The 71,026-nt window shown below is 45.3% G+C and overlaps 5 protein-coding genes across 5 annotated transcripts; 1 reads left to right on the top strand and 4 right to left on the bottom strand.

The window, feature by feature from the left end:
• Positions 1-24,402: 24,402 nt before the first annotated feature.
• Positions 24,403-25,095, bottom strand: LOC141040974 (uncharacterized). The gene is made up of 2 exons (XM_073507084.1): positions 25,012-25,095; positions 24,403-24,909 (listed from the first exon to the last, which is right to left on the bottom strand). Exons 1-2 carry the CDS (start codon positions 25,093-25,095, stop codon positions 24,403-24,405), a joined length of 591 nt encoding a protein of 196 aa, XP_073363185.1.
• A 12,955-nt stretch (positions 25,096-38,050) lies between these two features.
• On the bottom strand, positions 38,051-39,076 carry LOC141040973 (uncharacterized). The gene is made up of 2 exons (XM_073507083.1): positions 38,793-39,076; positions 38,051-38,330 (listed from the first exon to the last, which is right to left on the bottom strand). The coding sequence occupies exons 1-2, from the start codon at positions 39,074-39,076 to the stop codon at positions 38,051-38,053; spliced, it is 564 nt and encodes a 187-aa protein (XP_073363184.1).
• A 2,126-nt stretch (positions 39,077-41,202) lies between these two features.
• On the bottom strand, positions 41,203-41,895 carry LOC141040972 (uncharacterized). The gene has a single exon (XM_073507082.1). It carries the CDS (start codon positions 41,893-41,895, stop codon positions 41,203-41,205), a length of 693 nt encoding a protein of 230 aa, XP_073363183.1.
• Positions 41,896-46,881: 4,986 nt separating this feature from the next.
• Positions 46,882-48,267, bottom strand: LOC109767229 (protein FAR1-RELATED SEQUENCE 5-like). Its single transcript, XM_020325990.1, has 4 exons — positions 48,215-48,267; positions 47,740-48,122; positions 47,171-47,628; positions 46,882-47,067 (listed from the first exon to the last, which is right to left on the bottom strand). The coding sequence occupies exons 1-4, from the start codon at positions 48,265-48,267 to the stop codon at positions 46,882-46,884; spliced, it is 1,080 nt and encodes a 359-aa protein (XP_020181579.1).
• Positions 48,268-52,248: 3,981 nt separating this feature from the next.
• LOC109767227 (uncharacterized oxidoreductase At1g06690, chloroplastic) lies at positions 52,249-55,221 on the top strand. The gene is made up of 10 exons (XM_020325988.4): positions 52,249-52,718; positions 53,216-53,307; positions 53,409-53,446; positions 53,538-53,699; positions 53,785-53,807; positions 53,918-53,989; positions 54,086-54,253; positions 54,476-54,558; positions 54,636-54,698; positions 54,848-55,221. Exons 1-10 carry the CDS (start codon positions 52,490-52,492, stop codon positions 55,031-55,033), a joined length of 1,116 nt encoding a protein of 371 aa, XP_020181577.1. The 5' UTR covers positions 52,249-52,489; the 3' UTR covers positions 55,034-55,221.
• The last annotated feature ends 15,805 nt before the right edge of the window (positions 55,222-71,026 follow it).

The raw sequence follows: 71,026 nt of genomic DNA, 5'->3' as shown, positions 1-71,026 counted from the left end.
CTGCATTCACGTTAAAAAGGGCACCACCTAAATCCGTTGAGACGACACCGTATGAACTGTGGTTTGGCAAGAAACCAAAGTTGTCGTTTCTTAAATTTTGGGGTTGCGATGCTTATAAGAAAAAGTTTCATCCTGATAAGCTCAAACCCAAATCAGAGAAATGTGTCTTCATAGGATACCCAAAGGAGACAGTTGGGTACACCTTCTATCACAGATCCGAAGGCAAGATATTCGTTGCTAAGAATGGATCCTTTCTAGAGAAGGAGTTTCTCTCGAAAGAAGTGAGTGGGAGGAAAGTAGAACTTGATGAGGTAACTGTACCAGCTCCCTTATTGGAAAGTAGTTCATCACAGAAATCTGTTCCTGTGACTACTACACCAACTAGTGAGGAAGCTAATGATGATGATCATGTAACTTCAGATCAAGTTACTACCGAACCTCGTAGGTAAACCAGAGTGAGATCCGCAATAGAGTGGTACGATAATCCTGTTCTGGAGGTCATGTTACTTGACCATGACGAACCTACGAACTATGAGGAAGCGATGATGAGCCCAGATTCCGCAAAAATGGCTTGAGGCCATGAAATCTGAGATGGGATCCATGTATGAGAACAATGTATGGACTTTGGTTGACTTGCCCTATGATCGGCAAGCCATTGAAAATAAATGGATGTTCAAGAGGAAGACCGACGCTGATAGTAGTGTTACTATCTACAAAGCTAGACTTGTCGAAAAAAGGTTTTTGACAAAGTTCAAGGTGTTGACTACGATGAGATTTTCTCACTCGTAGCGATGCTTAAGTCTGTCCAAATCATGTTAGCAAATTGCCACATTTTATGAAATCTGGCAAATGGATGTCAAAACTACATTCCTTAATGGATTTCTTAATGAAGAGTTGTATATGATGCAACCAGAAGGTTTTGTTGATCCTAAAGGTGCTAACAAAATGTGCAAGCTCCAGCGATCCATCTATGGACTGGTGCAAGCATCTCGGAGTTGGAATATACGCTTTGATGAGTTGATCAAAGCATATAGTTTTATACAGACTTGCGGTGAAGCCTGTATTTACAAGAAAATCAGTGGGAGCACTACAGCATTTCTGATAAATATATGTGAATGACATATTGTTGATCGGAAATAATGTAGAATTTTCTGGAAAGCATAAAGGAGTATTTGAAAGGAGTTTTTCAAAGAAAGACCTCGGTGAAGCTGCTTACATATTGAGCATCAAGATCTATAGAGATAGATCAAGACGCTTGATAAGTTTTTTCAATGAGTACATACCTTGACAAGATTTTGAAATGGTTCAAAATGGAACAGTCAAAGAAAGAGTTCTTGCTTGTGTTACAAGGTGTGAAGTTGAGTAAGACTCAAAGCCCGACCACGGTAGAAGATAGAAAGAGAATGAAAGTCATTCCCTATGCCTCAGACATAAGTTCTATAAAGTATGCCATGCTATGTACCGGATCTATTGTATACCCTACCACTGAGTTTGGCAAGGGAGTACAATAGTGATCTAGGAGTAGATCACTGGGACAGCGGCCAAAATTATCCTTAGTGGAATAAGGATATGTTTCTCGATTATGGAAGTGACAAAAGGTTCATCGTAAAGGGTTACGTCGATGCAAGTTTTGACACTGATCCAGATGACTCTAAGTCTCAATCTGGATACATATTGAAAGTGGGAGCTATTAGCTAGAGTAGCTCCGTGCAGAGCATTGTAGACATAGAAATTTCTAAAATACTTACGGATCTGAATGTGACAGACCCGTTGACTAAATTATCTCACAAGCAAAACATGATCACACCTTAGTACTCTTTGGGTGTTAATCACATAACGATGTGAACTAGATTACTGAGTCTAGTAAACCCTTTGGGTGTTGGTCACATATCGATGTGAACTATGGGTGTTAACCACATAAAGATGTGAACTATTGATGTTAAATCACAAGGCGATGTGAACTAGATTATTGACTCTAGTGCAAGTGGAGACTGAAGGAAATATGCCCAAGAGGCAATAATAAAGTTATTATTTATTTCCTCAAATCATGATAAATGTTTATTATTCATCTAGATTTGCATTAACCGGAAACATAATACTTGTGTGAATACATAGACAAACAGAGTGTCACTAGTATGCCTCTACTTGACTAGCTCGTTGATCAAAGATGGTTATGTTTCCTAGCCATAGACATGAGTTGTCATTTGATTAACGGGATCACATCATTAGGAGAATAATGTGATTGACTTGACCCATTCCGTTAGCTTAGCACTTGATCGTTTAGTATTCTGCTATTACTTTCTTCATGACTTATACATGTTCCTATGACTATGAGATTATGCAACTCCCGTTTACCGGAGGAACACTTTGTGTGCTACCAAATGTCACAACGTAACTGGGTGATTATAAAGGTGCTCTACAGGTGTGTCCAAAGGTACTTGTTGGGTTGGCGTATTTCGAGATTAGGATTTGTCACTCCGATTGTCAGAGAGGTATCTCTGGGCCCTCTCGGTAATGCACATCACTATAAGCCTTGCAAGAAATGTGATTAATGAGTTAGTTGCGGGATGATGTATTACGGAACGAGTAAAGAGACTTGCCGGTAACGATATTGAACTAGGTATTGAGATACCGACGATCGAATCTCGGGCAAGTAACATACCGATGTTGTTATGCGGTTTGACCGATAAAGATCTTCGTAGAATATATAGGATCCAATATGAGCATCCAGGTTCCGCTATTGGTTATTGACCAGAGACGTGTCTCGGTCATGTCTACATAGTTCTCGAACCCGTAGGGTCCGCACGCTTAAAGTTAGATGATGATCGGTATTATGAGTTTTGTGTTTTGATGTACCGAAGGTAGTTCGGAGTCCCGGATATGATCACGGACATGACGAGGAGTCTCGAAATGGTCGAGACATAAAGATTGATATATTGGAAACCTATATTTGGATGTCGGAAGTGTTCCGGGTGAAATCGGGATTTTACCGGAGTACCGGGGGTTACCGGACCCCCCCCCCCCCCCGCGGAAAGTAATGGGCCTATTGAGCCTTAGTGGAGAATAGGAGGGGCGGCTAGGGCTGGCTGCGCGCCCCCTTTTCTTCCCCCTCTCTCCTTCCCTTCCTTTCCCCCTCCTGCTCCAACTAGGAAAAGAGGGAGTCCTACTCCCGGTGGGAGTAGGACTTCTCCCTGGCGCGCCCTCCTCCTGGACGGCCGCCCCCTCCCCTTGCTCCTTTATATACGGGGGCAGGGGCACCTCTAGACACACAAGTTGATCAGTTGATCTATTCCAGCCGTGTGCGGTGCCCCACTCCACCATATTCCACCTCGGTCATATCGTACCGGTGCTTAGGCGAAGCCCTGCATCGGTAGCAACATCATCACCGTCGCCACGCCGTCGTGCTGACGGAACTCTCCCGTGAAGCTCTGCTGGATCGGAGTTCGCGGGACGTCATCGAGCTGAACGTGTGCTGAACTCGGAGGTGTCGTACGTTCGGTACTTGATCGGTCGGATCGTAAAGACGTACGACTACATCAACCGCGTTGTGCTAACGCTTCCGCTTTCAGTCAATGGGGGTACGTGGACACACTCTCCCCTCTCATTGCTATGCATCACCATGATCTTGTGTGTGCGTAGGAAAATTTGTGAAATTACTACGTTCCCCAACAGTTTGAGAGGTAATCATCAGTGAACTGCTTTGGAAAGGCCTGAAAACAAGGATGTGCATAAATATCTTCTCTATACTGGAAATGGGGCAAAGGAATAAAAAAAGGCAAGGTATAGTACTTAGTACCATCTTGTAGTGAATTGATGTCTTCTTCATTGTGCAGACAAAGATCTTATTTTTTTGTCGCTAATTTCTTTATCCTAACAATCTTTCTGAGTTTCTTGACTTGATTGATATTCATGGACAACTAATTTCTCCATATGCAAAAAGGGTCGAATAGTTGGTCAAAACCTCTTACAGGAGGACCTACATGTGCAATACCAAATTGTTAAAAAAATTAAATATTAGAATGGTTCTTGCAATTGCACAATAATGTGTTATTAGACAACGGACCATGCACGTGCTAACCTCGATTGTAAACCTCAGTGCTTCCCATTGTTTCCTTGCAACACATATAAGGTAGTTAGTCATCAGGTTAAGTAAGGGTTCGCATACTATCAGTAAAATATCTTGATGAAAAATAAGCACATTGCAGATTCATCAGATTAATTCAAGCCACATGGAAAACCCATTTATCCAAACCAAGCATGATTAAGAACTAGGAAATATGGCACTTGTATATGTTTCTCATGTATTAAGTGCAGCCAAATTCAATTTATTCGTCACATGCACAACAATACAAAATTCTACCCACGACAATTGGACATCGCATTGCAGAATTGAACCAAGCAGTTAACTAAACACCACAACAAATGAACCAAACATTAACTGAGCACCACATTGCACAATATAACATACTCCTAATAGAAGATCAGACAGTTAACCAAACCAAGCATGCTTAACAACTTGGAAATATAGCAATTGTATTTGTTTCTCATGTATTTACTACAATCAAATTCAATTTATTCCTCACATTGTATACAATAACATAATGCACCCACAACTATTGAACATTGCATTGCTGAATTGAACCAAACAGATAAATAAACACCACAACACAAATGAACCAAACATTAAGTGAGCACCACATTGCACAATGTATAACCAAACCAAGCATGCTTGACAACTTGGAAATATAGCAATTGTATTCGTTTCTCATGTATTTTGTAAAGATAAATTCGATTTATTTCTCACATGGAAGACAATACAAATTTGCAGCCTTGAGAATTGAACATCACATTTGCAGAATTGAACCAAACAGTTAACTGAAGACGACAACTAATTAACAAAACAGTTAATAAGTGAGCACCACACTGCACGACATATAGAACATATACACTAGAGCAACAGATTGCATGGTAAAATTAGATAGCACAATTCACTAGAATTTGTGAAGGAAAGGCAGGAGTAGCACATGCAACGGGTAAACCGAGCATACTTAACCGGCGTAGCTAGCAAACGGCAAGGTGTTCCTCCAAGATCTGGGGGTCGGCACGAATGGCAGCCATCATGACCTCATCCGCGCGTGCGGCCGTGATTTGCTTCTCCGCTGCCAAATGCTCCTTGAAATCCTGGCTATACTGCGTGCACCATGGCTTAGGGCGGCGCTTATTTGGTGGAGGGGTCGGTGATTTGGGTGGAAGGTGCCGCGCCGGCAGTCGGGGCATGCGGGATGTGGAAGGAGGAGGAGGATGGGAGTCAGGTGTTGATTACCTGCCAGGATAGACGAGGCCGAGCAGCGTGAACGAGGGTCGCCGGCGAGGAGGCGGCGTTGCAAGCAAGGAGTGAAGGTTTCAACTTGGAAAGGAATGCGGAAACAGGGGAAATGTGGCTTTTGGTAAGGGGGAGGGGGCGGGGAGGTAGGTATTTCTGCGGAAGCCGAAAATTTGGAATCGCTTCAGCAAAAAACTGGCGCGCAAAGTGTCATTAGACACGGTCCCTTATTTAGAACAGTGTACGATATGTGAACATCACAAATGATTCAGATAGCTTAACCCGTGTGTGATGAGTTTGAACGTTAAAAATTTTGGTTCGAATTTCCCTGGTTACAATGGTCATCCACGTCATTGCATAATTTGGGTACACAAAGGAGACTACAGCACACCCACACTTCTTAATCGAGCAAGTTCAGCAATTAAACAGAGCTAGCTAACCTAAACATTACTATAACAAATTAAAGACCGGTGCTCTTAATTAAACAAAACAAAGAGTACTACTACGGCTGTTGCTCGTCGATCTCTGCCGCCGCCTCCATATCCAGCTCGCGCCCGACGGTCTCCTGGGGAAGGGGCTCCATGGCATCCATCGCACCATACTCAGCAAGCATCTCGCCATCTGCGTCCGCCATCTCTTTGGAAAAGGCCGCCACGAGCTGGGCGTGGGCGGTCGCGATCTGGGCTTGGACGGGCTCCGTCGTCGCAAGGTATGCGGCGGAGGAACGGACGACTGCTCGAACGCTCTCGGCAATTTCCAACTCTTCGGTCGTGGGTTGATGACCGTTGTCAGAGAAGCTTCGTTCGATTCATGCGGTGACCGCCACGAGCTGGGCGTGGGCGGCCTCGACATGGTCGTGGGCGTCCTCCATCAGGGCTAAGGCCGCCGCTGCGGAACGGACAGCTACTGTGCCACTCTCGCCAGTTGCTATCCCCGAGGCAGATGTTGCTGCCGCCACCTAAGAAGCAACAGCGGCCGTTTGGGCTGCCTTGGCCACCCGGTCGCAGATTGCGGCTGCGCTCATGCACCTTGTTAGCACGTGCATGGCGGCTGCGGCCGCGCTCTCGCCAGAGTGGGCCACCGAAGTTGCCCTCATGACACGGGTCCACGTGCCCATCTTTCACCGGCGACGATTGAACAGTGAAATGATATTTGGGGAGCGAGCTAGTGTGCTTGAGACGCCGGCTGTGGACTGTAGCCGAAGCACCTTCTCGCGTAAGCCATAGGCGTACTATACACCGACGGTGCTCCAGGATATTTTGTGCTGCATCTCACACGGTTGGTGATAATAAACTGTGTGGGATCTACATGATTTTTCATGTTGATTTGAATTACATAATGGGGTCACAGCGGCAATGGACGGTGTTTGAATTGCTAGGCCTTTTATCTGCAGTGAACATGCAACTATATGTGTGTCGAAAAAAATTGGAATTATTCAGGGTTCGTTTGGACATTTTATACATTAAATTGATTTTCTAGCCATTTCAGGTGCACAATTCAAAATTAAACTACATGCACATGCTCCGGTGCACCAATATGGGTTGTAAAATCATATATGTGTCCATGGGTGTATGCTTATGTCCCATGGAAGAAATGGGAATGAATTTCGAACACCACGGCACCGTGGCTCTCCGGCAAACGTTGACGTACTTGCTTTTGTAATTCTAGTAAATCCAAAAGTGGTCTGAAATTCATGAAACTTGGCATGCTATCATGGAGCGGCATCAACATGCCGTGGTAAATTTTTTGTCCCATTTGGGGCAGGTCTGGGTATAAGCTTCTCATAAACCAGAGCTACTCACAACAAGTGTGATGGTTTCGGTAGGGCACGTTTCACCTTTCTGGACAAAACGATAGCTGTTGCCTCTTCTCGATTTCAATTTTTTTCCTAGTGTCAACATAGAACAATAGGAGTGTTGTGTCAATTTTTGGATTTTTCGGGGTTCGCTTGGATAATTTTATACACTAACTAAGTTTTTTATGCATTCATGTGCATAATTCAAATTTGAACTACAGGCACATGCTCTAATGCATATAAATTGGTTGAAAATTCAAATCTATGTCCTTGATTGCATGCTTAGGTCCCACGCAAGAAATGAGAATGAATGCCAAACATCCTTCCACCGTCACTCGGCCGCAAACATTGAGATACCTGGTTTTTAAATTCTAGTAACTCCAAAGCTCGTCTGAAATTCATGAAACTTGGCATGCTGTCATGGAGCGGCATCAACATGCCGCGGTAAAAAAATTTCCCATTTGGGGCAGGTTTGGGGATATAACTAGAGCTTCTCACAACAAGCCGGATGGTTTCAGTAGGGAACGTTTCACCTTTCTGGACGAAACGATATCCATTGCCTCTTCTCAATTTCAATTTTTTTCCTAGTGTCAACGTAGAACAACAGGAGTGTTGTGTAAATTTTTGGGATTTTTCGGGGTTCGTTTGGACATTTTTATGCATTAATTGAATTTTCAATGCATTTATGTGCATAATTCAAATTTGAACTACATGCACATGCTCTAATGCATATTGGATTGAAAATTCAAATTTGTGTCCTTGGTTGCATGCTTAGGTCCCATGCAAGAAATGTGAATGAATGTAAAACACCCTGCCGTCGTCACTCGGCCGCAAACATTGAGATACCTTGTTTTTAAATTCTAGTAAATCCAAAACACATCTGAAATTCATGAAACTTGGCATGCTATCATGGAGCGGCATCAACATGTAGTGGTAATTTTTTTGTCCCATTTGGGGCAGGTTTGGGTATATGCTTCTCACAACATGCATGGTGGTTTCGATAGGGAATGTCCCACCTTTGGGGACGAAACGATATCCATTGCCTCTTATTGCTTTCAGAAAATTTCTCGTGTCAACGTAGAACAACAGGAGTGTTGTGTCAATTTTTGTGATTTTTGGTGTTCGTTTCGACATTTTTATGCATTAACTGAGTTTTCAATGCATTCATGTGTATAATTCAAATTTGAATTACATGCACATTCCCTAATGCATATAAATTGGTTGAAAATTCAAATCTGTGTTCTCTGTTGCATGTTTAGGTCCCATGCAAGAAATGGGAATAAATGTCTGATACGTCTCCAACGTATCTATAATTTGTTATTGTTCCATGCTATTATATTATCCATCTAGGATGTTTTATATGCATTTATATGCTATTTATATGATTTTTGGGACTAACCTATTAACCTAGAGCCCAGTGCCAGTTTCTGTTTTTTCCTTGTTTTTGAGTATCGCAGAAAAGGAAAACCAAACGGAGTCCAATTGACCTGAAATTTCACGGAGATTATTTTTGGACCAGAAGAAGCCCACAGAGTATCGGAGATGGGCCAGAAGAGTCCCGAGGCACCCACGAGGGTGGGGGCTCGCCCCCCTACCTCGTGGCCGCCTCAGAGACCCTCCCTGACTTGTTCCCGACGCCAAAACCTCTTATATATACCCAAACTTCCAGAGCATAACCTAGATCGGGAGTTCCGCCGCCGCAAGCCTCTGTAGCCACCAAAAACCAATCGGGGCCCTGTTCCGGCACCCTACCGGAGGGGCGATCCCTCACCGGCGGCCATCTTCATCATCCCGGCGCTCTCCATGACGAGGAGGGAGTAGTTCACCCTCGGGGCTGAGGGTATGTACCAGTAGCTATGTGTTTGATCTCTCTCTCTCTCTCTCCTGTTCTTGATTCGGCACGATCTTGATGTATCGCGAGCTTTGCTATTATAGTTGGATCTTATGATGTTTCTCCCCCTCTACTCTCTTGTAATGGATTGAGTTTTCCCTTTGAAGTTATCTTATCGGATTGAGTCTTTAAGGATTTGAGAACACTTGATGTATGTCTTGCATGGGATACCCGTGGAGACAATGGGGTGTTCTATTGATTCACTTGATGTATGTTTTGGTGATCAACTTGCGGGTTCCGTGACCTTGGGAACTTATGCATAGGGGTTGGCACATGTTTTCGTCTTGACTCTCGGGTAGAAACTTTGGGGCACTCTTTGAAGTTCTATGTGTTGGTTGAATAGATGAATCTGACATTGTGTGATGCATATCGTATAATCATACCCACGGATACTTGAGGTGACATTGGAGTATCTAGGTGACATTAGAGTTTTGGTTGATTTGTGTCTTAAGGTGTTATTCTAGCACGAACTCTAGGACAGATCGAACGGAAAGAATAGCTTCATGTTATTTTACTACGGACTCTTGAATAGATCGATCAGAAAGGATAACTTTGAGGTGGTTTCGTACCCTACCATAATCTCTTCGTTTGTTCTCTGCTATTAGTGACTTTGGAGTGACTCTTGTTGCATGTTGAGGGATAGTTATATGATCCAATTATGTTATTATTGTCTAGAGAACTTGCACTAGTGAAAGTATGAACCCTAGGCCTTGTTTCCTAGCATTGGAATACCATTTGTGCTCACTTTTATCACTAGTTACCTTGCTGTTTTATATTTTCAGATTACAAAAACCTATATCTACCATCCATATTGCACTTGTTTCAGCATCTCTTCGCCGAACTAGTGCACCTGTATAATTTACCATTGTATTGGGTGTGTTGGGGACACAAGAGACTCTTTGTTATTTGGTTGCAGGGTTGTTCGAGAGAGACCATATTCATCCTACACCTCCCACGGATTGATAAACCTTAGGTCATCCACTTGAGGGAAATTTGCTACTGTCCTACAAACCTCTGTACTTGGAGGCCCAACAACGTCTACAAGAAGAAGGTTGTGTAGTAGACATCAAGCAGTTTCTGGCGCTGTTGCCGGGGAGGTTAGTGCTTGAAGGTATATCTTTAGATCTTGCAATCGAATCTTTTAGTTTCTTGTTTTATCACTAGTTTAGTCTATAAAAGAAAACTACAAAGAAATGGAATTAAGGGTGCCTCATATGCTTCATCTTTTTAATGTCTTTTGTGAAAATGATGGGAAGGAAAATTGTGGTCAAATACTAGAAGAAGAATTACATAGAATGCTTGGCATAAAATATCTGAATGATGAGCATGATTGCAATGTTGTTAGTATGAATTCTTTGAATACCCATGATGCTAATGATATGCAAAGCCACAAGCTTGGGGATGCTATGTATTATGAAGATGATATGTTTAACCTCCCAAGTTTTGATATGCAAATTTATTATGATGAAAGCATGCCTCCTATTTATGATGGTTTATTGATGAAAGTGGGTTTGGAAGAGTGTCAACTTTAGGAAGTAGTGATCCCACTATTTTGGAGGGTGTTGAATCTTATTATGACAATTATGAAAGTGGATTTGGAGAGGTCATGACTTTATTTAGTAATGATTCCACTATCTTGGAAGAGGTTTCAATTGATTATGATGAGATCAAAGTTGCTACTTATGATGATTATTGTGATGACACGTGTGCTATAAATATTAATGATAACCATGAAACTTGTCATCATGATTTTAGTTTTCAATTGGATTATGCGTCACATGATAGTTATTTTGTTGAGTTTGCTCCCACTATTATTCATGAGAAGAAATTTGCTTATGTGGAGAGTAATAAAAATTCTATGCTTATAGATCATGAAAAGAATGCTTTATGTGATGGTTATATTGTTGAATTCATTCATGATGCTACTGAAAATTATTATGAGGGAGGAATATATGCTTGTAGGAATTACAACAATATCAAGTTTCCTCTCTATGTGTTAAAAGTTTTGAAGTTATGCTTGTTTTGCCTTCCTATGCTAGTTGATTATTTTTCCCATAAGTTGTTTGCTCACAAAATCCCTATGCATAGGAAGTGGGTTAGACTTAAATGTGCTATTCATATTCTTCATAATGCTCTCCTTATGTTTCAATTGTTATCTTTTATGTGAGCATCATTGAAATCATCATGCCTAGCTAGGGGCGTTAAACAATAGCGCTTGTTGGGGGGCAACCCAATTTTTATTTTTGTTCTTTGATTTTGCTCCTGTTTAGTAATAAATAATTCATCTAGACTCTGTTTAGATGTGGTTTTATGTTTTAATTAGTGTTTGTACCAAGTAGAACCTTTGGTAAGACTTGGGTGAAGTCTTTGCGATCTTGCTGTAAAAAACAGAAACTTTTGCGCTCACGAGATTAGCTGCCATTTTTTTACAGGAGAGTGATTATAAGTTGATTCTTTTTGCGGAAGATTAATAGACAAATTACTCAGGTCCACCAATTTGTTTCAGAATTTTTGCAGTGACAGAAGTATTCGAATTATACAGATTACTACAGACTGTTCTGTTTTTGACAGATTCTGTTTTCTATGTGTTGATTGCTTATTTTGATGAATCTATGAGTAGTATCGGAGGGTATGAACCATAGAGAAGTTGTAATACAGTAGATATTACACCAATATGAATTTAGAATGAGTTCACAATAGTACCTTAATTGGTGGTTTTATTTTCTTATACTAACGGAGCTTACGAGTTTTCTTTTGAGTTTTGTGTTGTGAAGTTTTCAAGTTTTGGGTAAAGATTTGATGGACTATGGAATAAGGAGTGGCAAGAGCCTAAGCTTGGGGATGCCCAAGGCACCCCAAGGTAATATTAAAGGACAACGAAGAGCCTAAGCTTGGGGATGCCCCGGATGGCATCCCCTCTTTCGTCTTCGTTCATCGGTAACTTTACTTGGAGCTATATTTTTATTCACCGCATGATATGTGTTTTGCTTGGACCGTCGTTTTATTTTATTTTGTTTTGATTGCTGTTTGAATAATATCCCAAGATATAAAATTCTTAAATGTTAGAGAGTCTTCACATAGTTACATAATTATTCAACTACTCATTGATCTTCACTTATATCTTTCGGAGTAGTTTGTCGTTTGCTCTAGTGCTTCACTCATATCATTTTAGAGCACGGTGGTGGTTTTATTTTATAGAAATTATTGATCTCTCATGTTTCAGTTATATTATTTTGAGTGTCTTTTAGAACAGCATGGTAATTTGCTTTGGTTATGAAACTAGTCGTAATATGATGGGCATCCAAGATGGATATAATAAAAACTTTCATATAGAGTGCATTAAAAACTATGAGAAGTTTGATACTTGATAATTATTTTGAGATATAAATATGGCGATATTAGAGTCATGCTAGTTGAGTAGTTGTGAAATTTAGAAATACTTGTGTTGAGGATTGCAAGTCCGGTAGCATGCATGTATGGTAAACGTTGTGTGACAAATTTGAAGCATGGGGTGTTCTTTGATTGCTTTCCTTATGAGTGGCGGTCGGGGACGAGCGATGGTCTTTTCCTACCACTCTATCCCTCTAGGTGCATGTGTAGTAATACTTTGCTTCAAGGGCTAATAAACTTCTGCAATAAGTATATGAGTTCTTTATGACTAATGTGAGTCCATGGATTATACGCACTCTTACCTTTTCGCAATTTCCTAGCCTCTACGGTACCGTGCATTGCCCTTTCTCACCTCGAGAGTTGGTGCAAACTTCACCGGTGCATCCAAACCCCGTGATAGGATACGCTCTATCACACATAAGCCTCCTTATATCTTCCTCAAAACAGCCACCATACCTACCTATCATGGCATTTCCATAGCCATTCCGAGATATATTGCCATGCAACTTTCCACCGTTCCGTTTATTATGACACGCTCCATCATTGTCATATTGCTTTGCATGATCATGTAGTTGACATCGTATTTGTGGCTAAGCCACTTTCATAATTCTTTCATACATGTCGCTCTTGATTCATCGCATATCCCGGTACACCGCCGGAGGCATTCACGTAGAGTCATATTTTTGTTCTAGTATGGAGTTGTAATATTGAGTTATGAGTAAATAAAAGTGTGATGATCATCATTATTAGAGCATTGTCCCATGTGAGGAAAGAAATAAAAAAAGAGGCCAAAGAAGCCCAAACAAAAAAAGAGGCCAAAGAAGCCCAAATAAAAAAAGAGGCCAAAGAAGCCCAAACAAAAAATGAGAGAAAAAGAGAGAATGGACAATATTACTATCCTTTTTCCACACTTGTGCTTCAAAATAGCACCATGATCTTCATGATAGAGAGTCTCTTGTTTTGTTACTTTCATATACTAGTGGGAATTTTTCATTATAGAACTTGGCTTGTATATTCCAACGATGGGCTTCCTCAAATTCCCTAGGTCTTTGTGAGCAAGAAAGTTGGATGCACACCCACTTAGTTTTCAGTTTGAGCTTTCATACACTTATAGCTCTAGTGCATCCGTTGCATGGCAATCCCTACTCCTCGCATTGACATCAATTGATGGGCATCTCCATAGCCCGTTGATTAGCCACGTCAATGTGAGACTTTCTCCCTTTTTTGTCTTCTCTCATAACCCCCATCATCATATGCTATTCCACCTATAGTGCTATATCCATGGCTTGCGCTCATGTATTGCGTAAGGGTTGAAAAGGCTGAAGCGCGTTAAAAAGTATGAACCAATTGCTCGGCTTGTCATCGGGGTTATGCATAATGGGAGCATTTTGTGTGACGAAAATGAAGCATGGCCAAACTATATGATTTTGTAGGGATGAGCTTTCTTTGGCTATGTTATTTTGATAAGACATAATTGCTTGGCTAGTATGCTTGAAGTATTACTATTTTTATGTCAATATTGAACTTTTATCTTGAATCTTTTGGATCTGAACATTCATGCCACAATAAAGAGAATTACATTGAAAATTATGTTAGGTAGCATTCCACATCAAAAATTCTGTTTTTATCATTTACCTACTCGAGGACGAGCAGGAATTAAGTTTGCGGATGCTTGATACGTCTCCAACGTATCTATAATTTTTGATTGTTCCATGCTATTATATTATCCATCTAGGATGTTTTATATGCATTTATATGCTATTTTATATGATTTTCGGGACTAACCTATTAACCTAGAGCCAGTGCCAATTTATGTTTTTCCTTGTTTTTGAGTATCGCAGAAAAGGAAAACCAAACGGAGTCCAATTGACCTGACATTTCACGGAGATTATTTTTGGACCATAAGAAGCCCACGGAGTATCGGAGATGGGCCAGAAGAGTCCCGAGGCACCCACGAGGGTGGGGGCACGCCCTACCCCCTGGGCGCGCCCCCCTACCGCGTGGCTGCCTCGGAGACCCCCTTGTCTTGTTCATGACGCCAAAACCTCTTATATATACTCAAACTTCTTGAACGTAACCTAGATCGGGAGTTCCGCCGCCGCAAGCCTCTCTAGCCACCAAAAACCAATCGGCACCTTGTTCCACCACCCTGCCGGAGGGGGGGTCCCTCATCGGTGGCCATCTTCATCATCCCGACGCTCTCCATGACGAGGAGCGAGTAGTTCACCCTCGGGGCTGAGGGTATGTACCAGTAGCTATGTGTTTGATCTCTCTCTCTCTCTCTCGTGTTCTTGATTTGGCACAATCTTGATGTATCGTGAGCTTTGCTATTATAGTTGGATCTTATGATGTTTCTCCCCCTCTACTCTCTTGTAATGGATTGAGTTTTCCCTTTGAAGTTATCTTATCGGATTGAGTCTTTAAGGATTTGAGAACACTTGATGTATGTCTTGCGTGGGATACCCGTGGTGACAATGGGGTATTCTATTGATTCACTTGATGTATGTTTTGGTGATCAACTTGCGGGTTCCGTGACCTTGGGAACTTATGCATAGGGGTTGTCACACGTTTTCGTCTTGATCTCCGGTAGAAACTTTGGGGCACTCTTTGAAGTTCTATGTGTTGGTTGAATAGATGAATCTGAGATTGTGTGGTGCATATCGTATAATCATACCCACGGATACTTGAGGTGACATTTGAGTATCTAGGTGACATTAGGGTTTTGGTTGATTTGTGTCTTAAGGTGTTATTCTAGTACGAACTCTAGGACAGATCGAATGGAAATAATAGCTTCATGTTATTTTACTAGAGACTCTTGAATAGATCGATCAGAAAGGTAACTTTGTGGTGGTTTCGTACCCTACCATAATCTCTTCGTTGTATCTCCGCTATTAGTGACTTTGGAGTGACTCTTGTTGCATGTTGAGGGATAGTTATATGATCCAATTATGTTATTATTGTTGAAAGAACTTGCACTAGTGAAAGTATGAACCCTAGGCCTTGTTTCCTAGCATTGCAATACCGTTTGTGCTCACTTTTATCACTAGTTACCTTGTTGTTTTATATTTTCAGATTACAAAAACCTATATCTACCATCCATATTGCACTTGTTTCAGCATCTCTTCGCCGAACTAGTGCACCTATATAATTTACCATTGTATTGGGTGTGTTGGGGACACAAGAGAATCTTTGTTATTTGGTTGCAGGGTTGTTCGAGAGAGACCATCTTCATCCTCGGCCTCCCACAGATTGATAAACCTTAGGTCATCCACTTGAGGGAAATTTGCTACTGTCCTACAAACCTCTGCACTTGGAGGCCCAACGACGTCTACAAGAAGAAGGTTGTGTAGTAGACATCAATGTCAAACACCCTGCCACCGTCACTCGACCGCAAACATTGAGATACCTCGTTTTTTAATTCTAGTAAATCCAAAACTCCTCTGAAATTCATGAAACTTGGCATGTTATCATGGAGCGGCATCAACATGCCGTGGTAAATTTTTTGTCCCGTTTGGGGCAACTTTGTGTATATGCTTCTCACAAGTCAGAGCTTCTCACAACAAGCATGATGGTTTCGGTAGGGAACGTCCCACCTTTGGGGACGAAACAATATACATTGCCTCTTATTGCTTTCAAAAAAATTCTCGTGTCAACATAGAACAACAGGAGTGTTGTGTCAATTGTTGTGATTTTTCAGGGTTCGTTTGGACATTTTATGCATTAACTGAGTTTTCAATGCATTTATGTTCCAGATTCAAATTTGAACTACATGCACATGCTCATGTGCATATAAATTGGTTGAAAAATCAAATCTGTGTCCTTGGTGCATGCTTAGGTCACATGCAAGAAATGGGAATGAATTTTAAACAACGGGGCACCGTTGATTGCTGGCAAAACGTTGAAATACTTTGTTTTTAAATTCTAGTAAATTCAAAACTCGTCTGAAATTAATGAAACTTGGCATGCTATCATGGAATGGCACCCGACATGCTATGGTATTTATCATGTCCATTTTGAGAGAAGGCGCACTCGAATAACACCCAACAAAGGCATTTTGAAAAAATAGCTGCCACTTTAATATCTCGAACGTTTGTATAATTCAAACCGTCTGTGTTCTGTTAACCATTCACGTGACGCCACGTGTCTTGGTTTTAATGGCTATAGGAGGTGCCATGCGGACAGCTGTTTGACCTTGACTGAAGGGGAGGCGTGTGAGCGCAGTCCGGTGCGCAGGCTGACCGAGAGGCGTGCAAGCTGTCCTCCAATGTGCAGGCTCACCGGGAAGCGTGCGAGTTGTACGCTGCGCAGGCTCTCTGGGAAGCGAGCCCTTTGACTTCCATGGACGTCTGCCTTCCTCTCCATTAATGGCGCCCGAGCCGTTGCTTAATACGGGTGGCCTTACTGTTTGCCTACCATTCCCCTCCCTCCCGCAGACCTCCACCAATGCCATGGCGCACAAGAATCATCTGCCACTTGTCTTCAGGTTTGGTGAAGTCGGCTCCGAGCCGGAGGAGATAGAAAATAAGGAGGAATGGGGCCTCATGGACATGGCGCAAAACGAGCTGGCCGCGGCGTTTGCTGCCCCCGCTCCCGTCCCAGCTCCCATCCCCGCGCCCGCGCCAGCGACCATCCCCGTAGTATTGACGGGCTGGTCACCGAGCACTATCGCAGAGCTGGAAGCCGCAGGCGTCAGCGAGGTCTCCGCGGACCCGCGCGAGCTTGTGTACATGCCAGCGCCAGCGCCCGTGCCCGTGTCCGCCTTTCCACCCATCGCGGCGCCGGTCCCCGTGCGTTTGGCTGAACCCGCCGCGCCCGTGCCCGTGCGCGCGCCCCCCTCAGCGGCATGGGACACTGCCGTCGACCGCTACCTCTCAGCGCCGCCAGCTGCCATCCTCCCGCGCCCCACCCGTCGATCGTGCGACGACATGATGTTTGATTTATAAGTGAAGACCATTCTGTGCTGCATTGAAGACTTCAACAACGGCTTCCCGGAGGACGACAACGACAACGACGGCGTGGCACACCGCCTCCGCCGCCGCCGGAAATAGTTTTTTTCTTGGGTTTAATACTGTATCGCGATCATATGAATATAAATTCGCAGTATGACTGAATGAAAGATATGGTTTGAGCGAACTTGTGTTTTTCTCTCTTAATGTACAGACTTATCAAACGATTTTCTTTTGAAAAAACATCAATGATTTTTAAATATAAAACACTCATCGCAAACGTTTTAGTTAGAACACCCGTAAGCAAACCGACAGCTTTCCCAGGAAGCCAAGGGAAAATGTGCCGAGCAGGATTTGTGCAGCAGTTGTTCGCAAACGTTTTAGATAGAACACCCGTATGCAAAGTGAGAGCAGGATTTGTGCATCTCTTCAACGCAAACGGTTCTTTTGGATGGCCCGTGTGCAACTACTTACAAACAATTTGGTAAGATTTGCATCTGTCATATTGGGTATGTTGTCATTTGTCAAACTGGGAAGATTGACAATTGTTGATCTAGTAACGTTGCCATTTGTCAACCTTGTAACACTGATTTGTCAAAATATGAAGCTAAAAATCACTAGCAGTATCTAATTTTTGCAACTAAAATACAGTAATTAAGCATAGATTTTATTCATAGATTAAGTAGTCGTTCTAAATTTATACAAACGGTTCAACTCGACAGCTGAACCTACCAAAATTTTCCCCATTTGTTGCCAACCACGTACTGAAATAGCTAGTTGAACTATATATACTAGCTAATTTTAAGTACGTTGTACAGTTCCACCACATCTATAGTTAGATGAACTAAACAAAATAGCCCCTAAATACTACTACTACGGAGGGGCTTTGTACTACTTCCGGCTACCTCTCCTCTGTCGAGCGCGGTCAATAAGAGGCAGAGGAGGAGGAGCCTACCGACGAGCTGGACAACTGCAATACGGTGCCTGCCGCTGCTGTAGCTTCAGCGACGCTCATCTCGAACGCCCTCTGCCGCTCCAGACGACCCCTCTCTAAGCGGTGGTTCTCCTCGTAGATCTCCTGATTCCTCGCCTCTGAGGCGGCGTGTGCCGCGGCCACGGCGGCAGTAAGGCTCTTTGCGTGCTCGACAAGGCGCTCCTCCTCCTCCCGCAGGAACTCGGTGTAGCGCTCAAGGTCACTGACGCACGTGCGGGCATCCACCTCCGCCTCCCGCCTTCGGGCGGCGGTGGCGGAGTGGGTGATGACCCCGGTAGTTGACGGTGGGCTGGCGGCCATGACCACCACCTCCCGCCTTCGGGCCGCGGTGGCAGAGCGGGTGATGGCCACTGTGGCTGGCAGTGGGGTGGCGGCCACAACGACCACCTCCCGCCTTCGGGCCGCGGCGGCAGAGCGGGCGATGGCCCTAGCTTTCGACGGTGGTGTGGCAGTAATGGTGGCCGGCAACAGCTGCCGGCGGGCAGCGGTGGTGGAGCATGTGGTGGGTGTTCCGCACACACCCAACAGTGACGCCACGCGCACTACACTACACCGGGGACTGTGCTGCCGCAGCAGTGTAGCCTCCCAGCTGGAGCTGTCCTCTGATGACGGCGGAGTGGCTGAGCGACGACGACGGACCAGTGCCATTGGTGATTGTGGGAGAAGCAGACGAGATAAGCTACAGGGAGGGAGGGGAACATGCGATGCAGGACTCGTCACCATGAGGATTTATATAGCAGGCCTGTAAGCATTGGGATTTTGGGGGATTTCACCGAGTCGTGCGGGAAGCTTGCGCGGGAACCTGCGAGGTTGCGCGGGAACGGGCTCACCGACGATTTATTGGCGCCATCGTTTGGCCAAAAGAACGCCCCCGCGCACTGCGCAAGTTTGCGCTGTAAGCCGTCTGCGGCAGCGGGGTGACAAGACGTGCGAGAGGAGGACGAAAGGCCATGTACACATACGGTTAATAAAAAATACGTTTGCGATTTAATTACCTACTATACCCCGTCCTGGTTTATAAGTATGATTTAACTAATAAAATACGAATGCATGTCGCCAAAGATTATATAGTTGGATTCATATTTGAACATAGTTTCCAATTATATAATTTTTATAACATGCATTAACATTTTGTTGGTTAAATTTGAGGGCAAAGTATGGCACAGAATATAAAGGGGACTATAGACTAGACGGAGGTAGTAACACACGGCTGCTCTCTACACAACGACGTAACTGTCGGCCGGCTTGTAAGCGACCATTTCCTGCGTGTTCAACTGCTCTATGCGTGTGGTTGCTTGAGGTTCAGGCGGCCGCGGCGCGCTCTGCTCTCGCATCCCTCCGGGTGCTCTGCCCTCATCCCTCCACGCGCGCTGCCAGTGTTTGGGGCCGGCGCACGATCACGCATGTTCGTGTGCATGCGGTTGCGCCGGGCACGGCGCGACAAATGCAGTTACCCGCTGCAAAAACTGCCATGCGGATGCGTAGAGAATCTAGGCCGCCCGGCCCCATTTATTCCTACGGCCATTTACCTTCATCTCTCGTGTCACACGACACAATAAGCACACCCACGATGACACATACAGAGAGGACATCCAGCGGTTGCAATGGGCCTCCCAGCGGCCGACAACGACAACTGCGGGCAGTTCACCACGCATCACGTAGTGGAAACCCACATGAGGGGGAAGGCCCTGTCGATGGTGTACACGAACGATCCGGTCTCGGTGGAGAGCTCCATCCAAACTATGGAGCAGTTCCTTGTCGAGGACAAGTACCAAGTGGTCGGCTTCGACCTCGATTACACCATCGGTCGTGCTGGGCACGATCAGAAGGTTGTCGTCGCCCAGTTGTGCATGCGACATGACGTCCTCGTCTACCACTACCACCTTGCCACAAGGCCTTGCGAGCGTTTCTCCAGGTTTATCAACAGCTCCGACTACAGTTTCGTTACGGTGGACACCACCAATGATCTAAAAGCGCTCAAGGTTTCGGGCATGAAATGCCCAAATCTTGTCAACATCCAGCACCATTACACTGTCTGGGGCAGCGACAAAAACACTCACTGGTTGACCTCACCTCAGCCATCATCGACCGCTACTACATGAAGATGAAGAATGAGAGCAAGAAGGACAAGAACGCCTGGCACAACATGTGGCATGAGAGACTGGATGAACAACATGTCAAGTACGCGGCCAAGAACGCGTACACAAGCTACGAGATGTACAGACGATCATTGACATGAGGAAGTGTTTTCTTCCTACCCCAGACGAGGGATCGAGCCACAGAGTACTGGCGGGAGCGTCATAAGAAGTAGATGACTAGACGATCGTTTCTCCTACTTTAGAATGCATGCAATTGTTTATTGAGGTGTGTGCGAATGATCTGTATAGTCACTTATGTAATTGGATGTTTATTTCAGCCATATATATATATATATACAGTCGGTCTATTCTGATAATATTATCAGAATAACTATTCTGATAACACTTCCGCACTGCATGCTCAACAGAAGCGCACTGCATCTTCTTTACGTCGCGCATTGCAATGCTACACGGGAGAACTGCTTCATTTTCTAGCGGTCCGCCCGCGTATTCTGTGTGGAATCGGGTGTTGCAGGATGAATTAATTTGTTTATGGATGTCAGTTGACCTTTATTCTTTGTAATTTACAGGAAAAACGACTAAAATCTTGGTAAATCGACGGATTTGGTGGGCGAGTTTTTCTCTGTTTGTTCGTGTTCGTGTCAGAATCGACACTTTGGCGCTCGGATGTTGTTTTTTAGTCGGAATTGTTTGATATCGTTCGTTTAATCGCACCTTTTACTCTAGAAATTGTGTAATTTTTAGGAGTTAGTTTCCAGTTCCCGCGAATTTGGTTATGTGGGCGGGTGAGCTTCGTCCGCTCCTCTGTTCTTGTTGATTTTCTGGATTTTACGCCTCGATGTGTTTTTGAATCTTGTAATTACTGTCACTGTTGGTTTTAATTCATTGTATTGCTGGTATAATTCTCATTCTTTGATTTGCAATTTTTAAATAAAAGCTGATGTTGTTCGTCCAGTTTGCCGTGTGTTCGGTGTAGTTTTTTGCGGGGTATTTTTCGATAGTTTAGTTGTTGGACAATTGTTAGGCGAGTTATGTAAGTGCGATTGAATTGGCACCTTTGTTAGTCTACGACATATCTGTATTTCTACTGCTTTAATTTTATTGTTGTTGTTCTGGCATACGCTGTAGTGCACTGCATTTTCGTTAGCAGTGTACTTTGTTTTAGCTGTATTACTGTGGTCATGGCAGCTTATGATATTTCTTTTTTCTTAAACTGCATTCTGTGTTTTAGAGGACTGCATAATATGTACTTTCGTACTGCATTAGCAGTATGGTTAATCTTCTATTGTGCTATTAGAGTAGATGGTCCATTATATGCTTTTGTTAGCTGAATAGTTATTATGACAATTTTTTCGAACTGAATACTATGAGAATTCTTTTGAACATCATATGTTAACTGCAAAGTTTTGACCATTCGCATTGCATTGTTACTGTTCAAATGACTGCTTTTTTATATTTAGGACCAACTATGTGTTTGAGAGAACTGCATTACTGCCAGCAGCAACTTCTCTAAAAATGAGTGATAAAATGATGCAGATGAGGTTGCATATTTTAAATAGGCACCGTTCAAAGTGTCTGGTGGATATAATTTTAAAAGCGTACAGCATTAGCAAAGCATTAGAAATGTGCCACCGATGGCTTGCTTCATATTTAGACTGCCTACAGTGCAAATATTGTGAACTTCAGGGAGTCTTCTTCTTTGTAGAAAAACAGCATGGCCACTTCTCCGACCTCAAAGCCATTCTGGGAGACAAATTCTTTCCAACCAGTAGTTATGTTGATGCATTCTTCAGAGTCGATGTGGTAGTCAGCTTGCATGTCTCCATACCCATTCTTGTGTACTGTCTCCAAAGTAACCTTCCCTGAACTCGGAGCAGGAAATTTTACTGTGGATGGCAGTTTCTGCATTTTGGAAAGGATGGAAAAAGAATGTTTATAAGTAAATAACAATGTATGAACATATATATACCCATTCTTTATACTTAGGATGATATGTTTTATGTTGAGTTAAATATGTACATATATATGACTACTATTTTTTATAAAGTAGTTGCAATGTATGAACAAACTTATATACGGAATTGACCTCTAGTTTTACTAGGATATATATTATACTGTAACATGTTTGTACTGCAAGGTCATTTACAGTGTACTTCGCTAGCATGTTAAGAGAACTGCAATACTGATCTACTGACCCTCTTTTTTGTTCGTGTGTTGTGGTACTGAAGAAAAATAGGTGGAAGCATCTAGTCTTAATAGCTAACAAATCTGAACAACAATACAAATTATGTTTTGTATTTTGTTGACACTAGCGAACAAATTGATTGAACTATATATTCAGATGTGGATTTGCCGTTAGATTATGTCCAAAATTGTGAGGGAAAAACCATACCCAACTTTCCTGTAGATCTGCGGTTGTGAGGCGATGAAGAAATGGCGGCTGAAACCCCCTGTTGGGTATCATCAGGCACCCGAGCATGCTGCGCCACTCGGTGTTGGTGAGCTCTAGACCTTCTGCGTACACGCATGTGTCCGCTACCGGCACCATCCTTGCCAAACACCCGCACTTACAGTCCATGGCGGGTTCAGTGGAATTCTATAGAAGAGCTGTGGATGGGATGAACCCTAGATCTACGATTTGAAGAAAAATAAGAACGGGGGAGGCGTTGTGTTAGTCTAGCACGAATGGATACGTTTTTATGCAACCAATTGACCAACGGAAGTAATAAATGTTTGTGGTTGGTGTTAGGTGGCGGATTGGTTCTGATTCAGTGTGCGCGAATGCATTTGAGTAGTAAGAGGACTGCATACCTAAAAATAGCGAACTGCATTGTCATATCAAGACGAACCGCGGAACGTGTGGTTGGGCCTGCGTTTGTGTATGGTACGTGGGATTATTTTAAAAAATTCAGTGGCCTCTCTTTTTGTGTGTTGGGCCTGTGTTCGGGGAGTGAAGACGCATTGGGCCCAAGTCGGCCTGTGAGCACGGTTGGTTCCCGGTGCGTTGTGTGCGGCCTAATGTTTAGTCCCACCTCGCCCGCGGAAGGCGCGCCCGACCTGTTTATAAGCGCTGGCGAGGCAGCCGTATCGAACTCCTCTGGTTACTTATTTGGGCGCTTATACACGGCGCTCGCTAGTCTATGCTCTCTGACCTGTGGGACCATGTGCGCCCGGCCCCACGCATTGTGGCTCAGAACGACTCGCCTGCTGTGGGCGCAGACCTACTACGAGACTGACTGGGGCCGGCTACACCTGGGTGGTCAATTTTTTTTCTATTGTTTTTTTTCAATGTAGGGGCGTGCACTGCTTTGTAAACCATCTGTGCACTGCACCGATCAGTTTTCTCTACTGCATGTGCACGCAGTCCGTACTACATGCACAGTTCTCATTTTTTGTTTTCATGTTTTTGCTCTTATGTAATCTTTTTTCCAATTTAGGGGAGTGCACTGCTTAGTAAACATACTTGTACTGCCCTGATTATGTTCATGTACTGCATGTTCATATATTTCCGCACTACATATACAGATCGCATTTTTCTTTTTGTGTTTTTTCTATTATCTATTCGTTTTTCCAAATTTAGGGGCGTGCACTGCTTTGTTGGGTATGTGTAAACTTCATTTGACAGAGTCTGTACTGCATTGGTACATAACTTGCACTGCATGCGTCCTTTTTGCACACTGCTCGAATCTAATGATACATGAGCAAACAATAGAAAACAAATTATCACAGGCATTCTGTACGACAAGTTCATCATGAGCAAACTAATTCCAACAGAAAGCAATCTAACATAATCAAAGTTCACATCATTACAAACGATTCTGCATGGCAAGCAAACTAAGTTCAGCAAAAGCAAATGATCACAAGCAAACTAACGATACATAAGCAAACAACATAAAGCAAATTTGATGATAATTCTAAAATGACGCTGGCATTGGTTGCTCTTTAGCCAGCACCGTCTTCTTCTTCACCAGTCAGCGTCTCCCCATCCCCAGCTGCTCCTGGCGCGCTTCTTGGGGGGCTCCTCCTTCTCCAGCTTTTCACGGCGAAGCCCGTCCTGGGTGAGGGTGATGCGGTTCCATATCTCGTACGCTGCGTAGGCGTCCTTTGCCGCGTACTCGATGTGCCTCATGGACAGAGGCAGGGTGGCCCAACGCTTGTGCTCGTCGTCGGTGATCTTCTTCTTCATGTTGTTGTAGTAGTTGTCGATGAGCATGCCGGAGACGTCTCCAAGGGAGTCCAACTCCTTGGTTGCCTCGGGCACCCTCCACTCCTTCTGGATGTCGACGAAGTTGGCGACCTCCAGATTGACGCGCTCTAGCCTTTTTTTGTCGCCGTCGATGGAGAAGCCTGCGAAGGTGTACCTGGGGTCGGCGAGGAAGTTGTCAAAGACGGTGCACCTTTCAGCGGCGCTCAGTTGGAAGAGCAGCACCAGGTGTTTCTTGCCAATGGAGAGTTGGCAGAGGGCGGGTTTCTGCGTCGCTTCGGACTCGTTGTTGTACTCGAGATCAATGCCGACGATCTTGTGGCGCTAGAGGCTGAGGTGGCGCTCGTACTACGCGAGGGTGCTCGCCACCTGCTTGTTGTCGTTGGTGTGGATGACGTGCAACTTGGTGTTGCCGTGGGCCTCCACGCCCTGGTACTCGTCGGCGAACGCCATGGCCGGTAGTAGGGCTTGGTGTTTTGCGTGGAGATGGATGTGATGGAGCGATTTGGTGGCAGCGCAATGGATACTTGTGTTGTTGTGGATGAGAAGGCCTATGGTAGGGGTCTGAATTTAAGGGGAGGGCGCGGGGTGGGATGGCCGCATCGGATGAACTACACGATCTTGCTGACGATGCGGTTTGTGCAGATCGTGGGTTGGTGTTGTGTCTGTGATCGTGGGCTTGTGGCGATGGAACTGCTCCGATTGGGTGGTTGTATGCGAATGTGGTGTTTTTTAACGTGGTTTTTTTATTTTTGATCAGTAGATTTTTTTTAACCACCACTTTCTGTGCGAACGGGCATTTTGTGACGTTTATATGTATCCTGCGTGATAACGAAACTGCATTGGTTAGAGTTCCGCACTGCATCGTGTGCAACGGAGAACTGCATGTTGTCTACAGGTGCTTACTTCACAGTTTTTTTTGCGTGTCCTTGCTGGAGCCCCTGAATAAAGTACAATGTATTCCGCAATTTTACGAGTTTTTCACTGTGTTCTATACCGTGTATTTATTCATGTAGGTAATCCAGAACTGGATTTGCTAAACCGTACTGCTTCATGTAGCTAAATGCACTGCATCTTTCTAGTGCTGCGTACTGCATCAATTTTTTGCCTGTACTTACTGCAGTCCCTGTACGGGAGGGGTAGGGGGTTGGGGGCCCCCCCATTTTTTTTGTGGCACTTATTTGAATGTAGACTTTTTCTTTTCGGATGCGTTTTCTTAACATGCGTGTTTTTTATTTTAACTTTTTTTACAAACTGCGTTTATTTTATTTTTGTTTTACAGACGGAACTTCATTGTTCTTCATAGAGAACTGCATCATGTGCGTTTTGATGTGGTCTTTCTTATTTTAGCCGGGCCGTTTTTGGGTCGGCCCGTTTTGTGTTGCCTTTTGCCACACGCGGGCCTCCTACGTGTCCGTTCCAGGCGATCCCACCGCTCCGCTGACAGGGAGAGAGACCGAGAACAATCCCCTCTCCTCTCTTGCAGTTCCTCCCTCGAGCAAAACCGCCGTCGCCCGCAGCAACCGCCGTCGCCCGAGGAACCGCCGCCCTCAAGAGGTTCTTATTCCTGCATTCCGCGTCGTCCGCTCCGCGAGCCCTTGCCGCTGCGCTCCCGCAGCCCTTTCCTGTCTGTTGCCGTCACCGCACCCTCCCCCCTCCCAGTCGTCGCCGCCGCCGCCTGCGCCGCACCTTTTTTGTGGTACGTTTCGCTTGTTCTCGGTCTTGATCATCCGCTCATCTTGTTTTGTTATTCTCGTAGTTGCTGTTGCTATTTTTGCTTGTGTAATTTTTCCGTAGGCAGCCGATTTTATCTCGATTTTGGAGTCGATACTCTTGTGTAGCAAGGTGGATCTAGGGTTTCGTGAGATTTTCGCCGATTTTGTTGCTTAAATCTGTCACTTCGTCGTTGTGCTGCAGGCAAACGCCATGTCTTCGCCGAGCAGAGTGGGAGGAGGAATTCAGGGTATGTGGAGTGCTTATTTTAGGCTTTTTGTTTATTTGTTTGATGTTTATCTAGTTTCCTAAATCATCGTGCATATCGGTTTATGCTCTGTTAGTTGTCAGCGTTCGTTTGCATTATTTTGTCACGTGATGTTTTGTAATTTCTGTTTCTGGTTCTTTTTGAATCAAGTAGGTGATTGTGGTTCTCATAATGATACGCCAATTGGCTCTCGTTGTCTTGGTGGTAAGGATCATGGTGTGGAGGGAGGGCATCAATTGAATTCGCCGATTGAAACTTCTCCCATAAGTATGGCCCCTCCTTCTGGTATGTGATTGATTTGTTTATTTTGTGTATGCTGGTTACTTTGATGTTGTACCAATTGGTGTTGCCTTGCTGTATCTAGTCCGGCATTTTGTTGGGAAGAAACATGAAGCTAGTGTATGCAGCACTGTATTTTATTTTCTATATGTGAACTCCACTATATGTATGTGTGAACTGCATTATTGTTTTATTCAAGTTTTTTGTGCAATGCATTAATTTTTATTTTTAGCTTATGGTTGGAGCACTGCATTTCATATGTCTAAGTGTACTGCATTTGTTCTTTTTGTGCACTTTTTAATGACCATAGTCAAACTTCATTTTGACGCAGTGTCTGTTTTCCATGCTGGGGCGCCTGGGTTTGAGGAGTTTACTCAATTGATTGACCATTATTTTGCAGAGGGTAATGTTGGTGTGAGCTTTGACCAGAGACGTCTCATTTTGTCTGAGACACAGTCGCAGTCTATTGATGGTACAGAGGAAGTTACACAGGATTGGATGGTCTCGGAACAGCTTCGTGAATATGAGTTGAAGCAAAGCAAGAAGAAGTTGAGGTTTCAAAAGAGTTTGCGGAGAAGGAGAAGCAGAGGAGAGCTGCAGATGGTGCCAAGGGTGCCAAATTTGCCAAGGTGAAGAAGCCTTCTTTGCAGAAGAAGAAGCTGAGTACTGTTGCTAAGGAAGGTGGTACACCTCGGCGGAGTCCATGTGTTGCTGGCATGAACAAGAATCTTGCCAAGAGAACTGCTGAAGCTGGTGGAAAGGATGATCCTCAGTGCAAGCGACTACATGTCACTAAAGGTCCCAACTCTGATGATGACGACTTTGTGCTTGCTGATTTTGTGAGGGATGTTCATAGTGGTAGACGCAAAGACTGTGGTTCACCTAAGAGTCTACCCAAGCGTGCCCGTGACGATGTCGATGAAGATTTTTGTGGTGACTCTGGCGAGGAGGTGGATGTTGTTCCAAAGGTTTGTTGAAGTGGACTGCATTTGTTTTCTTCATTGTTATTCTATCTGTGTTTTCTCTGTCTCTTTTTTTATGGCTAGTCTTCTAATGTGGATTGCGTTTCCGTTTACACAAAGGAAGAAGTCTAGTAAGAGCAATGCAGCTGAAGATGATGCTGAGGGTGAATCTCGATTTAACAAGACCGTACGTTTGTCGCTTCCCACTGTTTGCAAGGCTGCTGCCTTGTTGAAAGAGGCACACTGTAGTCGTGTTCGGGATGCTGGATTTGGTGTTGTCTTTGAATTGACAGTAAAGAAAAATGTGTCGCGCATTCTTATGTGCTATCTGATGGGAGTGATTGACCCTGCCACCATGATAATGGACTTTGGTAATGGCAGGGTTCTTCGAATCAATCGTGATGCAGTTCATCACATTTTTGATTTACTTATGGGACGTCACACTGCACCCATGTCTGCTGCCAGCGGCCATGATGACTCATTGAGTGCCCTCAAGGATGAGCTTGGCTTTGACCGTTCAAAAAGTATAGGTGTCAAGGACTTGCTTGAGAAGTTGAAGGCGTTGGTGGAGGAAGATGATCATGTGACTGTTGACCTTGCTGTGAAGGTGTTCTTCCTGATACTCTACCAGAATTTGTTGTGCCCCGGGCCTGCAGTTCGTTTGGGTAGAGTTGCTGCAATGGTAGAGAACATGGATTATGCGGCTATGGCTCAGATGGACTTTTGCCAGCTTGTTGTTGATGAGTTGCAGGCAGCTGTGGTGAGGTGGCAAACAGAAGGCAGCAAGCAGAATTGTGCGGAGGGTTGTGCCATTATCCCCCTGATTATGTATCTTGACTGCTTGAAGCTTCGCAAATTTTCAGTCATGCACATGTTGACGCCACAGTCATACCTGAGGACCAAAGACCTGATGAAGTTATACAATGAGGATGTGCTTGTGAAGGGAAAGATTTACTTGGAAACTTACAAATTTGGGAAGCTGTCGGTTAGTGCATCTGAGTTTTTAATATCAGGTTTTTTTTAAAGGTGCAGCCATTATAAATCTGAACTTTTCTAGTACTCACATGTGTACTTGTCTTTGCCTCTTGTCTTTTTTTGCAGTGGAAGGCGTCAGGTGATATTGTGTACAACCGTCCTGTTGCAGTTGTATGAGGCAGCTCTGATGCGGGACCTAGCACTCATGCTAGGTTTTATGAGCCTATATGTAGCCAGCTTGCCCGTGGTGATGGGGTGCCGCGTACTCGTGGTTTCATGGCTCGACAGATGTTTGATAATAGAAGCTCTTCTAAACAGACATTTGTTGGCGGCAAAAAACACGAGGAGATTGATGAGCTTCTTGTGAAGGTTTTGAAGTTGACTGAAGATTTTCCAACCTCTGGTGACAAGTTGAGGACAGTTGCTGGTTTTTACCTGTTGGCCATGGCCCACAAGATGAAGATATTGTTGCTGCTCACAGTTTTGATTGTGGAGTGATTGAAAGCCTGAAGATTGCAGTGACGAATGTTCGGTCTTCCCATGCTCAATTGAGACATACACAGGAGGAAAAATGCAGTCGGTATGAGAAGGATGCTGGGCATATTTTGGATGAAATGAACCGTCAGGACGCTGGGGTTGGCGCTGATAATGTATGTTCTAGGTTTTTTGTTGCTTTGAACCTCTTTTGTGTATTATGTGGACTGCTCCTCACTTTTTTTTGTTTTTTGTGATAGGCTGGAGTGGAATCTTCTGGTGTCCATGGAACTAGGGACGATGGAATTGGTCAGGTACAAGTACTTCTGCCATGTCTGTTCTGCCACGTGTCCCTCTTCTTAAACTTGCATTTGTTGCTTTCCATTTTTATTGTATTTTTTGTGTACTTCACGGTTGTAAAGTGTGTATTGCTTGTGCATAGTTGAATTTTTTTTCTTTTTTTGTCGTAACCATCTTGTTTTCGTTTTTGGTTTGTTCTATGCCCGTAGACTGGTGTTGCTGCTTGTGATGTGCACAAAGAGTCCTACGGTGGCTCTGGGAAGGATGAGGTCGTGGGTGATGCATCGTCCCCTCCGGATGTTGTAGCTGATAAGGTATAGTTGTATTACTTGTTCTGTTAGTGTGTTGTAATCTAAATTTTTTGTTGTTGTTATAAACTTGATGTGCGGTGTTATGCTCAGTCATATGCATTTTCATTTACATATGTTAGCTGCAATAGTTTTACATGTGTGAGCTTCAGTCTTTGACAGAAGTGAACTGCATTCAATTTTGCATGCGTGGTCCATAATGTTTTACATAAGTGAGCTTCAGTATTTAACATAACTGAACTGCAACGTTTGACAAAGTGAACTGCAGTTCTTTTTTTACGTATATGTGTGTTGAAGTTGTAGTTGTTTTGATACACGTGGGTTGCAGTTGTTTGTTGTGTTAATTATCCCCACGCTCAGTTTTGTGTTATTGTGTGTTTTTTAATCTTTCCACAACCTAGAGAAGAAAACGTGGAAGTTCACGTTGATCTGAATTAGGGCGGTTGTGCTGTTGATGGTGGTGGCAGTGTTGGTGCTTCTGCATCGGTTGCCGTCGACCTTGCAGACCCTTCTCTAGCTCAACAATCCCATGATGCTGTTTCCCCCAGCCGGCATGAAGATTCTGATTTTGGCATTGAAAAGCCGCTGGAGAATGTCGTCCCTGCTGTTAGTGTTGTTGCTTCCCGTGTTTGTCTGGCGGCCAACGATGTTCCTGAAGTATCGAGAGTGGAGCCTCATGTAGCTGAAGTATCTAAGGACGTTGCGGTTGACTAGACTGTTGTAAATCCAGATAATGTTGATGTTGCTGCAGAAGGGCAGTCCAGTGATGTTGTGTTGGATTCGTCGCAACCTATCCAAGAAAATGTATTGGTCAGCTCTGAAGAACAACAGCATGAAGACTCTGACACTGAAGGCAAGAGTTTTGTTTTGAACAGTACAGTTGAAGTTTTTCTCATTTCATTTTTGTTTAATTACTATGGTATCTGTATTAGATGTTTAATGATAAGTGAAACTTGATCGTTTGTTTATGATTTTCAAAATAGCTAGTAGAATTTCCTTGGCTTAATATTTGAACTTCATTATTTGGATAAGTGAACTTCATCTTTTTTATTACACATGACGAACTTCCTGTTGTAACACCGTCGAGCATTGATCCAGCTCTCCTGAAAAGATACAATGAGTTGTACGCTTCTGTTACGAGGGTTCGGAAGGACAAGAAGAAGAAGTATGGTTTTTTTAGAAATTGTTTTGTTCATATGTATTTTCTAATTTTGGTTTTTAGCCCTTTTTCTTTGTTGTTATTTTTTTTAGTATCTTATGTTTCAGTTTTTCATGAAAAATTCAGGGACATGATTGCTTTTAAGACTGAGTTGGGTGATATTACCATTGGCGAAGTTGGTCAATCCTTTTGGGATAAAGGGATGCTCACTACAAGACATGTAGATCTTGGGGTTTCTTTGCTGGTAGATAAGTTTAAGGGATCTCCGACAATGGTTGTCCCGTACCATATTTGTGTAAGAATGCAGAAATTTTTGTTTTATTTTTTTGATTTTCTTTTCTGATTTCGTGCGACGACATGTTTTCTTGAGCACTATTTGATTTTTGGTTTTGTATTGGCAGACAAATATTTGGAATGGTGGTACTGTAGGCAGGAGTGTTAAAATGACGTTCTCTTCAAAAGCCGAGGAGCATGTTGATAAAAAGGATATGGTGAGTAACGTTTTTATGTGTCGAATACTATATTTTTGCGTGTTTGTTTTTATAGTGTTCTGTTTCTTCTTCTTATAATACTTGTATTTATTTTTTCATCCTTTGAACAGGTCCTTTTTGCAACTTTTGATCCGCCAGATATGAGGGATGGCGTTGGTCATTATTGTGTAGTTGCGTTAAATGTGAAAGAAAGGCGGTTTGAATTTCTTGACTCGCTCAATAAACCTGGGAGTGCTGATGCGATCAGGGTTTTTAGGAGGATGGTTAAAAATATCAAGCGTGCATGGAAAGAAGGAAGCTCAAGTTCTGATGAGCCGCTAAATCCTCCTACACTTGATGGATTTGTGTTGAAACATGTCATTGTCCCAATGCAGCCAAATGGGTGCGTTCCGTACAGCCCCTCTTATCCATACTGCTCAAGTTTTTTATTTCGTATTTGTGAAACTGATGTTTCATATTCTTTTATTGCAGGCATGATTGTGGATTCTATATGTTTCAATTCTTGCAGACTTGGGATGGTGTTCGAGTTGCTCAGTTTGGGGTGGAGCACATTGGCTACATCAGAAAGGCTATGCTCTATAGTTGGCTCACATCGAGAAAGTGTTCCCTTGATTTAACATCACTTTTAATTTTTGCAGATAAAGGTTGTTTTAGTGAACTTCTTTATCCTTCCTTTATTTATTTTTTGTGTATTGCTTGCTTCCGGCTCTTACAGGCTTTTTTTACTAGTTTGTTTAGTTAAGTTCGTGATTTAGAATTGATGTGTATATTTTTTGTTGTGTTAGTGAGATGCATTTTATTTTTTGGGCAAGTGAGCTACATTGTTCTTCATAAGTGGGTTGCATTGTTGTATACAACCGGGCTGCATTGTTGTATACATTTTTTGTTCTGCATTGCTATAGACAAGTGGACTGCATTGTTATAGACAATTGTGCTGCATTCTATTCTTTTAGTGAACTGCATTTTTTATTTTAATGAGGTGTATTACATGTTTTTAGGTTTTGTTTTTTGTGCTGAGTGTTTCCATGTTTTTTCTACACGGTTTTAGTTTTTGACGGGGGGCTTCATGAAGGCTGTACATCACTGTTCGAGTCCCAGGGTTCTGTGGTGGTTATGGAGGATTGTGTCATTGAAATCTCTCTAGATAATTCTGGTTCTTTGGCTGGAGATGGTTTGAACACAGTTGTGGCGTCTGGACCTGATGGTGGAAGTGTTTTTCGACCTAGCTCTCCACGCGATGTATTTGATGTTGATGATGATGATTTTGTTACGTCGTGTCCTCGCACCACTAGGGCTAGGAGTGCAGCAATTAATCGCCCTCCTGAGGATGACGTTGAAATATTTTCGAACAAGAGGGCAGGTGAGAGGGCTTTTAAGTTGAGATGCTCCATAGAGAAATTGAAGCCTCCGAGGTTTAAATATATTGATGAGGCGAGGAAAATAAAGGATCTTGTTCTGAGCAAAGATTTTGTAACCAAATACCACGAGTAAGTTTTATGTGTGTGTGCTTAATCCTTTTTGTGTGTTTTGTTTTTGATTTTATTTTTATTGATCCCATATCTGTATGTTTACTGCAGGAATGCGTTCTTTATGGTGCATAGTCCTTTTCGTGATCTTGATACTTACAATGTTGACTATATATATAAGACATTTGGCAAAGGAGCTTTAATGGATTCGTATCTCATGGATTTTGTCATTAAGTACTGGAAGCAAGACCCTGAAATGGGTTTAGTTTATCATTCTGGTGAACGTGTGCTACTTTCACCCTTATTTATCACGGTAAATGTGTGCTGTCATTTTTTTCTATTGTACTGGTTTTTTATGTCCATTCCTGAATGCATTGTTTATTCCTTTTTTTCATTTCCTTTTTTTGTTCTTTTTTCTTTGCAGTATGTTCTTCAGATGGAAACCTTTGTGACGAGAGATGATGAAGGAAACCATGTGTTGCTAGTTGTGCATAACACGTTTGTTTTACAAGATGCAGTTAACTAGTTCAAGGTTTTTGTGAGTGACAACGTAAACCTGTTGGATGCAAAACTGGTAAGTTCATTGTTTCCTGTCATTTATTTTTCTGGTTTGTTGCATTTCTTTTTATAGTTATTTTTTGTAACAGTGGTCCTAGTGCTACGTGTCGAAATAACTTTTCATTTCATTTTTTGTTTTTTTGATGTGAACAGATTATGATGCCGCGCTCCAAGGATGATCATTATTCCTTATACACGATGAACCAGCATCGCCAGACGTTCGATATCCATGACACTAGGAAGTACACTGGCCATCCTGATGTCACGACAAAGTGGCGCAGGACTTATTACCACTCAGATTGCACTGAAGTGGTATGTCATTTTTTCTTGCCAAGTGCAGAGCTTTTTTGTGTTTCTCCTACTGCATTTTTTTATAAACTGCACATGCAATGTTAGCACACATAGAACCACACTTGTTTATGTAGTGCACTGCAACATGTGCGTGACAGAACTGCATTTTTCTCAGGCCCCCCATAATCCTTGTAAAAAAGGAGATAAAAGGAAATGACCTCACGTGCATTTAAAAGAGGGACTGTCTAGACGTTGAGAACAATTTTTGTATTTTTCGGTTCGTCTGAATAGTAATTTGATCTGTGGTGTGTGTTATTTTTACATTGTCCTTCCTTTTTTTTGGCAGATGAGGAGGATGGCTCAGTTGCTGAAGGCGATTTATGGTGAAAAAGTGTATAAATCTAAGAACCACCCTGAATGGGTTAAATTGGCAGAGAAGCCCTCTTACCCGGTCATGCCAGCGCGGGGAGCAAACGAGTGCGGAATCTATGTTCTGAGGGTGACGCAGTTGTATGATGGCCAACGTCTAGTTGAGAAAATTATCAAAACCGACGTAACACCTTCTCTGTTTTCTTCTTTTCTTGTTACTTTTTTTATTATTTTACTTTGTCACTTTTTGTTCTTTATGACAACCTTTTATTTAATCACCGTCTGCATTTTTTTTAATTCTTCTTTTTTCAGCCTACTGTTGAAGATTGGAAGGCGGAGTACATGTTCCAGCTGCTGTTCAATTCTTCGAACATGTTGTGTTATGAAGGCATGCCGCTTGAGCTATGAGAACTGATTGCGGACCTCGGGCTTACTTCCCTGTCGCAATCGCAGACGCAGTAACAATCTACTTGGTAAAAACCCTGTGTATGGACAAGAACTAGGGGTTCATGTTGTGTACTGTGTGGTGTCTAAGGTATATAATGTATGAAAAGACTTTTGTTTCTCTGTTGTTGTGATTTTTCGTCTGCTTTTCTGGAGCAGTGTTTTTATGGACGAATATGTATCTGTATGTGTATTTTACATAAATAAATCATACAGTATATATGTGTGTATATTTTTATTTTTGTTGAACTTAGACGTTCTGTGTGAACTGGCATATTTGTCACGCTTATATGTATCTTATGTGTCCCATAAACTGCATTGCATATGATGTCGAACTTCTTCGTCCAACAAAAAGGACTGCATCTATCCACAAGTTTGTGCTGCACCTGTTTTTTTTTGCTGCACTTTTTTTGCCGCAGATTTGCATTCATGTGTGTATCCGGAAACTGCGTTGCTTTATGATACTGCACCGCTTTTGCCTAACCAAGTGCACTGCTTTTGCCTAAAAATGCATCCTTCAGTTGGTTATTTTTTTTATTTGTTTGTATTGTAAGGTATGGGGGGTTGGGGGGCCCTCCCCCATTTTTTGGTTGTTTATAGATTTGTATTTGCTCTTTGTATTCCCTGTACTTACCACACTGCGTGCGTTAGCGCGAGGCCGAGCAGGGGGTGGGAGGGGGGTCGTGACCCCCCTCCCCACCCCCCTGCGAGGCCGAGCCTGGAACGAGCCGGAGCAGGCGGCGACGCGGCGTGCCGCGGCGCCGCATGCGCAGGCGAGTCCGTCACACCCCGTCGCCTCCCTGTCTATCTTAGGGGTGTGGCTCTGGGGTTGCGTGCGTCCTATTGTTGGTTAAACAGAATGTCCACACTGCGCCTGTCAACCAAGCGCACTATGTGCGTTAGCGCGAGGCCGAGCAGGGGGTGGGAGGGGGGTCGTGACCCCCCCACCCCCCTGCGAGGCCGAGCCTGGAACGAGCCGGAGCAGGCGGCGACGCGGCGTGTCGCGGCGCCGCATGCGCAGGCGAGTCCGTCACACCCCGTCGCCTCCCTGTCTATCTTAGGGGTGTGGCTCTGGGGTTGCGTGCGTCCTATTGTTGGATAAACAGAATGTCCGCACTGCGCTTGTCAACCAAGCGCACTGTGTGCGTTAGCGCGAGGCCGAGCAGGGGGGATGGGAGGGGGGTCATGACCCCCCTCCCCACCTCCCTGCGAGGCCGAGCCTGGAACGAGCCGGAGCAGGCGGCGACGCGGCGTGCCGCAGCGCCGCATGCGCAGGCGAGTCCGTCACACCCCGTCGCCTCCCTGTCTATCTTAGGGGTGTGGCTCTGGGGTTGCGTGCGTCCTATTGTTGGATAAACAGAATGTCCGCACTACGTCTGTCAACCAAGCGCACTGCATGCGTTAGCGCGAGGCCGAGCAGGGGGGTGGGAGGAAGGGTCGTGACCCCCTCCCCACCCCCCTGCGAGGCCGAGCCTGGAACGAGCCGGAGCAGGCGGCGACGCGGCGTGCCGCGGCGCCGCATGCGCAGGCGAGTCCGTCACACCCCGTCGCCTCCCTGTCTATCTTAGGGGTGTGGCTCTGGGGTTGCGTGCGTCCTATTGTTGGATAAACAGAATGTCCGCACTGCGCCTGTCAACCAAGCGCACTGTGTGCGTTAGCGCGAGGCCGAGCAGGGGGGTGGGAGGGGGGTCGTGACCCCCCTCCCCACCCCCTGCGAGGCCGAGCCTGGAACGAGCCAGAGCAGGCGGCGACGCGGCGTGCCGCGGCGCCGCATGCGCAGGCGAGTCCATCACACCCCGTCGCCTCCCTGTCTATCTTAGGGGTGTGGCTCTGGGGTTGCGTGCGTCCTATTGTTGGATAAACAGAATGTCCGCACTGCGCCTGTCAACCAAGTGCACTGCGTGCGTTAGCGCGAGGCAGAGCAGGGGGTGGGAGGGGGGTCGTGACCCCCCACCCCCTGCGAGGCCGAGCCTGGAACGAGCCGGAGCAGGCGGCGACGCGGAGTGCCGCGGCGCCGCATGCGCAGGCGAGTCCGTCACACCCCGTCGCCTCCCTGTCTATCTTAGGGGTGTGGCTCTGGGGTTGCGTGCGTCCTATTGTTGGATAAACAGAATGTCCGCACTGCGCCTGTCAACCAAGCACACTGCGTGCGTTAGCGCGAGGCCGGGCAGGGGGTGGGAGGGGGGTCGTTACCCCCCTCCCCACCCCCCCTGCGAGGCCGAGCCTGTAACGAGCCGGGGCAGGCGGCGACGCGGCGTGCCGCGGCGCCGGATGCGCAGGCGAGTCCGTCACACCCCGTCGCCTCCCTGTCTATCTTAGGGGTGTGGCTCTGGGGTTGCGTACTACACATGTTTGCGCTACATTTTTGTGCGTTGCATGGGTAGCATATTTCTTTATTGTTTTTCCATCTTACGTATCATTTTTCTAGTGTACAGGTGTGCACTGCTTTGTTGCTTCTATATGCACTGCATTCATCATAGTCCTGTGCTGCACGTGTACACATTTTGCACTGCGTGCATCCTTCTTTGTGCCAAAGTTGTGACTGGTTATGCCAATGATGCGGACTGCATGACTTACATTTAAGTATTGCATTAGGTGCACTAATTCTGTGTTGTGCACTGCACGAAAGTGCTTCTCTTGTGGTTCATTTTGAGCATGTACCGCACTTCATGCACACATATAGTGAACTTCCTTGTAAGACTTTAGAGAACTGCACGCATTTTTTTCCTTATCTGAAGCATTTTTTTCTTTTGGAGTATATATATTTTGTGGTAGTACAAATGATGTCATTTCTACTGCTTGCACCAGCGTTGAGTACTGCACTGAACGAAAGTTGCTGCAGCCCCTTTGTTCTGCATTTGTGCATGTACTGCACTTCATGTATACACTCCGTGAACTGTGTTGTTTTTCTTATGTGAACTGTATTCACGTTTTGGTATCACACATTAATTTTTTCAAAGTTTTATGGATACTTGTTCTAACACAAACTAATTTCAGCGAAAGCAATTGATCAGAAGCAAACTGTGACACATAAGCAAACAACAAAAATAAAATTTAATGATAATTCTAAAACGACATTGTTTTTACAAAAGAAATGTTCGATATGAAGCAATGGACATAATCAAAAGCTTGCATACATGAAACAAAGAACAACACAACGACTAAAGTAAAGTGAAACTAAAACATAGCCCTGAATTATTTCTAGTTGCTGTATTGGATTACATCCTTGTTCTTCTTCTGCTTTGCTTCTTTGTCTCTTTTTGCCCTGTCCAGTCCCATGATGACATCGTAGATGATTCTCCATGACTCATATGTTGCGAATGCATCTATTGTTGCATACTTGATAAGCTTTTATGGCAGTGGACAGAATCCCCACAGAGTATGGTCCTCCTTGCGGTTAATTTTTTTCTTCATGTCATTGTAGTGAATGTCTATCATCCTGCAGGCAACATCAGCCAAAGAGTCAAACTTCTTTTTATTGTATGGGTCTCTCCATTCCACCTGAATATCAATGTAGTTGTCGGAGTTGATCTCCAAACCAGATAGCTTCAGCTTGCTTTTGTCTCCTTCAATGGCGAATCCGACGAAGGTGTACTCACCATTCATGAGGAATTTGTCTAGTTCCATTGGCCTGCAAGATGTTTGTATAGAGTGAATATAGTTTATTTTCTTAGGAGTACCAATGTTTTTTGTTTTGTCTGAAACTGAACTGCAATATGAATATCTGAATCTGTTACATTGAGTAGTTGCTAATACTTTGTTCATCATAACTAGTAAATCTGATAATATATTGCATAAACAATGCATGTTTTGTGCATAATTGTATTCTTGAACTGAATTTCATACATGTTTTGTATAGTAATGTTGCAGTTTTTTGGTAAAACAAAATAAAACTGCGTGTATTGCTAGATCATATAATTCAAGAATCGAGCACATGAGTGACATACATGGAGCCAGATGAAAACTGTCAATGAATTCATATGCCATGCTCTTCAAAAATGAAAACCAAAGTTTAAATATTGGCGATTGAAGTGAAGAAAAATTAAAATCAATATTGACAATCAATAGTACAGATTGATCGTTATATTCTGACCTGTCTTTAGCTGCAGAGATGTGGTAGACAAGGCATTCTTTTTCTACGCATAGCTGGAGCACTACTGCCCACTGTGGCTTCACGTAGTGCGTGTACTCGACATCAACGCCGACTAGTTTGACGGGCATTCCGCCAAGCTTCCTCCTGAGCGTGGACAGCATCTTGTCCATGTCTTCACCCTTGCTTGTGCAAACGACGTGGAGCTTGTGGTTGCCGTGGAGGTCGACGTCATGGAGCTCCCTGGTGTACCTGCGGCGCTGCTTGTAAAGAGGTGCATCCGCCATGACTCTCCTCTGCTCTCTCGTGTTTGTTCTGGAGAGAAGAGGTTGGTGAAAGGAAGTTTGGAGAAGAAGATGCAATGGGGTTTTTTGGGGTACGAAGCAGTTGTGTTTTCTCCTCTGCTCTCCTGTGCTCTCCTTGACAGGACGTGGGAGAGGTGGAGCGGGGTGGTAACGTGGTGGGGCTCTGTTTTTAGTTACGTGGCAACTACAGAGAGGTTCTGCTATGAGGAGGCTCTGTTAGTGCGTTGGGAATCCGGAATGTCGTGTCCTCTTTTTTCGTGACTTGTTCAGTTATGCACGCAACTGTCAGAAAATGTGATGATTGTGTTTTCGGTGAATTTTCCTATTAAGTGCACTTCTTTTATATCAAAACATAATTGCGTACGTCCACGTAGTGTACTGCATGGAAGTGAAATTTATTCTTCGTGCACTGAATTATATCGGATTAGGATTGATACAGATGTACGCACATTTAGTTTCTTGATGGAGTTCTTTCATGCAGTTCTTTATTTTATAGCGGACTGCTTTGCTTAACTAACAGGATGGCATTCTTCATTTTAGCGAGACTGCAATGCAGTAGAAGGAGAACTGCATTTCAGAAGAAAAAAAATACTTCGTGCTTCCACGTGGAGAACTGCATTGTTTGGCGTCGCGGACTGCATTTGTACGTTTACTTTGGGCTTTCTGCGTTTTATTTATTAATAACGAACTGTAGTTTCTAGCAGTGCCCACGCACATTTTTCTTTTGTTGTTGTTATTCATTTAAAAAATGTTTTCTAATTTTTCTTTGATGTTTTATTTTTTGAAGTTATTGTTTTTTTCTTAGTGGGCCTTGTTGGGCTGTGTTCGGGGAGTGAAGACGCATTTGGGCCCAGTCGGCCTATGAGCACGGCTGGTTCCCGGTGTGTTGTGTGTGGCCTAATGTTTAGTTCCACCTCGCCTGCGGAAGGCATGCCCGATCTGTTTATAAGCGCTGGCGAGGCAGCCGTATCGAACTCCTCTGGTTACTTATTTGGGAGCTAGATGCTCTATGCTCTCTGACCTGTTGGCCCATTTGCGCCCGGCCCCATGCATTGTGGCTCAGAACGGCTCGCCTACGGTGGGCGGAGACCTACTACGAGACTGGCTGGGGCCGGATGCACATGTGGTGGTCAATTTTTCTGTGTATTTTCTATCTTAAGTATTTTTTTCAACGTAGGGGCGTGCACTGGTTATCAAACTACTCTTGCACTACATTGATCAGGGTTCTGTACTGCATGTGCACGCATTTCGTACTACATGTTCAGGTCTCATTTTTTTCACATTTTTGCTCTTACGTAATCTTTTTTCCAAAGTAGGGGAGTGCACTGCTTAGTAAACATACCTGTACTGCATTGATTATGTTCCTGTACTGCACGTTCATATATTTCCGCACTACATTTTTTTCAATGTAGGGGCGTGCACTGCTTTGTAAACCATCTGTGCACTGCACTGATCAGAGTTCTGTACTACATGCGCACGCATTCCGTAGTACATGTACAGTTCTCATTTTTTGTTTTCATGTTTTTGCTCTTATGTAATCTTTTTTCCAATGTAGGGGAGTGCACTGCTTAGTAAACATAACCCGTACTGCATTGATTATGTTTGTGTACTGCACGTTCATATATTTCCGCATTACATATACAGGTCGCATTTTTTTCTTTTTGTGTTTTTGCTCTTATGTATTCTTTTTTATCAAATTTAGGGGCGTTCACTGTTTCGTTGCGTATGTGTAAACTTAATTCGACAGAGTATGTACTGCATTGGTACACAACTTGCATTGCATGCGTCCTATTTGCACACTGCATCTTATTTTCGTTTTGCACACTGCTCGAATCTAATGATTCATAAGCAAACAACAGAAAACAAATTATCACAGGCATTCTGTACGACAAGTTCATCATGAGCAAACTAATTTCAACAGAAAGCAATCTAACATCAAAGTTCACATCATTACAAGTGATTGTGCAGGGCAAGCAAACTAAGTTCAGCAAAAGCAAATGATCACAAGCAAGCTAACGATACATAAGCAAACAACATAAAGCAAATTTGATGATAATTCTAAAACGACGCTGGCATTGGTTGCTCTTTGGCCGGCACCATCTTCTTCTTCACCAGTCAGCGTCTCCCCATCCCCAGCTGCTCCTGGCGCGCTTCTTGGGGGGCTCCTCCTTCTCCAGCTTTGCACGGCGAAGCCCGTCCTGTGTGAGGGTGATGTGTTTCCATATCTCGTACGCTTCGTAGGCGTCCTTTGCCGCGTACTCGATGTGCCTCATGGACAGAGGCAGGGTGGCCCAGCGCTTGTGCTCGTCGTCGGTGATCTTCTTCTTCATGTTGTTGTAGTAGTCGTCGATGAGCATGCCGGAGACGTCTCCAAGGGAGTCCAACTCCTTGGTTGCCTCGGGCACCCTCCACTCCTTCTGGATGTCGACGAAGTTGGCGACCTCCAGATTGACGCGCTCTAGCCTTTTTTTGTCGCCGTCGATGGAGAAGCCTGCAAAGGTGTACCTGGGGTCGGCGAGGAAGTTGTCGAAGACGGTGCACCTTTCAACGGCGCTCAGTTGGAAGAGCAGCACCGGGTGTTTCTTGCCGATGGAGAATTGGCAGAGGGCGGGTTTCTGCGTCGCTTCAGGCTCGTTGTTGTACTCGAGATCAATGCCGACGATCTTGTGGCGCTGGAGGCTGAGGTGGCGCTCGTACTGCGCGAGGGTGATCGCCACCTGCTTCTTGTCGTTGGTGTGGATGACGTGCAACTTGGTGTTGTCGTGGGCCTCCACGTCCTTGTACTCGTCGGCGAACGCCATGGCCGGTAGTAGGGGCTTGGTGTTTTGCATGGAGATGGATGTGATGGAGCGATTTGGTGGCAGCGCAATGGATACTTGTGTTGTTGTGGATGAGAAGGCCTATGGCAGGGGTCTGAATTTAAGGGGAGGGCGCGGGGTGGGATGGTCGCATCGAATGAACTGCATGATCTCGCTGATGATGCGGTTTGTGCAGATCGTGGGTTGGTGTTGCGTCTGTGATCGTGGGCTTGTGGCGATGGAACCGCTCCGATTGGGTGGTTGTATGCGAACGTGGTGTTTTTTAACGTGGTTTTTTTATTTTTGATCAGTAGATTTGTTTTAACCACCACTTTCTGTGCGAACGGGCATTTTGTGACGTTTATATGTATCCTGCGTGATAACGAAACTGCATTGGTTAGAGTTCCGCACTTCATCGTGTGCAACGGAGAACTGCATGTTGTCTACAGGTGCTTACTTCACAGTATTTTTTGTGTGTCCTTGCTGGAGCCCCTGAATAAAGTACAATGTATTCCGCAATTTTACGAGTTTTTCGCTGTGTTCTATACCGTGTATTTATTCATTAGGTAATCCGGAACTGGATTTGCTAAACCGTACTGCTTCGTGTAGCTAAATGCACTGCATCTTTCTAGTGTTGCGTACTGCATCAAATTTTTTGCCTGTACTTACTGCAGTCCCTGTACGGGAGGGGTAGGGGGGTTGGGGGGCCTTTTTTTTTGAAGTTATTGTTTTTTCTTAGTGGGCCTTGTTGGACCTGTGTTCGTGGAGTGAAGACGCATTGGGCCCAAGTCGGCCTGTGAGCACGGCCGGTTCCCGGTGCGTTGTGTGCGGCCTAATGTTTAGTCCCACCTCGCCCGCGGAAGGCGCGCCCGACCTGTTTATAGGCGCTGGCGAGGCGGCCGTGTTGAACTTCTCTGGTTACTTATTTGGGCGCTTATACCCGGCGCTCGATGCTCTATGCTCTCTGACCTGTGGGCCCATGTGCGCCCAGCCCCATGCATTGTGGATCAGAACGGCTCGCCTACGGTGGGCGCAGACCTACTACGAGACTGGTTGGGGCTGGATGCACCTGTGGTGGTCAATTTTTTTCTTTATATTTTCTATCTTAAGTATTTTTTTTCAATGTAGGGGCATGCACTGCTTAGCAAATCATCTGTGCACTGCATTGATCAGTGTTCTGGACTACATGTGCACGCATTACGTACTACACATGTTTTGCACTACATTTTTGTGCACTGCATTGGTAGGGGTGTGCACTGCTTGATTGCCTCTATGCACTGCATTCGTCATGGTCTGGTCAATTTTTTTTTCTTTGTATTTTCTATCTTAAGTATTTTTTTCAATGTAGGGGCGTGCACTGCTTAGCAAATCATCCGTGCACTACATTGATCAGTGTTCTGGACTGCATGTGCACGCATTCCGTACTACACATGTTTTGCGCTACATTTTTGTGCACTGCATTGGTAGGGGTGTGCATTGCTTTGTTGCCTCTATGCATTGCATTCGTCATGGTCCTGTGCTTCAGGTGTACACATTTTTCACTGCGTGCATGCTTCTTTGTGCTAAAGTTGTGACTGGTTATGCCAACGCTGCGGACTGCATGGCTTACAAATAAGGACTACATTAGGTGCACTAATTCTGCTTTTGTGCACTGCGCGAAAGTGCTTTTCTTTGTGCTTCATTTTGAGCATGGACTGCACTTCATGCACACATATAGTGAACTTCCTGGTAAGACTTTGAAGAACTGCACACATAAAATGGTTTGTGGATTATAATTTTTCAGAGAATTATTATTTAATTATCTACGGTTAGTTCGTGGGAATTTGTGCAGTCAAAGTCTTTGTAGAACTTCCTGGTAAGACTTTTTTGTTTTGGTAACATAAACCTTTATTGATTGTCCTTCATTCTTGGTAACGTAATTTTCTTTAACTCCTCTTTAATTTTCAGTTTTGACCTTTTTGCATTCCTCTCCTATAAATGTAGGCCAACTTCTACCCTTCCTTTGCAGTTCATTTCTTCTCTAGCCGCAACTCCTCTCCTTTCTCTAGCCTCTCTTTATTTTTTACCTTTTCTAGGTTTTTGTTGCGATGGCTCCAGCCCCTGCGCGAATCTCTCCTGCTGCGGGCATGGTTGTGGTGTGCCGACGCACTGCGATTGCTCAGCTTGCTCGCAGGCCCGTTGTGCTCGTCGTGGAGGGAAGGTATTGTGCCGAGCCGGGCGGGCTGAGTAGCTTGCATATGGCACAAAAGGATTGGATATGGGCCACATCAACGTTTCTGCGTTCTATTCCACCCTGCTTCGCCGTGGCCTTGGCCGCACAAGTCCTTTTGTCCATCAGCTTACGCCAACAGATGTTGAGACTCACTACAAGATGGTAATTTTCGCTTGATCTGATTTTTTCTTTGTTTTTTTGTATAATTCCATACTAGTCTGAACTTCTAGTTTTTTAGGAATGTACTTATTTTGTTTTATTGAAGTGTATTGCACTTTGTACTTATATCTTGTTTTTATTTCTTTGCTTGTGTGCATGGAGCTCGTGTTTTATTTTGCATGGTTACAATATGTGAACTGCTTAGATACTAGATGAGAAGTAATAGTTTCCACAATTTTCCCCGCTTGTAGGTTTTGTACTACATGCAGGTAGTCTCAAGAACTTCATAATAGTTGCAAGCGTACTTCTTGTTTGCAAGTTCCGCACTGCACATTAGATTGCGTTTAATCTGTACTGCTTTTTTGCAGAAAATTCCCCAACGAGCTATTAGGTATCTCCGGCTCAAGAAGAAAGGAATTCTCCAAGTTGTTCTTGGTAATGGACACCTTAAACCAGCCAAGTACCATGTAGGCGTTGACGGGCGGCTGTGCCTGCAGAAAGGGTGGAAGGAATTTGTCATTGATAGTGGCCTGAAGTCTGAGCAAGTTGTTTTCCTCAACTTCTTTGAACTCGAGGATCATACGGTTAGAATCACGTTTGACGTGATTGGTTAAGGTTATGAGGTAGATTTTTAATAAGTACTTTTGCGTGTCGGACGCTTCATCTTTTTGATGTGTTTTGTAATAAGCACTTTTGTGATCTAAACCGCTTCAATTATTATTCCAAACTTCATGCTGCCAGTGAGCTAACTGCATTTTTTTACATCGTTTTTAGATTAATATGTGTCAAAGTTTTACTCTAGACTGCTATATATGGTATACTATATACACCATTTGTCTTTAGATGGTTTAGTTGAATAACTCATAGTCAGTGGAAAATTTGTGTTTACACGAAATTTAAACTGATACATAAGTCATACAGATAAGCAAACTGCTATGCATATGATTAATTTATTGAAGTTCATCTATTTGGTCGTTAACCTGCTGCTTCTCTGCAGTGACTGGAGCGTGTCTAATGTCGCACTTTCTTTTGTTTTCCGTGGCGGTGTTGCTGGTTCTTGTCTCTGCACCGTTGTGTTTGTAGTCCCTCGCGTGTTGGTTGATGGTGGCTTTTGTTTTTGAGTGTTGTGAACTGCATCCTTTGTTGCTCCCCGCGTGCTTGTTGATGGCCGCTTTCGTTTTCCAGTGATATGAACTGCATCCTTCTTTGCTCCCCGCGTGCTGGTTGATGGCTGCTTTTGTTTTCCAGTGCTGTGAACTGCATCCTTCTTTGCTCCCCGCATGCTAGTTGATGGTTGCTTTTGTTTTTGAGTGTTGTGAACTGCATCCTTTCGTGCTCCTACCTTGTTTTTTGAAAGTGGTGTCGTTCTCGGTTGTTTCTGTACAGCAGCATTCCCTTGTGGTGGTCTTGTTGGCATTGTTTCTTCATGTTCTTCGTCCTCTTCACTCTCTTCTTCCTCCTCTTCTTGCTCTTCCTCATCTTCATCATCTGTTCCTTCATAAGCCATTGCTTCTTCAGTTTCTTCATGTTCTTCGTCCTCTTCACTCTCTTCTTCATCTGCTTCTTCATAAGCCATTTCTTCTTCAGTTGTGTCGCCATCTTCTTCTTTGATTTCATCTTCCTTGTCTTCCTCATTTTCTGATCTTGTTCTTTTGGGGCAGGTTCTTGAATTGTGTCTCTTCCTCCTTTTGCAGATGCTACAACGTCTCGGTTTCGTCCATTTCTTAGTGTTGTGAGTGGAATTTCTGTTTGGTTGTGCATCGCCATGTCCTTGTTTTTCTTGTTCATGTCTTTTTGTACATGTCCTGGAATTGTGGCCTCTGATTTCATTGCATGTCTTCACCTTCTTATTCCCAGTGGGTGACCATCACTGTCCAGCTCAGGCTGTGGCTTACTTTTTTTGTCATCATGTTTCTCCTTGCATGCAACCTTTTTCTGGGTTGTGTCGCCCCCTTTCTTCCTTCCTCTTGTGTTTGAAATAGGAGGTGGAAGAATTGTTTCTTTTTTGATAGCACCAGTTCTGCTGTGTTCGGTATTTTCTACTTGCTCGGCATTATTGTCATGCTGGGATTTCTCTGCTTGCTTTAGTTTTGCTGCTTCTTCTTCTTCTTCTTCGTTGAGCACATCTACTTCCTCGATCAGTGCCCTCATACCAGACAACGCTCTGTGGCACCCAGCGTCGGACCTTGTCGCTCTGTTTTCAAGGTCCATTGCTGTTTCTGTCAGCAATTTTCGACGGCAAAAAAGCAATGTTCCATCTGGTGTTGTTTGTTCATAGTCTCTTCTGTCAAACGTCGCATTTGATCTTGCGTTACGGGTGTATCTTTTCATGATGTACACCTCAGGAATCTTGAGTACTCTCAAATGAGAACACATGGACGCAAAAGAGCCCTGCAGACAACACATGGACGCAAAAGAGCCCTGCAGACAACACATGATTTCTTTGTTTTGTAAGTGAACTGCATGAAATTAATAAACACATATTTTTTTCGTTATTTGTTCATTTTAAAGAAGGGAACTTCTTTGATAGGAGTGTCACCTGTGTGTGTCCAGAGTTTGCATTCACATTCGTAGACACCTTTCTGTTCATCGGCGACCACTTGGAAATTATGCCTTGCCTAGTCAAATGCATCCGATCTGTTGTAGTGGTGTACAAGATACTTTGTCGGGTTCTCAGGGCACCGTTCTGCTCTGAATGCAGTGCTACGGTAGAGTGTTTCTTTGAAATCTGCAAACACTGCCCTTGTATACACTTTTGATAGCTGAACTTCAAACCCAAACTGGGTTGTTGTCTTTACTTCTGACTGCATGATCAGAAATGCACTCTTACGAACCAGATAAATGAAAAAATTGTTTGTTTCTGTAGTTATATTTTTTAGCAGTTTTTGATGGACCTTTTTTGTTTACCTCATTTGCTACTGTCTCTGCGTGCTCGACGGCCTTCCTGGTCTGAATGCACTTGTCCACCTGCTGAGCAAACAGATGGAGATCATGCTTCTCTTTGACAAAGTTTTGCTTCAGTATACGGTTCATGCTCTCGCTTCTCTGCGTGGAAGTCATCCGAGCACAGAAAACTTCCTTGTAGTAAGCCGAGATCCACTCGTGCCTGTCTTCCCACAGCGAATTCATCACTTCGTCGTCTTGCAAGTTGTATCTCTGAATGAGGTCCTTCCATGCTCGTTCAAATTCTGACGACATTAGTGGGTGGTTGAGCACCGCATTGAGGTCACCCTTGAGTTTCTCGTGCGCCTTATACAGCAAGGCGAGGTGGTCTTTGTACTTCTTCATGATATGCCACCGACACAACTTATGCAGAGTATGTGGGAGGATAGTTTTTAATGCTGCCTTCATCGAAGAACACTGGTCTGAGAAGGCACAAATAGTGTTTTTTTATTAAGTTATTTGTGTGTGTGTAAGATAGATGGAAGAAATATAAGTGCACCAAACAAACGTAAGTATGCAGGGTTTTTTTGTACCTGTGAGGATGCAGATTGGCGGCTTGTTGTTCATACACCTCAGAAATGTTTTGAAAACCCACTCGAACGATGGTATTGTCTCATCTCGCACGAGGGCAACAGCAAATATGGTGCTCTGTAGATGATGGTTCACTCCCACGAAGACTCCTAGCGGCATGTGGAATTTGTTAGTTTTATACGTCGTGTCAAATGTAACATAGTCCCCAAAATCTTCATACGATCCTTTGCAACTTGCGTTGGCCCAAAAGACGTTTCTTACATAGTTATCTGCATCAACGTCATAATCATAGAAGAACTCTGGGTTTATCTTCTGCATCTTCTCGAAGAAATCCAGAAGTTTCTTGACGTCATCTTGGGACTCTTCTCTGGCAAACTTTTGTTTCCTGCATTTTCAAACGCAATGCAAACTCATCTCATCAAACAAGAAATAATTACCGACAGGATGCTCAAGCAATATGTTCTGTGATGTGCTTACTTGTTTACCCAGTCGCGGCTAGTATGTCCCATGTACTGCAGACCACCGGACATACGCGACAGCATTGACATCATCTGAGCATGTGTGTGGTTGTCTAGTTGCATGTCTTTCACTAAATGGTCTATCAAAGGATCGTCTTTTTGTGCGATCGCTTGTGCAAAAGCATCCCGTGGCTTTCCAGCATCTTGTGATTGTGGTTGAGTTCAACCATTTCTATCACAAATTTGCCGTCCTTCCTCTTTTTGACTCTAATCTTTGCCTTGCAGTCAATCCTTTTTGATGTCTTCTGACATTTCCTTTGATAATCTGACACAGCCTGCTTGTGCGTCCCTTCTCTTGAGCAGACAATGTAGGTATTTGTCTTGTGTTGTGCCCTCTGGCGTATGCCAAACCCTGCACATCTAGCATAATTGTTGTAAAAGTCCCATGCCTTGTCGTATGTGGTGAACTTCATTCCAGCGGCAGGTATGAGGTTCAGCGGCATGTTTTTATCCTGCATTAAGCGCAATGCTCTATGAGATAATTTGTTCTGGTCTATTTTTTAAATACGAGGAGTGCATACGAGTTTAAAAAAGCATTGCAGTGTTCCTAAGTTTTCAGAAGAATCCAATGTATTAGATGCTAGGTCAAACCTCACAAGAAATATCAGTGTGCACTGCAATGTTATCTGAATGGACTGCAACTATTATTATTATTATTCAACACGTAAACTTACATGTGTGTAGAGTCGTTCACCCGATGGTGTTTGCAGCTCGCCGGGTTGTATTGGACATGGCGGGGTTATAGCAGATCTGTGTAGTTGAGGATCTCGCGGCGGCAATAGTGAGGAGGATTTGTACCTGCTGTTGACTTTTGACCGAGGCACCGTTGGTGGTCGCTTTGTCGAAGTTGATGCAGCAGCTCTGCTTGGAGCTCTGTTTTTCGGTGCAGCAGGTGGACGCTGAGCTCTGTTTTGGGGTGCAGCAGGTGGACGTGGTGGTAATCCAGTGTTGTGACGATGTCTCAGTGGATTGGTTTGAAAATTTTGGAGCGGTGGCACATCATCATCATCTGCTGCAACATCGTTTTCTACTGCATCATCATTGTGTGTTCGGACATGCTGTCCAAACGTAGTGAACTCATGCTTATACTCTGGGTTGAGAACTGTTATTGGGTCATCTTCATCGTCATCATCTTCATCCTCCTGTCGGTGAGTGCCCTCCCAGATGAAGGTGGCATCGTCGTCATCCTCGACTACCTCTTCTCCCTAGAAAAAATCCTCTTCCGGAGAGTAGTGCACCCTGTTTGTTGTCGTGAAGAATACTCGAGGAATCTCAGGGGTAACCCAGCCAGTATCTCTTTCAGAAGAAGCTTTACTCTTCTGAAAGTTGTTGTTCCCTGGGTTGTCAATTATGCGCGGCATTTTGTATCTGCTGAACGTCATTTCCTGCACACAAAATGAGCGAGCTGCATTGTCAGGCAAAATGAACTGAATCATGTGAACTGCAATGTGTTACAAATGGTACTGCGAAACTAATGCATGCTGACTGCATCACCCTGCAATGTGAACTGAAGTAACCGCACTACATCGTTGTCCGTAATGAACCTACACAAGCGTACTGCATAACCGAGCAAGTTCACTGCATTTTCCCCCACAACAAACCGAAGCAACCGCACTGCATCGTTTTTGTAGGCGTACTGGACTGCGTGTACTGCTTTGTCTGGAATAACTAAACTGATATGGTTGAGGAAGTGTACTGCTTACCTCGTGTTGCAGTGATTTCTTGCGTTTGCAGGAGGAAGTTCTCTTCTCGTCCGTCTGCACAACTTTCGCGTTCGCCTGTGCAGTCCACTTGCCCTTCAGAAGTTCATGAGCGGTCTGGACGTTGCTCAAGGTTAACAGAGATGGAGGATTTGCTCTGAAGGTCGTTGTAGACTTAATCCAAGAAGTTGTCGTGGATGAAGGAACCTTGCGCACAGTCCTCCTTGCTCGAATTGGTTTGATGAAGTACAACTAATTGCAGGCCCGGAGGAGTTCGACGGCGGAGCTACCGACCTGCTGCCGTGGAAGAAGGCCGATATGCTGGTGGGGGAGGCGTTGCTCGGTTGCTGCCGCGGAAGAAGGCCGAGCGGCGATGGGCGGCGGCGCTGCTTGGCCGCTGCCGCGGAAGAAGGCCTGGAGGGGAGGGGCGGCGTCGCTGCCGGCCGCTGCCGCGGAAGAAGGCCGGGAGGGGAGGGGCGGTGGCGCTCCCAGGCCGCCGCCGCGGGAGAAAGCGGGGAGGGGAGAGGCGGCATCGCTGCCAGGCCGCCGCCGCGGAAGAAGACCGGCAGGGGAGGGGCGACGGCGCTTCCAGGCCGCTGCCGCGGAAGAAGGCTAGGAGGGGAGGGGCGGCGGCGATCTGGTGGGGGATGTTCAGAATAAGGCTGGTGTTATTAGAATAAGACTCTTAAGGGGTGTTATCATAATAGACCCATCCTATATATATATATATATATATATATATATATATATATATATATATATATATATATAAGCGTGAGTGTAGAATAGCTTATTCTACACCCCATAGTAACGCTATATACAAAATCTAGTAAAATGGTGTATAAAATATAGTAATTAGGAAAATATATTTTTTACTACCTAAGTTTGTAATTTACTTTGTTTTTACGAAAATTACTATATTTTACATACTGTGTTACTATATTTTGTATGTACTGTTACTGGGGTGTAAAATAAGTTATTCTACACTCACGCTTAGTTTAGCGTTAATATATATATATATATATATATATATATATATATATATATGTTATTCTTCTGTAGACAGAGCAAATCACACGGCTTATTAGCAGCAATCATCTGTGTTATTATTGGTCTTCGCACACATTTCTGATTACGGACCTGTTTGCCGCGTATCACACACATCTTGTTCAGTTGAACCATTTCATTGTGTTGCCTAATCACACACAGTTCATCCTAGTGAACCGTATGCTGTATATCGCATACACATTCATCTGACTGCCCGTTTCTTTTGTTACTCATCATCCCAAACAGTTAATTGAACTGAACCGTATGCCCTGCATCGCACACGCAATTAAAATCTGAACCGTGTTTGATGCATCTGTCATCGCAAACGTTTTGCACCTTTTTTGACGGGGTTTTTACACCACTATTTGCGATTATGGCAGCGCACACAGTTTCGTCGAAGGATGTCTGATCGTAATATCGCGTTTGGACCATCCTGTGATAGTGTCTAGTCACTCTTAGTCCTCTCGCCCTCTCCGCTTCCTTCCCGTCTTCTACACTTATCGCCCAATCTTTCGCCTCCTCTGTCACCGGCGGAGCTACACACAAGTCTGCAGGGGCCATGCCCCCCCCCCCCAGCCTGAACAAAATCTCTAAAGAACTTTTTTTAGGAGAGGCTTAATTGGAAATAGAAGTCTTTTGGCCCCCTCAGAAATTTAAGTTTTGTCCTTGGCCCCTCCAGGCATTCCTCTGAAGCTCCGCCACTATCCTCTGTCATGGCCAAGTCTAGCCATGAATCAGGCAGTTACGCGCCGAACAACGATGAGCTCGCGCTCTGCATCGCCATCCAACACTCATTGCTGGACACCGACAAGAGGTGCAGCTTCGTCGCGTCCACCTCAGCTCCTCTGAGTCACGATGTAAAAGGCATAAAAAACAGGCAGTGGAAAGCGGGCTTCAAGACCAATAAAAATACCCAACTAACACCAAAATAGGGGCAAATGAAAAATTCAGCGCAAAAAGTTATGAAACAACACATGAAAAAAGAAAGACATCACAAATCTTCACAAAATAATTTATAGTCAGAAAATCGACTTACCCAAATTTTAAAAACAGACGACTTACATACAACAGCTAAAGTGTATTTTATTTTATTTTTAGGAAAAGTTACATGAGGATATTTTTTTGCAAAAAGTGGTGGTCGATACAGTTACATGTAAGCATGTTTTTATGTATATATCAGCTAAATTATTAAAAAAATGTTTTTGGCTTGCCCATTTCCAAAATTGAGACACCTTGTATTTTGAGTGGAGTGGCCCGCAACGAATCACTTCCGTTCGGAAGGCCCTGAAGAAGAGAAGAAACTAGAGCGCGTCCGGCTGAGCCCCACGCGCGCGCGCGCGGTCACCGGCGCCTCCACGTGACCCGCCCCCCTCTTCCCGTGGCCAAACAAAACGCGCGCGCTTCGCTGCCACTCGCCTCGCCAAGAACACCACCGTGCCGCGCCCACTTGCCACGCCTCGGGAATTCCTACCCCGACTTCCGTCTTGATGGCCCTGCAGGTCGCCGGCGGCCCGGGATGCTGCGGCTGCCTCCCGCTCCTCGGCCAGCGGCCAACAGCAGCGTTTCGCCCGCCCCGCGCGGTGGCGTCCGAGGGCGCGGCGGTGGAGGACGGCAGCAAGGTGATGCTGGGCGGGTCCGGCGTGGCGGTGACCAAGCTCGGCATCGGGGCCTGGTCCTGGGGCGACACCACCTACTGGAACGACTTCCAGTGGGACGGTACGTTCGGCCGCGCGCAGTCCAGATAACCTTCTTCTAAATTGAACCCATCGCTCTTGTTGATCCACCTGCACCTGCGTTCATCAATTAGTTATCTCTTTCTGGTGAACTGATTTGTGCACTTCTTCAACATTAGGATTATATATATACTCAGCACGCTGGTTGTGTTATTCACCCGTTGCATCACTGCATTGTCGTTGGCGTTTCTTGGATGAAACCATGGTCATGCTTGCCATGCACCTGCGGTGCTTGTTGCATTGCCTGTCAAAACTTTGTGCCACAGCACATGTCACGTGTATGCTCTCCAATTTTTTAGCCCCAGAAAACCTTTCACCATGAACGCTAACCAGCAAACTGCAAAAATACCAAAAACAAATTGTGTTTTAAGTCTATAATATTGCGTTCACTTCGCATTGCTCTTGAGTTTTATGCCGGCACACTGATATCTGATTGCTGCTACATGTCTAACATGAACGAGCATTTTCTGAATTTCCCAGATAGGAAACTCAAGGATGCCAAAGGAGCATTTGATGCGAGCGTTGATAGTGGAATAACCTTCTTCGACACTGCGGAAGTATATGGTGCAGGGGTAGGGATCAAGATAGTTCTTGATTACTTCTTGCTGTATTGCTCATTCTCTAGATCATTTCAGAGCAACCCTGACAACCTTCAGATTTTGATGACATTTAGGTATCGGGAGCGATAAATTCAGAAAGCCTACTGGGAAGGTATATCATGCATCATTATACACCATGCCCGTATATTTTGATAATGAAGTCTTCACAACGTCTGTTGCAAATTCCCCTTAATTCCAATCAGATTTATCAAGGAAAGGAAAGAAAAAGAAGGGGTCGAGGTGGCCATTGCAACAAAGTTTGCAGCTCTTCCATGGAGGTTTGGCCGGGGAAGTGTTATTTCTGCACTAAAGGGCTCACTTTCCCGCCTTGGTGTCTCCTCGGTTGAGTCATACCAACTCCATTGGTTAGTAGTTCATCAATATATAGCTTTAATGTTATTTGTAACTCTTCTTAGCTTGCTGAAACTGTTCTTTTCGTATCCTTTTCAGGCCAGGGATATGGGGCAACGAAGGTATCCTAACCTACATAAATGAAGAATATTTTTTTAGGGAACTTTAATATTTTTATTTTAAACCCACTGCGGTGCAGTAAACTAATTGTTTTATTTCTTTCACAATCCAGGTTACCTTGACGGCCTTGCTGATGCTTATGAGCAAGGTCTTGTAAAATCCGTTGGAGTCTCAAACTACAGCGGTTTGTAAAAGCTGACTTCATTTCTCATTTGATGGAGCGTGTTATGCTAGCTGCTTGTTTTATGGTAAAACTAAGCTGGATCACATTCATTACCAGAGAAACGTCTGCGAGATGCTCACGAGCGCCTCAAGAAGAGGGGAGTTCCACTTGCTTCAAACCAAGTAAATTACAGTCTGATTTACAGGAACCCTGAGGAAAATGGGGTGAAGGCAGCTTGTGATGAGCTTGGTATTACTTTGATTGCATATTCCCCAATAGCCCAAGGTATAGTTATGCTTTTCATTTTTCCTTCACCTTTGCTGTTTCACTATGCTGAGCACTTAGCTCAACTAGCTTCAGGGCTTGCGCAATCGGGTGATTACTTATTTCTTCTGGTGTAGTTTATCATAATCTTAGTCTGCGTTTTATATGTAATTAGCTGTCAGCACACAAATGTGAAATATAATGCACCCTTTTGAACCCTGTTTCTTATTCTTTTCTTTTCAGGTGCTTTGACAGGAAAATACACTCCAGCTAATCCACCAACTGGACCTCGTGGACGGATATACACTTCTGATTTCCTGTCCAAGGTTGCCGCACCTTAGCTTCGAACTCTCCCTTTCATCTCTGTTGCGGCTCTGCTCACTCTTCTCATTCCACAATGCAGCTCCAACCGCTTATTAACAAGATTAGGGAGATTGGAGGAAGCTATGACAAAACCCCAACTCAGGTACTGTGTTCTTTATTGCATGCTTAATTATACAGTGTTCATCCTCTATTATCAAGTCTTGCCTTATCTTAACGATGTACAAAGAAACTACACAATCATGATGACGAAACAATGGCAATATGCATCAACTGGTTTTTGTTCATGTGCAGGTGGTTCTGAACTGGCTTATTTGCCAGGGCAACGTGGTGCCGATCCCGGGGGCAAAGAACGCAGAGCAGGCCCGGGAGTTTGCCGGTGCGCTAGGGTGGCTCTTGACGGAGCAGGAGGTTGAGGAGCTGCGGTCCATGGCGCGCGAGGTGAAGCCCGTCATGGGTTTCCCGGTAGAGAAGCTGTAAATCCGCGGCCAAGTTACCCTCGTGGTTTACTGGTACACAGGATTTCCCTGATCATAGATATAGGAGTTGTCGTTCTGAGAAAAGATGTGGAGTTGTAAAAAGAACAAAGACGTAGAAAATCATAACGGAAGTAAGTGTATATTCAGGCTCAACGATCAAATTACATCAAAACGATGGTTGTTTTGTTCTTTTGGGTTGTCTTCTCTGACGGATGAAATTCTGGGAAGCATTGGCCCAAGACAAAAATCCTGAGACGCAACAGACATGCGTGCAAGACTGAAGCATTTTTTTTGTTTTTGTTTTTTTTGAATTTCTTGGTGTGTGATCAACTCCTACGTGCATGTTTCACGGAGTAACGAGGGACCGGAGTATCTACCTCCCAAAACCCCACTCACCGTCGCCAGGCAGGGTGGGCTGTAATCGCTAGGGCGGATCTTGCCGATGATCCTCTAGATCCCTGGCGACCACCTGATAATAAACATTACAAGATAGGAGTAGGGTCTTACCTCATCCCCCGGCAGGGCTCGAATCTGGGTCAGGGACGGACACATAATGTACTGAATATTGGAAGATCTAAGGTACATTTGAATTGTGCCCGTGGTCACCCTGCCAACCAGTGGCACACCAAACTTCGGCGGAGCAAATGGCCGCCTTGCCAAAAGTTTGGCTGCATAATAAAAGGAAAGAGGTGATACCAATACTCACATGCTCCCGTGCTACCAACTTGAAAAATTCAAATTTGAACATTCCAAAAAATTCTGAAATAGATCATGGATGTTCCCAACACATAGGTAAACAACCTCTGAAAAATTCAGATCAAAACTTGAAATACACATGGAGAAACAAAAAGGACAAATTCAGATGTGAATAGTGTCATTTTTGCTTTTGTCTTCTTTTGACACTATTGATGGCATATTTCACTTTTTTGTTTCTCGATGTGTATTTCGGATTTTAATCTGAATTTTTTAGGGGTTGTCAACATATGTGTTGTGAACATCCACGATTTTTTCAGAATTTTTTGGAATGTTTAAATTTGAATTTTTTAAGTTTATATCATTGTAGCATTTGAGGGTTGGTATCACTTGATACTTCCCCGGTGATTGGGGTAGCACGAGGCAAATAATTTTATCTCAACCAAAAGGCTATCCTCTGGTCAATGCCAAATATTTTAATCTAGTGTTTTTATTCTCTGATCCAAACAGGCCCCTAGCTAGTTTATATATGTTCGTTGTTCCATGATAGAAATAAAAAGTACATATCTCTTAATTTGAAATCTGATTTTCAAGTACCAGCATCAAAGATCTGAAAATTTTCTAGCTGATTGTTAATGTGTGTAGTTCTACGGTTACACTTCTATGGTTTAAAAGACACAAACTAATCTAATGTTTTTTCCATTCAATCCAAAAAAGGGATCGGGTTCCAGAGATAACGGAATAAAATGCATGGTTTGAAAGACACATACTAATCTAGTGCTAAATTCATGAATTGATAATTCTGCTCTCCTCCTCCTCGTGTCTACACAAGCACGAGTAAATAATTGGACATGTTATGATATATTCTTAGTGCCTATAGTCTGTATTCTTTTTTAGAAAAAAGGCGTTTGCCCTGGTTTAGCGAACTGAAGCTCTTAGAGTGTTTACAAGATGCGTAGCAGGAAAAATAAATGATTCGATACAGACCTAAGGGGCCAAATGGCACGAAGCCAAAATAAACAAGTACGGTAATACGAAACATAGATCATGAAGCATAGATCAGCCTCCACGAAGCTCGGTCTACTTCATGTGGTTCCGAAGCGTCATCGCCAATGTACGGAACTTGCCCACAAGCGTCTCAATGATAGGTGCATCCGCCGACTTGCTCAAAAGCTTCCATAGCTGCAAGAATATTGTCATTTTGTACAGGGTGTCAGGAGGATGTTTGATGAACTTTCCTTCGATTAAAGCTTTATTTCTAATATGCCAAAGGGACCAAGACATGGCTGCGAAGGCGAGCCACGCTAGGTTAGGCGTGCGTCCGGATAAACATGATGTTAACATGTGAAAAGCACCAAATGATGTCGGTGCGTAACTGCACCTGGTGACATCATGGACGCAGCCTCATAGGAACTGAGTGAGGATGCACGAGAAGAAGATGTGGGTTAGTATCTTCTTCTGACCCACAAAGGGGACACAAACCGTCCCAAGACCGTGGTGTTTCTGGACTTGGACGCCTGAAGGTAATCTGTTTCTCACCATTTGCCACAGAAAAATGTTGACTTTTCTCGATATGTGCGCCCGCCAAATGTCCATGGCTTGAAATGGGGCAACGCCACTATGAAAAGTGCGGTAGATGGAGATATGAAGATATGGTACGTAGTAAGGTTGCTAGGTTGTTCCATTCTTGGCCCTCGAGCGGCCCGAGGGGGCGACAGAATTGTGGACACCACTGTCCACTCCGCCAATTTTCGCTAACCAATGCGTTCGGAGTTGTGGTAATAGCAAACAGTCGGGGGAAGTTGATAGCAAGCGGGTCTGAGCCTAACAACACGTCTAACCAGAAGACAGTGGACTTGCCGTTACCGATAGTGTGCACGGCACCTACACGAACACTAGTACAACGAGCTCCTAAACAAACGGTTTTAATCTCTTTCTGCGACGGCATTTGGAACTGTCGCTAAGTGAGTGTGGGCAATAGGGGGTCTTTCAGACATGACCTAGAAACCGTCGGGGATATGCCCTCCTGACACACATGTTCGGCAAAATGAGGTCGTGTGCGACCGGCGAGCGCTCAAATACGGAAATACTTACCGTAGAGCCAAAAATACAATTATACGGCGAAATTGTTTCCGGTCGCAAGTACATCCCACACAGTCAGTCCCCGCTAAACGTTTCCGTTCGTATGTACATCCCACACAGTCGCTCCAAGGAAAATGTTTCCGTTCACAGGTACATCACACACAATTTTTCCCGTTAAATCGCTTGCGTTATTGAATATATCACACACGATCCGTGGAAGAAACTGTGTGGCAAAGGCTGTCCATCACACACAGTTTTTATGTGGTAAACGTTTGCGCAAGGTGGCCTAACGCAAACAGTTTTCAAGAAAAAGTCGTGTGTGATTGTTCATTGATCCAACACGGTTTATTCCTATAAACTGTGTGCGTTGCCTGAGGTCGTCGCCCACGGTATTTTTCAACAACCGTTTGCAATAGCAAAACCCAATTAGCAGGCTAATTCGCCACTAGCAAGCTAATTATCCGATTATTCATAATCTATTTATTAATCTAATTGACAATTCATATTAAGCACACAATATATTTCATTTTCATAATTGAAATACATCAGAGTACAACATCATATAGCTTCAGCACTCAGCTACCACATTACACAACTACACCAGGACCAAGTTTCACATGCAACATCTATAACCTTTCAAAATTAGCATCATAAACGGTACATAGACAGATGTATCTCATTTGGAAAACTGCTGAAGCAGAAGGCAAATATTGAGCCTTCATTGATGTTGAAGGTCTTCGTAACTTTAGGCCAGTGTCTGTGGATGATTGACCGTCCATCCTTCGTCCTCTTCAGAAACACTTCAATATTGAACCGTGGGTGTTGTATGAATACCTTCCTCGCCTCCTGACCATACAGGTGGTTTGAGAGGTAATCATCAGTGAACTGCTTTGGAAAGGCCTGAAAACAAGGATGTGCATAAATATCTTCTCTATATTAGAAATGGGGCAAAGAAATAAAAAAGGCAAGGTATAATAGTTAGTACCATCCTGTAGTGAACTGATGTCTTCTTCATTATGCAGACAAAGATCTTGTTATTTTTCGTCGCTAATTTCTTTATCCTAACAATCTTTCTGAGTTTCTTGACTTGACTGATATTCATGGACAACTCATTTCCCCATATGCAAAAAGGATCGAACAGTGGGTCAAAACCTTTGACAGCAGGACCTACATGTGCAAGACCAAATTGTTAAAAACCTAAATATTAGAATGGTTCCTGCAATTGCACAATAATGTGCTATTAGACAACAGACCATGCACGTGCTAACATCGATTGTAAACCTCAGTGCTTCCCACTGTTTTCCTGCAACACATATAAGGTAGTTAGTCATCAGGTTAAGTAGGGGTTCGCATGCTATCAGTAAAATATGTTGATGAAAAATAATCACATTGTAGATTCATCACATTAATTCAAGCCACACGGAAAACCCATTTATCCAAACCAAGAATGATTAAGAACTAGGAAATATAGCACTTGTATATGTTTCTCATGTATTAAGTGCAGCCAAATTCGATTTATTCCTCACGTGCACAACAATACAAAATTCTACCCACGACAATTGGACATCGCATTGCAGAATTGAACCAAGCAGTTAACTAAACACCATAACAAATGAACCAAACATTAACTGAGCACCACATTGCACAATATAACATACTCCTAATAGAAGATCAGACAGTTAACCAAACAGTTAACTATAGCCAATTGTAGCAATTGTATTTATTTCTCATGTATTTACTACAGCCAAATTCAATTTATTCCTCACATGGTATACAATAACAGAATGCACCCACAATTTTGTAAAGATAAATTCGATTTATTTCTCACATGGAAGACAATACAAAATTGCAGCCTGAAGAATTGAACATCACATTTGCAGAATTGAACCAAACAGTTAACTGAAGACGACAACTAATTAACAAAACAGTTAATAAGTGAGCACCACACTGCACGGCATATAGAACATATACACTAGAGCAACAGATTGCATGGTAAAATTAGATAGCACAATTCACTAGAATTTGTGAAGGAAAGGCAGGAGCAGCACACGCAACGGGTAAACCGAGCATGCTTAACCGGCGTAGCTAGCAAATGGCAAGGTGCTCCTTCAAGATCTGGGGGTCGGCACGAATGGCAACCATCGCGACCTCATCCGTGCGTGCGGCCGCGATTTGCTTCTCCGCTGCCAAATGCTCCTTGAGGTCCTGGTTATACTGTGTGCACGATGGCTTAGGCCGGCGCTTATTTGGTGGAGGGGTCGGTGATTTGGGTGGAAGGTGTCGCGCTCGCACCGGCGGTAGGGGCATGTGGGATGTGGAAGGAGGAGGAGGATGGGGGTCGGGTGTGGATTTCCTGCCTGGATAGGCGATGCCGAGGAGCGTGAAGGAGGGTCGCCGGCGAGGAGGCGGCGGCGCTGCAAGCAAGGAGTGAATGTTTCAACTTGAAAAGGAAGGCGGAAAGAGGGGAAATGTGGCTTTTGGTAAGGGGAGGGGGCGGGGAGGTAGATATTTCCGCGGAAGCCGAAAATTTGGAATCGCTTCAGCCAAAAAACTGGCGCGCAAAGTGTCATCAGACACGGTCCCTTATTCAGAACTGTGTACGATATGTGAACATCACAAACGATTCAGATAGCTTAACCCGTGTGTGTTGAGTTTGAACGTCCAAAATTTTGGTTCAAATTTCCCTGGTTACAGTGGTCATCCACGTCATTGCATAATTTGGGTACACAAAGGAGACTAACTTCTTAATCGAGCAAGTTCAGCAATTAAACAGAGCTAGCTGACCTAAACCTTACTCTAACAAATTAAAGACCGGTGCTCTTAATTAAACAAAACAAAAAGTACTACTACGGCTGGTGCTCGTCGATCTCCGCCGCCGCCTCCATGTCCAGCTCACGCCCGACAGTCTCCTGGGGAAGGGGCTCCATGGCATCAATTGCACCATACCGGCAAGCATCTCGCCATCCGCGTCCGCCATATCTTTGGAATAGGCTACCACGAGTTGGGCGTGGGCGGCCTGGGCTCTGGCGGGCTCCGTCGTGGCAAGGTATGCCGCGCAGGAACGGACGGCTGCTCGAACTCTCTCGGCGATTGCCAGCTCTTCGGCTGTGGGTTGCCGACCGTTGTCGGAGAAACTTCGTTCAATTTGTGTGGTGACCGCCACGAGCTGGGCGTGGACGGCCTCAACATGGTAGTGCGCGGCCTCCAGCAGGGCTAAGGCCGCCGCTGCGGAACGGACAGCTGCTGTGCCGCTCTCGCCAGTTGCTATCCCCGAGGCAGATGCTACTGCGGCCGTTTGGGCTGCCTTGGCCGCCCGGACGCAGACTGCGGTCGCCCTCACGAAGCTTGTTAGCACGCGTCTGGCAGCTGCGGCCGCGCTCTCGCCGGCGTGGGCGGCCGAAGTTGCCCTCACGACGTGGGTCCACGTCCCCATCTTTCACCGGCGACGAATGAACAGTGAAATAATATTTGGGGAGTGAGCTAGTGTGCTTTGACACGCCGGCTGTGGACTGTAACCGACGCACCTTCTCTCGTAAGCCATGGGCGTACTATACACCGACGGTGCTTCAAGATATTTTGTGCTGCATCTCACACGGTTGGTAATAATAAACTGTGTGCGATCTACTTGATTTATCCTCTTGATCATTTGAATTACGTAATGGGGTCACAGCTACAAAGGATGGTTTTTGAATTGTTAGAACTTTTATCTGCAGTGAACATGCAACTATAGGCGTGTCGTCAAAAAAATTAGAATTATTCAGGGTTCGTTTGTACATTTTTATACATTAACTGGGTTTTCCAGACATTTTATGCGCATAATTCAAATTTGAACTACATGCACATGCTCCAGTGCATATAAAATTATTTAAAAATTAAATATGTGTCCTTGGTTGCATGCTTAGGTCCCATGCAAGAAATGGGAATGAATTTCAAACACCCTGCCACCGTCACTCGGCCGCAAACATTGAGATATCTGGTTTTTAAATTCTAGTAAATCCAAAACTCGTCTGAAATTCATGAAACTTGGCATGCTATCATGTAGCGGCATCAACATGCCATGGTAAAAGTTTTGTCCCATTTGGGGCAGGTTTGGGTATAAGCTTCTCACAACAAGCGTGATGGTTTCGGTAGGGAACGTGCCACCTATGGGGACGAAACAATATCCGTTGCCTCTTATTGCTTTCAAAAAAATTCGAGTGTCAACATAGAACAAAAAGAGTGTTGTGTTCAATTTTGGAATTTTTTGGGGTTCGTTTGGACATTTTTATGCATTAACTGAGTTTTCAATGCATTTACGTGCATAATTCAAATTTGAACTATATGCACATGCTCCAGTGCACATAAATTGGTTGAAAAATCAAATCTGTGTCCTTGGGAGCATGCTTAGGTCCCATGCGAGAAATGGGAACGAATTTCAAACACCAGGGCACCGTTGATTGCCGGCAAAACATTGAGATGCCTGGTTTTTAAATTCTAGTAAATCCAAAAATCGTCTGAAATTCATGAAACTTGGCATGCTATCATGGAGCGGCATCAACATGCCGTGGTACAAATTTTGTCCCATTTGGGGCAGGTTTGGGTATATGCTTCTCACAAACCGGAGCTTCTCACAACAAGCATGATGGTTTTCGGTAGGGAACGTCCCACCTTTGGGGACGAAACGATATCCATTGCCTCTTAGTGATTTCAAATTTTTTTCTCATGTCAACATAGAACAACAGGAGTGTTGTGTGAATTTTTGTGATTTTTTGGGGTTTGTTTGGACATTTTTATGCATTAACTAAGTTTTCAATGCATTTATGTGCATAATTAAAATTTGAACTACATGCACATGCTCGAGTGCATATAAATTGGTTGAAAAATCAAATCTGTGTCCTTGGGTGCATGCTTAGGTCCCATGCAAGAAATGAGAATGAATTTCAAACACCGGGGCACCGTTGATTGCCGGCAAAACATTGAGATACCTGGTTTTTAAATTCTAGTAAATCCAAAATTCGGTTAACCATTCACGTGACGCCATGTGTCTTGGTTTTAATGGCTGTAGGAGGTGTCGTGCAGACAGGTGCTTGACCTTGACTGAACGGAAGGCGTGCGAGCACCGTCCGGTGCGCAGGCTGACCGAGAGGCGTGCAAGCTGTCCTCGAGTGCGCAGGCTCACCGGGAAGCGTGCGAGTTGTACGCTGCGCAGGCTCCCTGGGAAGCGAGACCTTTGACTTCCATGGCTGCCCGCCTTGCTCGCATCCTCTCCATTAATGGCGCCCAAGCCGCAGTTTAATTCGCTTTTTAAATATAAAACACTCATCACAAACGTTTTAGTTAGAACACCCGTATGCAAACCGACAGCTTCCCCAGGAAGCCAAGAGAAAATGTGCCGAGCAGGATTTCTGCAGCTCTTGATCGCAAACGATTTAGATAGAACACCCATATGCAAAGTGAGAGCAGCGCAGGATTTGTGCACTGACGTGTGGAACCCACACGTCAGGTTTGACCTGGTCAGCCGCGGTTGACTCGCTGATGTCATGCCACTGTCATGCTGATGCAATTAATCATTTTCTGGTTTAAAAATAAATCAGGAAAATTCAAAAAATGATATACACTTCTAAATTCATAGAAATTCAACCGTAGCTCAGATTGAAATAATTTATATATGAAAAATTATTAGAAAAATTCAATCTATCCATTTGTACTAGTTTCATGCATGTCAAACAAAGTTATACCTTCTGTATATGTGAAAACACATGAATGGCTTTTAAAGAGACTTAAGTTAGAGTTGCATTTGAACCTTCGGTTCAAATGGACTCCTTCCAAGTGAAATGCTAGATGCATTAGCACAAACAACATCACATATCCATGCCATGTTCATACATCATATTGTTGCATATGCTTGTGTATTGATTGCCGACATCGTTCCTTCTCGATAGGTCCTGCTCCGGAGAGTGTTCCAGAATACCTGTCTGAGAAGCAGTGCCCCTCTGTTGATCTATCAGGCAAGCAACCCCCCCTTGTTCATTCTGATACAATCCCACTCTCTCGCTCTTGCTCTCTTTTATTGCATTAGGGCAACAGCGATTCAACTGCTACTTTATGCTGCGGTAGTTGAACCCATTCCTCTGCATGACCTATCATTGCCACAGTAAATAGTTGAAACCCACTAGCATGTGTAGGAGTTGATTGAGCCATGTTGTGTTCCTACCATGTCATGCCTGCTATTGCTTAGAGTTGTGTCAAGTCTGATTCATTGGGAATGAATTGGAGTGTTACGATATATTCTGGTGCTGAGAGTTAAGTGTGTGAACACGATTTGGTAAAGGTAGCGGTGAGAGGCCATGTAGGAGTACATGGTGGGTTGTCTCACTGGAACCGTCCTTAAGCACTAAGTTCTCCGTATGTTGTCCAATGACTAGCTACTACCACACAATGGGCTCCGGGCGCTCCAAGCTCTCTCGACTTATTAACCAACTTGATCTCTGTCCAGGAGTTGCAATTAGTTTCTGGTGTTTGTAGGTAGTGTTAGTAGTCTACCAAGTGGCACCTGGCCAGGTGGGCTTGGGACAGACTAGGCACAAGTGGCAGGGTGTACCAAGCGTAGATTCATCCGGCGAGGTGGGCTTGGGAACCCTGCACACATCGTTTGGGGCCGTGAGCGACACCCCGGCCGGATCTCCTTGCGGATGGAACCCGAATAGGTGATAAACCTGGACTAGAGTCTTGTGTGGTTAGTTAGGTCGTGGCCGACTCCCTCGCCAGGCTTCCGCTTGAAGGTTGCCGAGGTACATGACGTGTACATGGCGGTAAGTGGCGAGAGCGTGTGTGAAGAAGTACACCCCTGCAGGGTTAACATGATCTATTCGAATAGCCGGGTCTGCGGTTATGGACTTCTTGGATGCTTATGTGGTACATAGACAACTTAAAGTGGATACTCTAAAATGCTCAAGACAAGTGTGAGTGCTATGGATGGCCTTCTCGTAGGGAGACGGGAATGAATCCATAGTAGCGTATTGATGTGGTGATTAGTGGACTCGTGTGCGCCACCTCAAAAGAGTTACCAGCAGTCATAGTTCAAGATAGCCACCGAGTCAAAGATGGCTTGCTGCAACTAAACCCCACACTGCCTTCTTGATAGTAATGCATGTATGATAGGATCTGATGTAAGTCTTGCTGAGTACCTTTGTACTCACGTTGCTTTATTTATGTTTTTGCAGATGAGACTTCTGTCTCAATAGTAGTTCTGCATGGACTTCGACGACTAGCTTGTTACCTCAGCTACGATCTTGTACCCTTGGGAGGGTCTTGTAGATAGTCAGGCTTCTCAGCCTTTTTCTTTTGTATTTGTCTGTACTCAGACATGTGATGCTTCCGCTTGTTGCTTGTATGCTCTGTATGTTGGGTCATGAGACCCATGTTTGTAATACTTGGCTCCTCGGAGCCTAATGAATAAATACTCTGAGTCGTAGAGTCTTGTTGTGATGCCATGTTGTATTTGCACATATCGAGCATATTGTGTGCATCCCTTCAACGCAAACGGTTGTTTTGGATGACCCATGTGCAACCACGTACAAACAATTTGGTAAGATTTGCATCTGTCATATTAGGTATGTTGCCATTTGTCAAAGCTCATTGTAGCCTAAGGGGCTGCCTCCGCGTCATCTCTAACGTGCCCCCTCCTCCCCTATGGATTGTAACCTAAAGATAATTTTTTGGAATGTCCGAGGCCTTAACTCCGGCGCTAAGCGCACCGCCGTCCGCAGCGTGATCTCCGCTGCCGCGCCTACCATAGTGTGTCTCCAAGAGACAAAGCTCGCGCATGTCTCTAACGCCATAGTCTTGGAAACGCTCGGTCCGTCCTTTGAGGACTTTTACTTCCTCCCCGCGGACGGCACACGCGGTGGCATCCTCCTTGCTTGGCAACGAGCTACCATCTCCCTCTCCAATCCCCTCATCGGTGAGCATCACATGACGGCCTTGGTCTCCTCCTTGGCCGGCGAGGGCCATTGGTGGCTCACCGGGGTATATGGGCCTCAAGATGATGCCGCCAAGCTTGAGTTCCTTGCCGAGTTACACGACGTGCGTGAGTCCCGCGTCGGCCCATGGCTTATTGGTGGAGATTTCAACATGATCACCTCGGCCTCGGAGAAGAACAACTCTAACATCAACCGTCGCTCGATGAGCAGATTTAGGCGTTTCATCGCCGATGAGGAGCTTCGAGATCTCTATATGCATGGCCGACGATATACTTGGTCCAACGAGCGTGACGCCCCTACTCTGGTGCGCAATGACCGCATTCTTTGCACCTCCGGTTGGGAGATCGCCCACCCGCACTGCCTACTCCGCTGCCTCTCCTCCGCGGCCTCCGACCACTGCCCGCTCCTTGTTGACCGCGTGGCCCGCCCTCCGGGAGCACGACGTTTCCACTTTGAGAGATTTTGGCCAAAATTGGAGGGTTTTCACCAGGTGGTTACCGAGGCTTGGGCCTCTACTCCGCCGGACGCCGATCCCTTTAAACGGATCGTGACACGTCTCAAGGCGACGGCCAGGAGGCTGCAAAGCTGGAGCGCACGCATGATCGGCAACGTGTCCTTTCAGCTTATGGTGTCTCGCGAGCTCATTGCGAGACTTGACGCTGCTCAAGATCTACGTCCGCTTTCCCCCCTCGAGACCTGGTTTCGCTGGAAGCTCAAGGCGTCCTACCTTGGCCTTGCATCCCTCGAGCGATCCATCGCTAGGCAGCGCGTGTGCCTCTCTTGGCTCCGAAGCGACGACGCAGCGGTTTCCTATCTCAAAGTGCACGCGGCCCACCGCAAGCAGAGGAACCTTATGACGAGTTTGCGCGTCGACACCCAAACCGTCACCGACCACGATGAGATGGCCGAGGCCGCCTTCACCCACTTCTCAGACGCCCTTGGCAGCACCTCCGATCGCGACATCACGCTTGATCTTCATGCCCTTCGGGTGCCGCAGTTCGATCTTCTTGCGCTTGATGCGCCTTTCACCGAGGAGGAGATTTGGAACGCCGTCAAAAGCATGCCAACGGGAAAGGCGCCAGGTCCCGATGGATTCACCGCCGAGTTCTTGGTTGCCTGCTGGGAAACGATCAAGCCCGACTTTCTCATGGCTTTCGACAAGTTCCACGCCATGAATGGCCGCGGCCTACAGAAGCTCAATGAGGCCCTTCTTCTGCTGCTGCCCAAGCGTGCTGATGCGCACTCCCTCTTTGACTACAGACCCATCAGTCTCATACACATCTTCGCCAAGCTGGTCGCAAAGCTTCTCTCTCTCTCCGTCTCGCTCCTCGGCTGAAAACCATGGTCTCCACCAACCAGAGCGCGTTTATTGCGGGGCGATGCATCCACGACAACTATCTGCTCGTGCAGCAGACGGCTCGTCTCTTGCACAACCTGAAGGCGCCACGCACGCTTCTCAAGCTGGACATAGCTCGTGCGTTCGACAGTGTTTCGTGGCCCTTCCTCCTGCAACTTCTGCAGCACCTGGGGTTTGGCCCACGTTGGCGTGAGTGGATTTCCATGCTTCTCTTCACGGCTTCCACGAGAGTTCTCATCAACGGCCACCCAGGGCCTCCGATCGACCACGCTCACGGCCTTCGTCAAGGCGACCCGGTCTCGCCCATGCTCTTCACCTTGGTCATCGACGTGCTGAACTCCATGCTGCTGCGTGCAGTTGACCTTGGCCTCCTCCATCGCTTGACCAACCGTCACGCAGCTTCGAGCATATCCCTTTATGCCGACGATGTGGTCATCTTCTGCCACCCGGACCCTCACGACCTCGCCACGATTCGCAGGCTCCTCCACGTCTTTGGCCTCGCTTCTGGGCTGCACACCAACTTTGACAAGTGCTCGGCCACTCCTATTCAATGTGCTGAGGATCACATTGCTGCTATAGCCGCGGAGTTGCAATGCCCTGTCACTCACTTTCCCATCACCTACCTCGGGCTGCCCCTCTCAGTCCGCAAGGCCTCTTCGACAAGCTTGGAGCCGATCATTGACAAGCTTGGGCGCAAGCTCTCTACATGGCGGGCATCTATGCTATCCAAGGGAGACCGCCTATCCCTTGTGCGCCACGTCCTTAGTGCCATCCCCACGCACTTCCTCATGGCCATCGCCTTCAGCAGCGCTGCCATTAAGAGGGTGAACCGGATCATCCGCGGATTCTTATGGGCTGGATCAGATAAGGCCAACGGGGGCCAGTGCCTCGTCAACTGGCAGCGTGTATGCCGGCCGATCTCCCTCGGGGGCCTCGGCATCCGAGACATCCAGCGTACGGGCATCTCTCTCCGCGTTCGCTGGCTATGGCTGCAACGTACCGATGCTACTCGCCCGTGGCGCCACCTTCACATCCCCCACGATGCAGACACGAGTGCAATATTCAGAGCCTCCACGACTTGGCAACTGGGAGCTGGAGATTCTTGCAGATTCTGGACCGACCATTGGATCAGTGGCAGGTCCGTGGCCGAGATTGCCCCTCTCGTTCTAACTCTTGTCCCAAGACGCCTTCGCAAGGAGAGATGCGTGCGTGATGGGCTGCAGCAGCGCTCTTGGGTTCAGGATATCCGAGGTGCGCTCGGGCCGGCGGCCATGGTGCAGTACGTCGAGCTTTGGCGTTCGGTGCGGCACATTGCGCTCTCTAGCAGGCCGGACACGCTACGTTGGCAATGGACCTCCTCTGCTACGTACACGGCAAGCTCCTGCTACAAGGCCCTATTCTTTGGAGCCTGTGAAGACCCTTTCTGGCGGCTCACTTGGCGGCCTTGGGCTCCTCTCCGCGTCAAATTCTTCCTGTGGCTGGCCATGCAAAACCGTTGCTGGACCACGGAGCGCCTGGCTCGCCGCGGATTGCCCCACAACAACGCCTGCGTCTTGTGTGACCAGGAGGATGAGACCATGCACCATCTTCTTGCCGGATGCTCTTTCTCTCGCCAAGTTTGGCACGAGATCCTCGGCTGGGCCCGCGTGCCCATTAGCCTCCCGGACCATGACACGCCATTCCAATTGTGCTGGAAATCCTCTCTCGACCTCGTGCCCACTTCCATGCGCAAGGGCCTAGCCTCCCTCATCATCCTCTCAGCCTGGTGGATTTGGAAGCAACGAAATGCCTGTATCTTTGACGGAGCGACGCCATCGATTACCTTCACATCCGACACCGTCAAGGACGAGGCGCGTCTATGGTCCAAGGCGGGTGCTACCGGACTGCAAAACATTATCCCCGGCGCGTAGTCTCTAGTTTCTTGTCGTGGGGCTGAGCACACCCCTATCTGTTGTGCTCCTTCGCTTGTTCACCATGCCTAGTGCGCACATGGCACTGTAAGCGTTGTAATCCCATGCTTGTACTCTCCTTCTATCAATACAAAGATACGCAGCTTGCGTATTCGCGAAAAAAAAACTGTAAAGATTTACATTTGTTTATCTAGTAACGTTGCCATTTGTCAATCCTTGTAACACTGCGATTTGTCAAAGTATGCAGCTAGAAATCATTAGCACTATGTAATTTTTGCAACTAAAATTCAGTAATTAAGCATAGATTTCCTTCATAGATTAAGCAGTCGTTCTTAATTTATACAAACAGTTCAACTCGACAGCTGAACCGACCAAGCTTCTCCCCAATTGTTGCCAACCACGTACTAAAATAGCCAGTTCAACTATATATACTAGCTAATTTTAAGTACGTTGTACAGTTCGACCACATATCTATAGTCAGATGAACTGAACAAAATAGCCCCTAAATACTACTACTACCACGGAGGGGCTTTGTGCTACTTCCGGCAGCTTCACCTCTGCCGAGCGCGCTCAGTAAGAGGCATAGGAGGAGGAGCCTACCGACAAGCTGGACATATGCAATACGGTGCCTGCCGCTGCTGCACGTTCAGCGACGCTCGCCAGCTCGAACGCCCACTGCCGCTCTAGACGATCCCTCTCGAAGCGGCCGGACTACTCGTAGATCTCCTGATTCCTCGCCTCTGCGTCGACGTGTGCTGCGGCCACGGCTGCGGTAAGGCTCTTTGCGTGCTCGACGAGGCGCTCCTCCTCCCGCAGGAACTCAATGTAACGCGCAAGGTCGCTGACGCACGTGCGGGCCTCCACCTCCGCCTCCCTCCTTCGGGCGGTGGTGGCGGAGCGGGTGATGACCCGGCGGTCGACAGTGGGCTGGCGGCCACGGCGGCCGACGATGGGGTGGCGGCCACGACCACCACCTCCCGCCTTCGGGCCGTGGTGGCGTAGCGGGTGATGGCCACGGTGGCCGGAAGTGGGGTGGTGGCCACGACGGCCACCTCCCGCCTTCGGGCCGCGGCGGCGGAGCGGGAGATGGCCCTGGATTTCGACGGCGGTGTGGCGGTAACGGCGGCCGGCAACAGCTGCCGACGGGCAGCGGCGGCGGAGCGTGTGGTGGGTGTTCCACGGACACCCAACAGAGACGCCACGCGCACTACACTACGCCGAGGACTGCGCCGCCGCCACGGTGTAGCCTCCCAGCTGGAGCTGTCCTCTGATGGCGGCGGAGTGGCTGAGCGACGACGATGGACTGGTGCCATTGGCGATTGTGGGAGAAATAGACGAGATAAGCTACAGGGAGGGAGGGGAAAATGTAACGCAGGACCCGCCGACCGTGAGGTTTTGTATAGCAGGTCGGTAAGCATTGGGATTTTGGGGGATTTCACTGAGTCGGGCGGGAAGCTTGCATGGGAACCTGCGAGGTTGCGTGGGTACGGGCTCACTGACCATTCATCGGCGCCACCGTTTGGCCAAAAGAACGCCCCCGCGCGCTGTGCAAGTTTGTGTTGTAAGCCGTCTGTGGCAGCGGGGTGACAAGACGTGCGAGAGGAGGATGAGAGGACACGTACACATACAGTTAATAAAAAACGTTTGGGATTTAATTACCTACTATACCCCGTCCTGGTTTATAAGTAGGATTTAACTAATAAAATACGAATGCATGTCGCCATAGTTTATATCGTTGGAGTCGTATTTGAACATAGTTTCCAGCTATACAATTTTTGTAACATGCATTAACACTTTTTTGGTTAAATTTAAGGTTATACACCAGCAAGCGTTTGCCCGCAACACACACGGCTTATTCCATCACAAACAACTCTGATGGATCAATTTTCTGCCACGTATCGCACACGCAACTCTAATTTGATTCGTGCTTGATGTCTCCGACATCGCTCGCACAGTTCGTCTTATTTGCCACGTATCACTATGCCGTCCTC

Source organism: Aegilops tauschii, chromosome 2 (genome assembly GCF_002575655.3).
Source record: "Aegilops tauschii subsp. strangulata cultivar AL8/78 chromosome 2, Aet v6.0, whole genome shotgun sequence".
In the NCBI taxonomy this organism is placed as follows: Eukaryota; Viridiplantae; Streptophyta; class Magnoliopsida; order Poales; family Poaceae; genus Aegilops; species Aegilops tauschii.
The sequence above is the reverse complement of the archived record's forward strand: the minus strand, read 5'-3'. Positions and strand labels throughout refer to the sequence as shown.

Bases quoted from the DNA above. Each gene is read 5' to 3' on its own strand.
- LOC109767227 (XM_020325988.4), top strand. From the start codon at position 52,490: ATGGCCCTGCAGGTCGCCGGCGGCCCGGGATGCTGCGGCTGCCTCCCG. The intron at 53,700-53,784 runs GTTAGTAGTTCA...TATCCTTTTCAG, and splicing joins GAGTCATACCAACTCCATTG to GCCAGGGATATGGGGCAACG. The intron at 53,808-53,917 runs GTATCCTAACCT...TTCACAATCCAG, and splicing joins AGGGATATGGGGCAACGAAG to GTTACCTTGACGGCCTTGCT.
- LOC141040974 (XM_073507084.1), bottom strand. From the start codon at position 25,095: ATGGCGTTCGCCGACGAGTACCAGGGCGTGGAGGCCCACGGCAACACC. The intron at 24,910-25,011 runs GTGGCGAGCACC...GAAGCGACGCAG, and splicing joins ACACCAACGACAACAAGCAG to AAACCCGCCCTCTGCCAACT.
- LOC109767229 (XM_020325990.1), bottom strand. From the start codon at position 48,267: ATGTCCGGTGGTCTGCAGTACATGGGACATACTAGCCGCGACTGGGTA. The intron at 48,123-48,214 runs GTAAGCACATCA...TTGAAAATGCAG, and splicing joins AGCCGCGACTGGGTAAACAA to GAAACAAAAGTTTGCCAGAG. The intron at 47,068-47,170 runs GTAAACAAAAAA...CTGATCATGCAG, and splicing joins CAGAGACAGTAGCAAATGAG to TCAGAAGTAAAGACAACAAC.
- LOC141040972 (XM_073507082.1), bottom strand. From the start codon at position 41,895: ATGGCGTTCGCCGACGAGTACAAGGACGTGGAGGCCCACGACAACACC.
- LOC141040973 (XM_073507083.1), bottom strand. From the start codon at position 39,076: ATGGCGGATGCACCTCTTTACAAGCAGCGCCGCAGGTACACCAGGGAG. The intron at 38,331-38,792 runs GTCAGAATATAA...AACATCTTGCAG, and splicing joins ATCTCTGCAGCTAAAGACAG to GCCAATGGAACTAGACAAAT.